Source organism: Sceloporus occidentalis, unplaced genomic scaffold, assembly GCF_023333645.1.
Source record: "Sceloporus occidentalis isolate IW3139 unplaced genomic scaffold, rSceOcc1.0.p SCAF_3, whole genome shotgun sequence".
NCBI lineage: Eukaryota > Metazoa > Chordata > Lepidosauria > Squamata > Phrynosomatidae > Sceloporus > Sceloporus occidentalis.
The window spans coordinates 74,374,029-74,446,117 of record NW_028316983.1 but is presented as its reverse complement, the minus strand read 5'-3'; the positions used below and the strand labels follow the sequence as shown (position 1 = coordinate 74,446,117).

Sequence of the window (72,089 nt, the reverse complement as noted above, 5' to 3'; positions counted from 1 at the left end):
GATCAACCTGCTGTGTATGGGGTGGGATGGGGTGAGGTGGTGGTGGTGGTAGGCAGTAGGGTGGAGTGAAAAGAAACTTTTTGCTGATGGCCAAATAAAAGAATAAACAAATAACATTTTTAATCAGAACTTCTGCTAATTAGAGATTAGAAAATGCTTTGTACCACCGGCTCAGTTAAAACCCACTTAAATCCAAGGCTTTCCTTTTTCATATCTTCATTTATGAATTCTGGTGAGAAGCCAAGGTACCAGTGGGTTCTCTAGAAGTTATTTGATGTTTTAAATAAATCCCACTTCACTCATTAACACAGGCAATGTCCTGGGAGAATAGAGACTTGATTGGGATCTAATTTATGGCATTCATCAACATATAATTTTTTCCTCTTTACATAGGAGTGAGGAAGTGAAAGTGTATGCAGCGTTTTCTCCTGAAAGCTTTGTTCCTTTACATAAAGGAGGAGTTATACTCCATATGTACAATACTACCCATGATTTCGGCTCTGCAGTCAATACAAAACACATGAGGCAGGAAAGCAGGAGGGAAGAAGAGATGTACAGGATTCTCTCCACAGGGAACAATGGCATGTAATGCTTTTGTGGAAGCTTATGGTAACAGAAGTGGCATAAATAAGAAAATTAACACAGGAGGCATTAAATTGGATCCTATAGCCTGTACATGGTCAAAAGGGGGAATGGCCTCTGCCTGCATTGAAATCTCTCCAGACCATGTTAAGTGACAGCAGAAATAACATTTGTAACTCTAACATTGTCACTTGTCTTCTCTTGTATGATTTTAAACATTTTTTCCTGATGAGAAGCCAGTGAAGCTTCAAAAGCTTGCATGGTGCATTTTGTGTTTTTTAGTTGCCCTAATAAACATATCACTGTTTTGTGGGTTTCAGATTTTATCATACAAAATATGGTTTAATTTGGAGTTATTGTTCATTGTAAATGATTATTCAAAATTCAGAATACTGGTCAAATCAAATATTCCATTGTGAAATCATTGGGATAAAAAAAAAAACCCTCTATAGATGAATTCATTGTATCAATAATCTGAATGAAGTAGGGCAAAATCCTGAACTCAATTGGGCCAGTTTGGACTGATTAGTATCAGCTCCAGATTGGATCAGTTTGGCCCAATCCCAAAACATAACAGGGCAACATAAAGCAATTTGGAGCAATTCAGAGATCTGCACATCAAACATATGTAGGAGAAAGCCAATAATTGTGTCTCCAACATGACCAGAAAAAAATAGCAAAGAGGTGTAATATGGAGCGCAGGTGATTCAAACTGTGGTTTGAGCAGTTGTTAATAGTGATAAAAAATAGTCTCAAAGTCTTTATCTGGCCTGTTTAATAGTTTAGCCTAATTTTATTTTGTCTTTTGTGTTGTTTTGTGAAAATGAATAGCAATCTATGTATGAATCCGTGTATGTTTTGGGCAGAGAAACATAGTCCCTATGCTGTCCCAGTTGCCCTTAGTTGTTCATTTCATTTAGTGTAGAATTTCGATTTGGAAAGAGAGAATATAACTGGTGTCTGAACCAAAACTTGCTGAAAGATGAGAAGATCGTAGGAGAAATAAAGACAGACATTGAGAATTTTTTAAAGGAAAACATGAATGGTGAATGCCCAATGGGGATAATGTGGGATACCATGAAGGCTGTTATAAGAGGCTGCTTAATTAAAAAAGGGGCAGAACAGGAAAAATAAGAAGGAAAAAAATGGAGAAATTGAATAGACAATTAAGAAACTGGGAAAAAATTCTAAAGAGAGAGGGGATCAATAAAGAAGCAAAGCGGGAAATTAAATATATTCAAAAACAAATAGAAATATTAACAACAGAAGAATTAAATAGAAAGTTGAAATATGTAAGACATAGATATTATGAGGCATCAAACAAACCAGGGAAAGTGTTAGCACACTACTTTAAAAAGGAAAGAGTAAAAAGAACAGTTTTGAAAATAAAAGAAGGAGGGAAGATTATATCAGATAAAGAAGGGATCAAAAAAACTTTTATAACTATTATTCGGATTTATTTAAAGAAGGTAAATATAAAAAAAAGAAAATCAAGGAATATTTGGAGCAAGCTGAAATAAAAGATTTAACAGAGGAACAAAAAAGACTGTTAAATGAACCCATAACAAAGGAAGAACTATCACAGGCTATTGGGAGGAGTAAATCAGGGAAAGCAGCAGGCCCAGATGGTTTTTCCAATGAGTTTTATAAAATATTTGAAGACTCAATATGTTCATATTTAGTGGAAACCATGAATCAAGGTATTAGAGACAAATTACCTCAAACATGGAGTCAGGCCAACATAATCTTAATTCCAAAGGAAGATAAAGACTTATTAGACCCCCCAAATTATAGACCAATTGCTTTATTAAATGCAGATTATAAATTATTAGCTTCGATTTTGGCAAAGAGATTTAAGAAAGTATTAATAAATTGGATTCATAGAGACCAAAACGGCTTTCTCCCCGGTAGAAAAATAAAGGATAATATTAGAAATATAATTAATATAATTGATATACAAGAAAAAAAATATTCATAAAAAATTGGCCATGATTTTTCTAGATGCAGAGAAGGCATTTGATAACATTAGGTGGAGTATTAAAGAAAATGGGGGTTGGAGAAAATTTTTATACTTGGATTCAAAGGATATATACATCTCAAGAAGCAACAGTATTAATTAACGGGGATAAAACAGAAAAATTCAGTGTAAGTAAAGGTGTAAGGCAAGGATGTCCCCTTTCTCCACTTTTATTTATAACTGCATTTGAGATATTATTAAACAAAATTAGAAAAGAAAAGACAATAGAGGGAGTAAAACTGGGTAATGAAGTGTACAAACTTAGGGCCTATGCGGACGATTTAGTTTTAACAATTACAGAGCCAAATGATAGCATAGAAAACTTGATGAGAATTCTTAGGCATTATGGAAAAGTAACAGGCTTTAAAATTAATAATACAAAAACAACAATGCTCTCTATGAACTTATCCAAAGAAGAAGAAGAAGAGATGAAGGAGAAAACAGGGTTCCAACTAAAAAAAATGGTAAAGTATTTGGGTATCATAATAACAGTTAATAATAAAGAATTATTTCAAAATAATTATGAAAAAATTTGGAAAGAGATTAAAAATGATATGAAAAAGTGGGATAAATTAAAATTATCTTGTATGGGTAGAACTGCGACGATAAAGATGGTTATCATCCCTAAAATGATTTTTCTTTTTCAAAATCTCCCAGTAATTTTGAATAATGCACCATTCAACAGGTGGAAGAAGGATATGAGGGAATTTGTGTGGCAAAAGAAAAAAGCAAGAATACAAAGTAAAATCATTGAGGATAAAATTGAAAAAGGCGGGACGGCATTTCCAAATTTGAAATGGTATTTCGATGCATGTGTTTTTGATTGGCTGATTGATTGGTTTAAATTAGAAGATAAAAGATTATTAGTATTGGAAAGTTATGAGCTAAGATATGGGATACATGCATTACCTCTTCTATGGAAAAGTAAAAATGGATAGAAATTTCAACAATAACATAATACGTAAATCATTACTTTTAATATGGAATAAAAATAAATGGAAATGGTGCAATAAAATACCACTGTGGGTTTCCCCAGTAGAGGCTTTGATCAGAAGAGAAGAATATAGGAGCAATAACTGGATTAGATACTCAGACATTTTAAAGACAACACAAAACAAATATACAATGATGACACAAGAAGAATTAAGAGAAAAAGGAATAAATTGCAATTGGTTTTCATACAGACAATTGGTAGAAAGATTTAAAATGGACAATGGTATATTTGGAATAGGGCCTGGAAACCAGGAGTTCGAAAATATAATTATAAAGGGAGATGATAAAAGAATTTCAAAATTTTATAATTTGATTCTTAATTGGGAAATGGAAGAAGAAACAGTAAAAGATTATATGATTAAGTGGGCTAAAGATTTGAACCAAACAAGTGAAATGAGACAATGGGAAAAAACCTGGAAATTTAGAATTAAACACACAAGTAGTATAGAAATGAGAGAGAACTTATATAAATCTATATAAGGTACCTTACACCATATAGAATCTCTAAAATGTTTAATAATGTGAATGGAAAATGTTGGAAGTGTGGAGAGAAATTGGGAACATATTTGCATGTTTGGTGGAATTGTGAGGTAGCAAATAAATTCTGGAGAGCAATACATAAAGAAATGAAAAAGATGCTTCATATAAAAGAGTGTGTGAGCCCCAAAATGTATTTATTAAATATTGCTGAAGATGAGGATTTAGAGAAAAAAGGAGGTAAAGTGATATTCTTTGCAATAATAGCTGCCAGAATGGTCTACGCGAAAAATTGGAGAAAGAAAGACGCCCCACTAATAGAAGAGTGGAAACTTAAATTGTATGATATATTTTGTTATGGAAAAACTATCATCTATTATGAAAATTCAATCTTTACAAAGGTTTTATAAAGAATAGGATCCGTGGCTTCAATATGTAAAATTAGAAGGAGTTAAGAGTCGCTGGATAGCTTTAACAAATTAGACAACTGAGAGGATAATAGAAAATAAGAAGATAAGAAAAGAAAGAATAGGTGAAATATTAAGATAGTAACTTTGCTAGAAGAGTCAAGGTTTATATCGAAGTAATTTTTGGTGAATAAGATATATGATGTTTTTCAGGTTATTTGATTTCTTTTAGGATGAATTATAGATAGGATTGATAAGATAGAAATTATTGGATGAGACACAAACATAATGACGTAAACTTGACACATGAAGGGAAGGGTTAAAAGGGGACACTCCCTAGATAATAGTGAAAGATATTTAAAAGAGATAGTAATAAAGGAAATATGCATTGACGCGTTCATAACCACAGCTAGGAAGTAAGCTTTGTTTTTGTTTTTGTTTGTTTTTGTTATATGTTTGTATATGTCAATTGTAAACGTCTTTATGTGCTTGTATGTTTTTAATTTTGAGTTTTATACAATAAAAACTTTATTTTAAAAAAAAAGTCAAAGGGCAGTGGGGAAAAAACACAGATATTATTATTATATTGTATGTTTAATTCATATTGTGGGGGAAAGCAAACATATTTTTTGCTCACTTGGTTGACCAAGGTAAGCCAGGTAGCACTGAGTCCTTGGGAAGCAAAAGATCTGTGTCTTTCCTCCCCTGTAAAAGGCTGAAGTAGGCAATAGATGCCCCCCACCTTATTATTATTTCTTATCCACCTCTCCCATGGATTGAGATAGGGGACAACAACAATTAACAAACAACACCATCAGTTAAGAGACATTGGTTAAAACGCACATCAATTTAAAGGACAAATAAGATGTGCTCATATCAAAACAATCCACATCTAAAATGCATCATCATTTAAAATTTACAATTTAAAAATCCTCTGGATAAGCCTGCTGGATAACCAGACTACCAGATACATTAGGGATTGTCAGGGGAATCCCGTGAGTTTGTTGGATGGTGAATATCCTCTTGTTAAACACTCCGTTCCTATGCTGTGTCACTGGAACTCATTAGAATGAAGCAAAAGTACCCTCTCCTCAAGTAAGCTCTCATATCATATATTCAAACATTAGTTTAGCTTTAACAGACTTAGGATTGGTGCTCTCTGTTTACTTTCCTAATCATGAAGTAAGAATACTTGAAGACCACTGCTCTACTCAGATCTCTTCTCTGCTCAGATTATTATTATTATTATTATTATTATTATTATTATTACTCTCTGCCTGCCCACCTTTACATAGGAGACTATTATACTGCCTGGCAAAGTCACACAATTGCAGCGAAGATTTTCACACAAATCGTGATCTGAGAGGACTTATCCTGAGAAGAACCAGGAATGCTCCAGCAACAAACCATTCGTGGGGAAGAAGGAAGAAGGCAGATGGAAGGAACAAACAAAACAATTATACACATTTTGATTTCCCAGTGCAAGTCAGTGGGTGAGAACTAGTCATCTAAATTTCCAAACCTCAATTCAGATTCAAGGTCTAGATTGCTCTGCAGTGAATCCAGCTTGCTGAATCAAGCTATCACCTAAATCAGGGATCCTGTGCACAGTCTTAAATCAAGGTCTATTTGAACAATATCATCAGGTAATGAAACAGGATTAGATTTCTCAAACACAAGGAATAAACTACTGGAGGCTTGATCCGTTATGGTTCCTGCAACCATTAGTTGTATCTATGGTATAAAAACTCAGGCACAGAACTGGGAGACTAAGATGACAATGAAGATGGTCTGTGATATGTGAAACAAGCCCTATGAACAAGATGGAAAACTCTAGGTATCTTTAGCTTGTAGAAAAGAAGACTGAACAGGGGTATGAACACATTCTCAAGTTACCTGGAGGGCAAAACGCTGTTATATGCTGCCCTCCACAGGGCAGGATTCGATTTAAGTTTGTAGTGCTATGATTCCACTTTAATTGCCATGGCAACATCCTATGGAACCATGGGGTCTGATGTTCAGAGGAAGTTGTTACAAGTGTGAGCTTGAGAGTTCTGGTGCTTCCTCCAACTATAGAGCCCAGAATTTTATAGGATTTGGCCATGGCAGTTACAATGGAATCATGGTACTACAACTGTGTAGTGTGAAAGAGCCCTAAGTCAGGAATGGGTAGAACATAGATCTAGTAGATCTCTGAGTGATTTGTTGAAAATCTGTAATTGTTTTTGACTCCCAGTTGTGTAATAATAGCAATAGCAGAATGATACTTCTGAAATAAAGAAACCGGAAGGAACCAAGAATAAATTTTTTCCACCTGTTTCCTCCATTCTCTGAGTCTCTACAAAGTAAAATTTAAAACAAGCAAACCAATATTGATTCTCTGTCACATGTACGCAGACATTTTAAATGGTCAAAGTCCTCTTTCAGTAATCTGCTCATTTCATGGCACATCATTACAACAATATGATTTCAGGATGGAGGAATGTAAGAGATCATTATTCTGAATGAATTTGCTGGTTTGATTCATCCAAGACACTGACGTTACCACTTTGGGCATTCTAAGCAGAGGCTCCTATAAATAGTTTTCAGAGCACTCCCAAATATGACAGGCTCTCTCACATCAAAGTGAATGTGAATTTACTTCACATTTACAAGGAAAATTTGGAATTCTTCCACATGAAAGGAGTGCTGACATGATGGCTCACAATGAGCTCTTCCCTCTTCAGTTTTGTCATTTGGGGCTCATGGTAGCAGCATGCCTTTAATGGTTGAATTAGAAAGAGAGGATTGTGTAGTTATCTTTCTTCCTCCGTTTCTTTTTCCTGCTCTTTTAGGTTGCTTCTACACTGCAGAATTAATACAGTTTCACATAGTTTTAACTGCCATGACTCAATGCTATAGAATTCTGGAATTTGTAGTGTTGTAGGATATTTAGCCTTCTCTATCAAAGAACTCTGGTGCTACAAGAAACTAAAAATCCCAGAATTCCATAGAATGGAGCCATAACAATTAAAGTGTTATTAAACTGCATTCATTTTACAGTGTAGCAGCAGCCTTTTATTCATGCTTTCTCAGGACAGAAGCATTTATACCTATCTTAGAGCTGGAAAGGTTCTAACAGCCACTTGCATATCAATAAAAGCAATACAAGAGAATCCCTGTTCATAAATTCAAAATCTAAAGAGACATGATACAAAAGTAAAGGAGCCATGAAGGGTGGTGGGAGGGGGGGGGGGGGGGAGAACAAGAACATTCAGGTGCATGTTCAAGATGAAACCTAATTCAATTGGGTTGTTTCAGAGAATTGTGGGAGCTGTCCAACTATGCTGGAGCAACTCTGAAGCGGATAAGATCTAATCTGAACATTTCTGAAGATTTCTTTTAAGACACAAAAATACAGTGTATCCAAAATATGACTAATTTCTCCCCAGGCTGTCCTTAATAGGTAAACATCATCAGGTGGGGGGGAGAGGCAGGAGAGAAGGAGGGTGTGGTTTTGAGAGTGGCAGCTGCAGCTTCTAATTACAGTGAATGGTTTTATCAGCGTTTCCATTTCAGTGCTTTGGAGAGGGATATACAGGACTGGTCAAGTGTTCAATGCTCTTTCTGAGTTCTCTTTGCAATTTCTGTCTTCAGAGAGCAGGAATGCTAAAAGTATGTTAGTGGAATCTGCATTCTGGAAGGATATAGTGTTAGGTGCTCACTTGGAAAATGCCTGATGTTCATCCCTCTGCATTTACTACCTTCTATGCTTCACCCACCATCTACCCATGACTTACTGTACTTTCTGTGACTTTGTTGCCAATCAAGCAGAACACACACACACACACACACAAACACACACACAAGTTTTAAACTTTTTTCATTCATAGTAAGCCCCTAGCTTTATACCTGACTTTATAAAATTCTGAAGATTTTGTCTTATGTATGATGTGCCATTTTTATATAATAATAATAAATAAAACTTTTATTTATATACCGCCCTTCCACTGATCAGGGCGGTGAACAACATAATACAAATAATACATACAATAAAACATTTTAAAACAATCATAAAACCCCCGGTCAGCTCTCCAAATTGCTGTCAGCAAGAGAGAGAGGCCATCTAGGACTTCATTCGGGGAATGCAGTTCGAAATAGGAGGGTCTTTATATACACCTCCAGGGCAGTGGGAAAGCTAAATACATCTCCAAATGTTCAACACTCTTCTACTACCAAAAATGGTGTACTTAATCTTCTGAAATATGTCATGTTTCCTATCAGAATGAACCAGAGGAGCTAACATCTCAGGAGACCATATGGTGGGCTTATTTGCTTTCTTTTCTTCAGCCTGGTAGAACTGTGTGCCAGGTTCCTAGGAAGCCTTGTCTCTTCTGCTTATATGCCATTGTACTATTTAAGGGCAATCTCTCCAAGGGCAATCCATATACTTTGAGCAGCTAGGATGGGGTGACAGAGAGAGACCATCACAGAGAACATGTCAAAATAAAGCACATCTTCTGGAATACTGCTGAGCTCTGAGCATCTTTCAAAGATGTTCTTATATCATCTTTAGACCTTAGCTTCCTATTGAGAAGTTCCTCCCACCTCAGACTTTAATAATGTCACAGGAGGCAGAGAGCCCATAGGCAACTCTTCCTGATCACAGCATCACTATGCTGAGGATGCATATATACACACGCGCGCGCACACACAGGGAAACTGCTGTCAGACAGATTTCCACCAATCACATAGCTATTCAAGACACAGCTGTTTAAAAACCTTGCTTCCCTATTCACAGGTCTGGTACCTGTCTCCTCACCCCCCCCCCATGCCTTGCACAAACTCCTCCATCAGCTGTTTTCTCCAGAGCCAACAGCTTTTGTATGTAGAGACAATGTGTCAGGTTCCCATTTCCTGCCTGGGGCAGCTGCCTCCCACAATTAAAATCAACTCTGTAACAATGAGGTCTGTTATACCACTTTCACCTCGGCCAGCCCTACAGCTTATCTCATCCCACCGTACAATTGTAAGATAATAGAAGGCAAGGAAACCTTTTCAGATGAAGGTTGACTGGCCAGAGCAGATGGCACTGAGAATGGGGCCTGTGTGCAACAGAGGTGAGCCTGAGGAACAATTGGCTGTATTGAAGGGACAGCTTTCCCCTGGATGGGCAGATACTTAGCTCAAAACAACAGTGCAAGAGTCAGGAAAGGAAGAGATTGATGATTGTGCCTCCATTCCTTCTTGGCAATGCTTTTTTCCATGCAGAACAAGAGATCTGGCACTGACAAAGCTGCCCTCAGAAGGGTTGTGGGTTTTGTTTTGATTTTGTTTGTTTTTGTTTTCGGTGGATGCAGAATTTGCATGCCAGTTGAACAATATATCCATATTTCTGATTATGTTAAAATAATTCTTTATAATGTGTGATATTTTGTTGTGTTACATTGTGTTTCTTCCAGTCATTTCCAACTTTTGGCAAACCTACTGGTTTTTTTTTTTGTTTGTTTTTTTGTTTTTTGTTTTTTTTTTTGGAAAAGCTTTTTTTCAGAGGGGTTTTTCCATTGTATTCCTCTGAGGCTGAAAGGGTGTGACTTGCCCAAGGCACTGGGAGGGTATCCATGGCTGAGCAGGGATTTGAATATCACCTAATAAATAAAATGTAAGTTGTTTCTTTCTTGATTCTATTGAGCAGGACCAGCTCCACCATGAGGCAGAGCAAGGCAACCACTTCAGGCAAAAGCCTTTCAGCACCATTAGAAGAATGGAGAGTACGGGTTATTTCATTTGTTACCATTAAGTCTTTGCTGTCAGATGCTTGTGGGCTTGTGAGCCTCCAAATAACTCAACTGGCTTTGACCTTGATTTGCTACTAAGTGTTTGCTACTATATACAACAGTGGTGGCATCCATGGTGATTATCTCAGAGAGGGAGATATAGATTATGTTGATTAACTCTCACTAAAGAGGTATGGCAGCAAGGGGGTATCCCCTAAAGTAGTTTATCTGTCCAGCACCCTCCATACATGTCATACTGTAGTTCCCACTATCTTTAGGCAGTCTTCCCTGTGTACCATGCTGGCTATGCATGAAAAGAGTTGTAGTACCATGCATTTGTGGGTTTGCCGAGTTGGACTGGTCTGTCTTAAAATCTTTAAAAAGGTGATGTAGTTTGAGTCATCATCAATATTTGCCTAAAATGAAAATCAGGATTTCTTCTCAGACAAAATATATAAGGAATATGTGTTCCTCAGCAACAAATATATAATATGTTGTTGTGGTGGTTGTGTACTTTTAAGCACTTTTTGACTTGTGGTATCTGTGAGACAGGCCGTTCTCAGTGTTTTCTCAGCAAGATTTGTTCAGAGGGAGATTGTCTTTGCCTTCTTTTGAGGCTGAGAGAGTGTGATTTGCCCAAAGTCATCCAGTGGGTTTCCATGGCTGAATGGAGTTACTGCTTCTGATACTGGAGATAGCAATCCCGTCAAGAAACTACTGATAGCTCCAGCCACCATGTAAGTGTTCAATTCCCTTTTCAAGCCATCTAAGCTGGTAAGCATCGCTACGTCTTGTGGCAATGAATTCCACCATTTAGCTAAGTATAATATTTCCTTTATCAGTCCTGAATCTCCCACCATATGGCTTCAGAAGTTCTAGTATTATGAGAAAAGGAGAAAAAGCTTCAACCTATCAGCTTTTTCTACACCATACATAATTTTATATATCTGATATGTCTACCCTTACTTGTTTTTCCCTCACCCCTCACCTCATTAAGTTGAATAGTCCTAGACATTGTAGGTTTTCCTCATGGGAAATTGTTCCTATGAATCTTTAATCATTTTGGTTGCCCTTTTTTACTGAGGTTTAGGTTCTGAAGCCTGTTTCTGATCTGAACCTAACAAAGAGTCGAACTTGATGTGATGGTCAGCATAGCAGTGAATCTACTCTGATTTAAGCCTGAACTTTAAAGGAACTGTCTAAGGTGCTCAAGTCTATCCCAGAGATAGGCTCAGCTCTTTTAAAATTTAGACCTAACACAGAGCAAACTCACCACTCCACTGACATGGCAGCCATCAGACATCATTATTTCTTTGTATTTATCTTGTGCACATTTTTAAAAATGTAAATAGCATCCACTGATAGGATGTACAATAATCATCACTATCATAGTAGGCAGGAAAAGAGGGACTTAAACTTCTCCTTCCCTCCCGTAGTCCTGAAGAAAATCTCCCCTCAAGCAGCACTGGGAAGAAACTCCTTTACTGGCATCACTGGTGGCCCAAAAAGTTGGTATATTTATATACAGCAGGGATGGGCAGCTATTTTGAGACCCAGGATCTCCACAAAATTCTTACTAGACACTCATGCCTGCACTCCCACACTGAATGTTACATTTTAAAACTGTAAATGGCTTTTGACAATGGGGGACAATTTTGCCATGTTTCCCTCTCCCTCAGCTTTTATAGGCCCAGGAATGGTCAAGTAGTAAACCAGGAGAGCCAAGGTAGTGTAATGGTTTGAGTGTTGGACTACAACCCTGGAGACCAAAGTTTGATTCCTCACTCAACCATGGACACCCACTGGGTGACCGTGGGCTAGTCACACACTCTCATCCCCAGATAACCTTGTGATAGGCTTCCTTTAGGGTTCCCTTAAGTCAGAAATTGGACATTTGAAGGCATACAACCACAAAGTAAAGCGGATATCACTTTATGCTACACAGTAAAGAACAACGATTTTCTACATATTAAGACCAAGACAGAAACCAAACCAAAGATAGGTGTTTATTCCTGTGGAAGTGGAAGAAAACAGATGAATGAATAATCCATCTGGACCTGGATGCATCAGTTTCTCCTTATTAATACCTACATCCCATGGCAATACCAAGGATGTAGAGGCAACTCCAACTCACACTAGAGGTTATTAATCTTCATGAGTAATACACCTGTTTTCATGCACTGGTGATGTCCCTGTTCTGCTGTTCCCTTGTTACAGCCAAGCCTGCTTGTTCCAAGGAATGGCTGCAGTGCTCTTCTCAAGCCAAAGTACCATCAGGTAGCTTGTGCCAAGATCTTCCTAGAAGGGCACAATATCTGGGCAAGCCTTTACAGAATATATATCCATAATGTCATCACCTGTGGAAAAGTTGTTTTAACTCCGAGCTCCAAGGCTAAATTACCATTGAATACAAAGATCATAGGTTCTCCATCATAATCACAATGGCTAGCCAGGAAGTTGTATTTGGAAATTGACTGCATAATGTCCAATCTATCAAATGGAAACAGCAATCCAATTTTCTGCCTCACCTAATCTAATCAGAAGATGAGGAAACTGATCCTGTACAGGATAAGCATAGTACCTGATGTTACTACAACTCTTTCTGAGGGTTTCATCCAATAATCCCAATGGTGAGACAGATTCATCAGATGTGAATCTGTCACCACAAGAGAGGCCCTTTTGTACTACACAATGATAATACTATGATTCTAATTTAACTGCTATATCTATATCCTATGGTATCCTGGGCTTGTACTTTAGCGAGGTGCTAGTGGAGCCCCACTACCTTATCCCAGTGGTGGGACTGCATGCTTCTGTGAGATAAGAGGCTATGCTGCTGGCAGCAGCACTGTTAATAGGGTCTCCCATGCCAGACAAGCTTTTGCTGTAGAGCCAGACTAAATGTGCCAAACAGGTACTGGTCAGCAGCAGTAGTGGGGGTGACATTGGTGGAGAATCTTTCAGTGACAATGGCAATGGTACACAGTGTTTTACTTAGGAGATGAAAATCTAAGAAGAAACGAGGTGGCATTAATAGTGAGGAGAGATGTAGCAAAAGAAGTCAAAGGATATACAGTGGGCCCTCGATATCCACACCTTTGCCCCAGCTTGGCTTTGGGGGCCGAGTCTGGCTCTCAGTCAGCTGGGGCTGGGCCACAACTGGGGCCAAAGTTTGAGTCTCAGAGCCCCTGTCCCCAGGCCCAGCACCTGGGACAGAGTCTCTGGGCTCTGAGACCCAAGAACCTGTTGGCCAGAGGGAGCCAGGGCAAGGGCCAGGCTTGGTTTCAGAGCCCAGAGGCTCCATCCTGGGTGCTGGGCCTGGGGATAGGGGCCCTGAGACTCAAGCCTTGGCCCCGGCCATGGCCCCAACCCCAGCCATGGTCTCAGCCCCGGCTGATTGGGAGCCAGATTCCACCCCCAAAGCCAAGTTGGGGCAGAAGCTTCAAAGGAAGGAAGAAGTAAGGGAGGGAGGAGGACGAAGGGAAGGAAGGAGGGAGGGAGAGACTTTCATTCCCAATGGCGACACAGCTGCATGTGCGCCACCATTGGGGACAATGAGGGCCTGCCATCCGCATTTACTCAAATCCACAGATGGCAAGTCCATAGATCTGACCAAATAATGTCAGTAAAACTTCAGTTTAGTCTGGGGTGTGAGAAGACAGCAGCTGGGAAGTGTGTTTGAGATGGCTCTGGGTTTGAGATAAGACTACGGTTGGAATGAGAGCAATGAGTTTGGGTTTAATGATTCACAGGGGTCTGGTTTATGCTGAGAGGAGAGAGTGTGATGTTTCCAAGGCTGTACATAAATAATCCAATGTTTTATTTTTAACTTTTGCAAATAAAATTTTTGTTTTTGTTTTTATACACTTTTGGCCTCTGGGATTGCTGTCATTCTGAGAGATGGGTTTCAGACAAGGTTTGTGTGGTGGTAGCATTGAAGGTGGAAGGATGGTTTCTTGTTAGGGAGAAAAGTAGTATAAATGGCCATAGGACCTTTGAGGGCATTTAGACTGACTCCACAACTGGTGTTACACAAAAGGGACAGGAGGAAGTCCTTATGTGTAGCAGCAGTAGAGATCAGGGAAAGCCGTTACACTGAGTTTTGTAGTGAATACATGAAGTTTTCCCATTTGATGGGCTAAGTATATAAAACCCATGCATTTGGCCACAGGGTGGGATTGTCTGAGAGAACTCTCACAGTTGGTGGCACTGGTGTGATTTCTGGACTGGAAAGCCCCACACATGTTGTGCACAGTGGTGGAATAAAGGGTGAAACTTTCAAATAAAGAATGGAAACCCTCTGGTATAGGCAGTAGAGGGATATAATCATAATCATAATATAATTTATTTATATTTCCCACCTCTCCCTGCAGGTCGAGGCAGGATTACAGCATAAAAAATTACAAAAACACAATAAAAAGTTGCATTAACCCCTAAACTCTCCCAACATTAAAATTAATAAAAAATCAACAATTAAAATAATTACATCAGTTGCTTGATTTAGAATAATAAGAATGGAATGAACCATTAAGACAGGTGGGGCTATCCTTCTTTATGCTGAGATACCTACAGTATGTGTAGGCTGAAGGGAAGAACTAGATTTAAACTTGTTTCCTCCATGTTAGTCTATAGTCAAGAATCAGGACACTGTACAGCGAACTGAATTAAGATTTAACTTCACTTAAATCCAATTTATAGAATTTACAATTAGAATAAGAGAATCAAATGATCAAATGCACTGCCATCAGAGAGTCAAATGGGCAAATTCCTCTTATCTGGCTGATTTCCCAGCAACTAGCTCTACAGACCCTCATTGTTTTCTAAAGACAACATTTTTAGCTTGTTCGCTGTACCTTTCAGCTGATCAGAATGCCGTCTGTATCCATATTAATTGGCATAAGCTGCTTATGCTCATGCGTGGTTGATTCCCATGAGCTCATACTGACCTGAAGTTTAAAAAACCTTGATGTAATCAATAAAGTGGTCCCATTTGAGAATGACATGCTCTGGCATGTCTGTGCTTCTCTTGGGAGAGCTCCTTTTGATCAACAGTAATCTTTGCCTGTAAATAAACCCCTTCTTTGCCTGGTTCAGCACCCACCCACAGTACCACATTTCTTAGGGAATTCTGCAGATTCCAGAATTTGCCCAACATATGCTCATACAAAAACATGTTAAAGGTTACTAGTCAGCCAGAAAACTGCTCTCTTCTGTGTCCCTAATCCAAGACAAGTGGAACTGAGAAATTGGTAATGATGGAAATACAAACTGAACTCACCTTAAGGTACTTACGTCTTGGTCATTGTGTCACATGCACCAGAGATGGGACTTAGTCCTCAAAGGGTTTGTGTGCTGTGAGCAAGAAAGCTCTGGCTCAAATTAAGACCACCAGTAATAGAATAAATGTTGGAAGGTACTTAAGGGTCATCTAGAGCACCCCCCCCCTTCTAAGCAGGAATACACATTCCTGAGAGGTGGTCAGCTAAACTCTCTTTAAAGACCTTCAACGATGGAAAGTCCTTTAGCATCCAAGGCAGTCTATTCTACTGCTGCACTGCTGCTGCCCTCAGAAAGTTCTTTCTAATGTTTAAGTAGAATCCCTTTTCTTGCACAGTTTGCAAAACAAACAAACAAAAAAAAAACCCACCCTGAGGATGGATTGTTGTTGTTGTGTGCCTTCAATTAATTGCATCTTATGGTGACTCTAAGGTGAACCTATCATGGGGTTTTCTTGGCAAGAGTTGTTCAGAGGTTTGACATTGCCTTCTCCTGAGGCTTAGAGCATGTGACTTGCCCAAGGTCACCCAGTGTGTTTCATGGCCAAGCTGGGAATTGAACCCTGGTCTACAGAGTTGTAGAACAACACTCAAGCAACTATGCCATACTGTCTCTCATCTGAAGGTGGAAAGAAGTAGTTATACTTCCAGATTTGCTAATGATTCAGTGTAGTGGTGACTCCCAATCCAACCCCTGTACACTCATTCATCAGAATAATAGGGCTTAGAGTCATCTCTTAATGTTCGCTATGCAATAATTTTATACAGTCCACCTGCTTTCTACTTGAAGTTGAGATCCATTTGGGATTTTGTTGGGCTGGTGAATTAAGAGAGTTTCAGTCTCATTTGTTTACTCAGTTCTGTGCAATGCAAACTGTACCACAGTATGGAAATGTCAGAAAACAAAAACCTTATCACTTTCCATGCTGAGACATTTATTATGCAGTGGGTACCATGGTTGTAGCCACATTGAGTGGGAAAAAATATCCCCCCCCATAAGCATTTTGACCCCCAATAAAGTATCCCTCTGGTCCCTATATTTCTAGCATATATTTCTATTTGCTAGAACTTTTCTATTTTCTGTATTTGACATTCTGTTGGTAATTTTGACTTTTCTTCAGCTGCTTCAGCTGTATCTCTAAATGTTCAAATAAAATTTTAAGTTAGTGCAATTCTAGAAATTTAGAGACTGAAGGCAAATTTCAGTAGGGGGGCTGGAATTCTTATGGGGGACAATTGTCTTAGTTCACCTCTCTAGTGGGTGCTAGTTTAGACTCCAACTGGCATAAGCCAATGGGTGGTGTGGCCTATGAATAAGGAGGCCCCCAATTCAAATGTTGTTGTCCCATGAACTTCTCTGGAAGCTTTGGAAATCTGCTCTGTCTGAGCCCCACCCCATCTTCTGGAAAAGGAATCATAATACCTTCCTTGCAGTTCTTGTAAACACTGGGCAAGTGCTCAGATCACTCAAAAGAACTTGTTAAGTGTGAAGTATTGCCAGTTGCAATCCAGTCTCATGTGCATTTACCTGGTGGGACCAGACATTATGTACAGCTAAATTCAAGCCAGAGTGTCTGTGTGTTGTCTTTCTGTGATACAACTCTCATAATCTATGCTGGCTGGAGGATTCTGGAGGTTGTAGTCCAAAAGTAACCTTCCCTGATCTTCAACAGATATTTCTCCCAAGTTAACACCAACAGAATCACAGTGTTAGCACTCTTCTTTACTCTTCTAAGAGCTGGTCCAAATTCCTCTTTCCCAAACTTGACAATTGAAGGGGCCAAAGTCTAAATGACCGACTTGTCACCCAAGGAGAAGCTCTTTGCTGTACAAAGCAGGAGATAATTCCTTCATGGTGTTCTTCATATATAGTCCCTGAAGGATTTGTGGCCAGCTAGTGACCTGCACCAGATGAAGATCCAGTCGTCTTTATCTAGCCTGTTGTTTGTGTATATACTTTGTTGTTGCATGCCTTCAAGTCGTTTCTGACTAATGGTGACCCTAAAGCTTTTCATGGGCTTTTTTTGTTCAAGAGGATTTGCTGTTGCCATCTTCTGAAGCTGAGAAATTGTGACTTGCTGAAGGTCACACAGTGGGTTTCCATGGCTGAGCTGAGATTTGATCCCTGGTCTTCAAGTCTCCTAGTTCAGTCCTCAGACCACTACAGAGAAGGAGATAAATCACTCCCAGACCTTAGGTGGGAATTCCTCATATATGCTTCCCTCTGGCCAGCTAGTGACCTGTCTGAGATGATCTAATCCCCTGTATCCAACCTATGTTTGAGTATAACCTTGTTATTCTTGTTGCTGTTGTTGTGTGCCTTTGAGTCATTTCCAACAAAAGGCGACCCTAAGGCAACCCTATCCTGGGGTTTTCTTGTCAAGTTTCTTCAGAGGAAGGTTGCCATTGCCATCCTGAGAGATAGCTGGGATCCTTGGTGGTGCAGTGATTAAATGCCAGTATTGCAGCCACAATGTTGTAAGTTCAATCCTAGGGTCCACTCAGCCTTCCATCCTTGGTTGGTAAAATGAGTACCCAGCTTCTTGGGGGAAATTGGCTTACACATTGTAAACTGCTGCGGGAGAGCTAGTTCACTGCTAAGTAGTATACAAATGTACTTGCTGTTGCTATCCTCTGAGGTTGAGAGAGTGTGACCTGCCCAGGGCCACCCAGTGGGTTTCCTTAGCTGAGCTGGGATTCCAACCCTTGTCTCCCAGTGTCCTATTGCAACCCTCAGACCACAACAGAGAAGGATATAGATGGAGCAAGCTTGTTTTCTGCTGCTCCCGAGAATAGAACATGGAACAATGGATGCAAGCTACAGGAAAAGAGATTCCAGCTCAACATTAGGAGGAACGTCCTGACAGTAAGAGCTGTTCGACAGTGGGACACACTCCATTAGAGTGTATTGGAGTCTCCTTCCCTGGAGAGATCTTTAAGCAGAGGCTGGATAGCCATCTGTCAGGAATGCTTTGATTGAGAGTTCCTGCATGTCAGGGGGGTTGGACTGGATGGCCCTTGGGTGTATCTTCCAACTCTAGGATACTCTGATCCTGCTGGGTCTTCCTCATATAGGAAGGATCTGTGGCCCAAGATGAAGAGGTCATCGTCTGCATCCTTGGCATGGATCCTACCCAACTAGCCCTATGCCCTGGCAGGGAAAGAATAGCTGGAAGGATTAGAAGACAGAGGAGGAGGGGAAGAACCTGATGATATGTCACTGCTTGATTTTTATTTTATTTTTTTATTCTCCCACCCCAGCCCTATCCCTGAGATTGGAGTATAAGGGTCTGGGGACTTCCTCCCTTCAGCACCTTGGCCAGCTCCGCGCCTCGGGGATGCCGCCTGGCGAGAGCAAAGGGGAGAGGGAGCTCTCCTGAGAGGCAACGATCGCCTCCTGACGCCGGCCAGCCAGAGACCGCCTCCTGGCTGGCTGGCTGGCTTGCTGGCTTGCTCCTCCTGAGGTCGCCGGGGAAGCCAGGGCAGGTTGATCCTTCTCAGCCTTCCCCGGCAGAGATGCCCTGGGTGGGAAAGAGGCGTTTTTCTTCTCGGTAGGTGCCTGCTACTCCGCTCCGGGGTTGTCCTCTGCAAAGAAAGGACGGTGGAGAGGCGTTTGGAGAAAGATCCCACAGGTGCAGGGCAACCAGGCGTCCTCCTTCTCCCGAACATCTCCATCCAGAGACTAGGACCCCCAACAAGAAGCAAAGAGAGACCACCTCAACATTAGGAGGAAGAGCTGACAGTAAGAGCTGTTGGACAGTGGAATATGCTATTGCCTTGGAGGGTGGTGGAGTCTCCTCCTTTGGAGGTCTTTAACAGAGGCTGAATGGGCATCTATCAAACGGGGATGCTTTGATTGTGAGTTCCTGCATGGCAAAATGGGGTTGGACTGGATGGCCCTTGGGGTCTCTTCCAATGAGTCTATGATTGTGTCCTAGATGACAACTTTCTGTCCAGGAGGAATTCGAAACTCCATTTTGAGCCTAACTAATAAGCAGGGATTTTCTCTCCATAAGGGTGCTTTTAGCATATTTAGGTTTATCTGGATTGTCCTCCATTTGACGGCACTCCCCCTGCACAGGGGAAGAAGTTCCCGCAAGGGCTGCGGACAAAACCCTTTATCCTTTGTCAGAAGTTGAGGAAAGAAATGAGGTTTGTCATTTGGGGTGTGGGTGGGAGCTTGGCCAGGATTCAGATTTTCCATTTGCAGTGGGCTGAGACAGTGTGTCTGTTTTGGGCAGTGCCCAGTTCACCAAGGGCACTAAATAAAACCATGGCTTGAGTCCTGTCAGGCTGGCCCAACTAGAAGAGAACCATGGAGTCAGTGGTTTGTACGCAGATCCAAAAATAGTTTTATTCAGGCAGGCTTTTAATGTGTAATCATGGGATGGATTTTACATGGGGTGTTTGTTATATGGGGTGGGTATTGTAGTTTTAATGTGGTTTTAATGTTTGTAATTTTATATTGTTTTTAGCTGATGTTTTTAATTAGCTTGTTGTAATGTTTGTTAGAATTTTTATCTGTGAGCCACCTTGGATCCCTTTCTGGGAGAAAGGCAGCATAGAAATAATAAATAAATAAATAAATAAATAAATAAGCAAGCAAGCAAGCAAGCTCCAGTGGGGAGAAATTCTCAGATTTGGGAGGCATGCCTGGGTTAACAACTGGCTTTGTGCTTGCCTTTGCCTTTCCTTGCAGGTGTTTCTTCAGAGACTGGCAAAAGAGGGGAGTCAGATTCGTCTCCAAATGATAGAAGCCAGCAGCCAACTTTTCTCTTTTCATCCTCCTTCCTTTAGGAAGGAAGAAAACCAGGAAAAGCTTCATGACCAAGTGGGAAGGACCCCCCTGCTTCTCATCCAGAGGCTGTTCCTTATTTTAGACTTGGAGCTGTAGCCCTTCATCACTTGAGAGGACAATGTGAGTCCAAGTGCACCATCATGTAACGAGTGAATGACAAAACCCTCTTGGTGGGATGGACTCTCCTCAGTTTACACGAATGCTGTCTGTTCGCAAAGGAGAAAAGGACACTGACAGGCCACCTTGTCTGAAATCTCCCAGTTTGGGTGGAGATTCATCCTTTCCCCCTGTTTCTTCTTCTTCTTGCCACTATGATCATTTGCAATATCAGTGCAATTAAAGATTGGAGCACCTTCCTCTCCCAGATCCTCCCCAGTGTCAACAAGACCCTCAGTTTGGTGCAGCAAGTCGAAGCCACCACCAGCTCTGTGGTGAGCGTCCTTCAGGACCCTGAAAAGGAGGGCTACGTGGACAACAGCCAGTCCATGAATTCCAGCAACTTCACCACTGGCCTGGACCACCTTTTCCAGTACTCTTATTCAGACCCTGATCAGCTCTACAAGGAGTACAAGCCCCCTCCCAGGGATGCGATCCCCTTGCCCAAGGCGGTGCTCTACCTTCTCATGGCAGCCCTGGTGGTGGTGGCAGTGGCTTATGCCATCGTTGGCCATCTCATCAAGGATCTTATCCATGATCTGATAGGTGAGTGTCAAAGTACATACATTCCTCTGCACTGTTCACTTTACTGGTTGGCCCAAGAAAAGTATCACTATTTGGTGGATTTGGGAGGTAATTGGACCATGTGCATGGTTCGTTGATGTAGCCATTTTCCACAAGGAACACTTGAATCCTATGAGACTTTACCTGTGAGTAACTTCCACCCTCTCATACTGTATGATGTAGTGGTCTGAGCATTAGGATACGTTTCCAGAGAAATCCCTGCTTGGCCATGGAAACCACTGGGTGACCTTGGGCAAGTCATGTTCTCTCAGCCTCAGGGGAAGGCATGGGCAAATCATGAACAAATATTGCCAAGAAAACTCTGTGATAGGTTTCCCTTAGGGTTGCCATAAGTCAGAAATGACATGAAGGCACACAGCGGCAGCAGCAACAACAACAACTTCCATTAAACTTAATGGGACTGACTTAATTCTAGATAGATAGAGCAGATTGTGCTGTAAACAGTGCTGGATGTAGTAGTCCTTATTAATTTAAATGGTACCATCAAGTAATCTTATACTTTTTGTATATGACTTCTTTTATTTTTTTAAAGGAGAGGTCCATGCTGTTAAGAGTTTACAGTCTTAAATAATTTTAAAATTAAATTTCAAAATTGCTGTTTAATTTTCTGTCCCAGTTTACATACTTACACTAATGCTCAAAAGCACTTTCCTGTTGTTGTGTGGGAAAACATCAAAAAAGCATCAAATTCAGAACAGGATGATATTCATTTCAATTTCTACATTGACTTGTATCTGGATCTACTATGTATGTATGACCTTATCAGAAAATGGACCCAAAGTAAAGCAAGGGGCTAAATCATAATATATAATTTTCTAACTGCTCATAAGCAATAATTCAGGTTAGTAAGGAAGACTGTGTCTTCATCCAAATATTTGCCACACAAAACTTTGCTATCCTCTTATAAGTATATCCCATTTGTCCAAATTTATTCAACCAAATGATTTATTTTATTATTTTTGGTACAGCAGCTACTGTTGCTGTTTTGCTAAGTATATGTTCTGTCTTGCCATTTAACTTTAAGACCTTTACAAATTAAAATGACACAGCATACATTTCTGTGTTGTTGAAATGTACTCTGCATCTTGAAGGACAGATATTATAGTCATGTACAAACTTTAAACAGGAGAGGAGATTAATTGCTAGAACAACATTTGTAGAACAAAGATGAATCATTCTGTGTTTGCAGTGATATAACTGAGACACATTTCAGTCAGCGCAGGTCTGAAAAAATAGAAAAATATTAAGATTTATGTACAGCTGATTGAATATGGTGAAAATATTCATGTACAGATAAACATGTTTGACTGTTGTAATAGTGAGAATAATCTTAATGTTCATCAATATTGTATTTCAGAGAGTAGGTTTCTGAAACAGGTTTCTGAAACATGATTACTAGATCCATTACAAATATAGGACTCTAATCTCCACTGAGTGAGTACTTGGCATTCCTACATGCTAAGTCAACTTACAAATAAGGGGAAATAACACATGAGAACTTCAGATGACTTCTCCTACCAGTAACAGTCATATGCTGAGTATTTCATGTGCCAGCAAGGAACATTAACCTGAAATATAAGTACCAGAATTACTGTTGTGAGGGAAGCTGAAATGCTTTTTTTGAAGAGTGCAAAAATCACCACACACTGTGCACTTTCAACATCTCCAGGGCACTCAGCTTGTTTTGCGTATTTTACACCCAGCAAAAGTATGCATGGGATTTCATCCTTTTAAAACATATTGTAAGAGACCATTTGGTAAATTTGCTTGATCAAACTTGTGTGATTCCTTCTACCTTGAAAGTGCCCTCATTTATGTCTTCTCATATATCTGTGCATTTTCCCCCTAAGGGTGGAGGGAAATCTAGGAGACTACTGGAGTTTACATTTTTTTAAAAAAATGGAGGAATTTGCCTTAAAATCATTTCTTTTCCTCAAGTGTACTAATCTGAAACCACATAGAGTCAAATCTTTTTAAGGGGCTCTACAGACCTGCCCCTTTTTGCACTGAATCAGGGCCACGGCCATCTCATGCTGCAGCCCTGATCCAGTCTTCTGATGGCGCAAAAAGGAGCCACAAAAAGCGGCTCCTTTATGCACCCTGGAAATGGCAACATAGGCATGGCGGCTCGGCTATATGGCACCTCTTTGGCACTTTGGACACAGCACTGGAGTCACACCTTGATGCTGCACATCATGGCACTCTGGGGCAGACAGCGTGCATCATCTGGAGGTGATGACCTGACTTCACCCCCAGGACAACCTTTCAGGTCAGTCTGTAAAGGGCCTATGTGTGGCCCTCCTTCACTCCATCTTAAGGCTTTGACCATGTAGACCTTGTGAGTTTCATCATCCCCATCCTTCACCCACCTTTTCTTCTCTTTCTTGCTTTTTGTAACATCTGGATATCTTTTTTAAAAAAACCTTGCCCAGAATTTTATGCATTTTTTTTTCTTGATTCTAGTAAAATTATTGACTGATTGTGGTTTTGGAAACTTAAATTTTGCTTACCTCAGTACAATAAACACTCTTATGCTTTTCATTCACATATATGGATGGATCTTGCTAGATAAGCAAAAAAAAAAAAAAAAGGGGGGGGGGGGAAATGGCACCATTCTGTGCATGTTTACTCAGAAATAAGTTTGATAGAACTTGATGAGGCTTACTCCCAAGTAAGTATGCATAGGTTTTCATGTGTGTGTTTAAAGAACATGGTTCAGAAAAGGCATTCAATTCACAATAAAAGAAAAGAGGGAACTAAGACTAAGCATATGCTAGAACATTGCTTCTCAATCTTTGTTCCTCCAGATGTGTTGGACTTCTTTTTTCAGAAGTTCCAGGCAGTGTAGCCAATGGTCAAGAGTTCTGGGAGATGAACTTCCAAATGTCTGGAGAACCAAAGTTTGAGGGCCATTTTGCTAGAGCAGGAATAGTGAACCTTTGTCCCTCCAAATATTTAGACTGTAACTGCCACAGTCTCTTACCAGTGGCCATGCTGGCTTGGGATTCTGGGAGATGAAGTCTAAAATATATGAAAGGAAAAAAAATTCTTACCACTATACTGCAGTGTGGACAATGCAAGAGGATCTGACTTTCCACCCCTTCAGACCAAGTAGCCCTACTAACGTTGTGTTAGCTTTTTCAAGAACCTTTTTTCTAGACACACTAGGAGTGGGAAATGTGCAGTCCTCCAGATGTTATTGAACAGCTCTGGACAATCATAGCCAATGGTGTGAGGAAATGGTGGGAGGTGCAATTCAGCAACATCTGGGATGGGGAGCTACACAATTTCCACCCTTGATATACACTTTTCCTTTCAGTTAAGATCCCAAACCCTTTGGGATATATGTTTCCCTTATAATAATAATAATAAATAATAAATGTTTTATTTGTATACCGCCCTTCCATAGATCAGGGCGGTTTACAGCATTAAAATACATACAATTGCAATAAAACCATGATAAAAATTACAAAGCAAACAAATAAAAACAACAACAAATGCCCCCGGGTTAGCCAACCATAGCTTGTGCGGTCTTGCGGCGGGGGGCCTATAAGGACTTAGTCGGGGAATGCGATTTTAAACAGGTGAGTCTTCAACTCCGTTTGAATTGGGCCAGGGAGGTAACTGAGCGGAGCTCTATGGGCAGCGTATTCCAAAGGGCCGGGGCGGCGATGGAGAAAGACCTCCTAGAAGTGGAGGATAACCAGGAACCCTAAGGAGTTGCTGCCCAGATGTTCTGAGGGTGCGAGGCGGAATGTATGGGGAGAGGCGGTCCTTCAAGTATCCTGGGCCCAAGCCATTTAGGACTTTATAGGTCATTACCAGCACCTTATATTGCGCCCGGAAGCGAATGGGCAGCCAATGGAGGTTTTTTAAAACCAGTGTTATATGGCTGGCCCTGGACGTGCCAGTGACCAGCCTAGCAGCCATGTTCTGCACCATTTGAAGCTTCCGGGTTTGGTACAAGGGCTGTCCCATATAGAGTCCATTGCAGAAATCCAATCTCGAGGTTACCAGGGCATGTACCACAGTTTCAAGGTCCCTCTGGGCCAGGTATGGGCGCAGCTGGCGAATAAGCCGAAGCTGATAGCAGGTGCTCTTGACCGTCGCATTCACCTGAGCAGTCAGGTGAAGCGACGAGTCAAGAAGCACCCCCAAGCTGCGCACGGAGTCCTTCACAGGGAGCGTGACCCCGTTCAGGACAGGTGGAACCACCGCCATTCCTTATACACTGATATACCAGCTATTTTTATGTATATTGGTGTAACCCTAGCTAAAAATCCTAAACCCGTGTAATATTTTAATAACTGTTTAATACTACAGTTTTTGTGGCCATTAAAAATAACATTTCAATAACTGTAATAATGAGAATATGGTTGTCTAGGGCTACTGGGGTGACTGTTGGTGTGCTCCACACTAGAAAATTCCCCATTGATTTTACTTGGTATCTCCAGTTGACAACTTAGAGGGTCCATTTCCCCCCATGAGTTTCAGTTATTCCTCGATCTTCCCACCCATTTCTTAGAAATGACAAACTATTCTCTGAACCTGATTCATTTCACAGGTCTGATAGAACTTCATTCTTCATTTTGTCAAAAATAACAGCTCTGCTAAAGAGTGGCTTTTGGAACTAGCAATCTTTTATTTATGACCAGAGCAAAACAATATGTAGATTTTTTTTCACATCATGCAAATGGAAAATGGAAATTAATTCCAGGGGCACTCCAGGCCTGTTACAGTAGAGAGAAAGTACCAGCTTAGCAGGCCAGACATGTATTACTCATCTTTATATACACCTAATTATTGAATTCTCCAAGGAAAGAGGCTGAGATTATGTTTGTTAACATTGTAAAGGTGAGTCATTTTCCCATCACCATCATTTTCTTTCTCTATGAAGAGAAATGTTTCTTTGAATAAGTCTGAATAAAATGATTTCTGGGGAAGTAAGTGCCAACTCCGAGTGTTATCAAAATTATTTTCACAAAGCCATCACTACATTAGTGCCTTCATCAGACCTGTGACCTTTCATTAATGTTCACCTAATGCTCACATTAATGCAAATCAGTGCTCAAATTATCAGGGGAAAAGTAGGGGGTCTTACATTTTTAACAAGCTCTAAGACACGACTCCTCCTAATTCATACCCAAAGAAGGGAAAAAACTAGTCCAAATCAACCCTTCAGATGCATTGGGCTACAAGTCCTATATCATCCCAGCCAACATTATATTGGATGGGGATGGTGGAAGCTGTAGTCCAACACATCTGAAAGGTTCCCAAGAAGGAGAAGGTTAATATAGGGCAAAATTACCACTGTATCCTTCTGTCAGCCTGGCCCAATCTTCTCTCCCCAGCATCCATTAAGCTAATTAGTTATTCATTAGAATCATAGAAAGAGTTGGGAGAGATCATGCAGGAATATAAAAATAAAGTACTCCAATCTATGTTTAAAGATCTCCAAAGAAGGAAGGTCCACCACTCTCCAAAGTAGTCTAGTCCACTGACAAACAATTTTTACAGTAAAGAAGTTCTTCCTAACTTCTAAGTGGAATCTTTTTTTCTTGTAATTTGAGCCCATTGGTTCACATTCTAGTCTCTGGAGCACAGAAAACCCGTTGGCTCCATCTTCTACATGACATCTCTTCAGATATTGAAAGATGGATATCATGTTACCTCTAAGTCTTCTTTTCTCCACACTGAATGAATGAATGAATAAGTTTATTATGGTCAAAGACCAGTCTCAATAATTAATACATTAAAAAGTGAAATAATACACAAAATGGACAGCTTTGATTTAAACTAATAGAAAGACATAGCTAGTTCCCTAAGTTATTGCTCCTAAGGCATTGTTTCTAGACCTTTAATCATCTAGATCAAAGTAATTCTGTTAGGTTTACAGGATTTGTTTGCTTCCTAAAGGATTCTTTTGGGGGACATATCCATAAATATTAGTTTTTATCCTCTTTTCAGCTCACAAGATAGGAAACCTTCACTGTGTGTATACGGTTTATTTGTTAACTTACCTTGACCTTGCTTTTAAAGAGGTTTTAGTGTTTTGTTTTTTGTTTTGTTTTTTTTTTTGCAGTCAATGAGAGGAAGATGTCTCTTGAATTTTCAAGGTGAATAAATATGTATTTGATTTAGCCAGCTTGAAAATACAAAGGAACCAAAGAGACACTATTTCCTTTGAGAAGTCACTGGGAGCAACTATGAACGCTCTTAATATGTGCCCCTGGCTCCGAAGAAGGCCTAGTGCACTGGGCTTTTTAAACACTGAATAAACAGTTGACCATTTTAGAGCATGTGGAGCTTGTTTCCTCTCTGTTTGCTCTTAGTTATATGCTTTCAGTTCCTTATTTATATGCATCTGAATTAGTACCAAGACAATGACAAACCTTCTCTGAACAAATTTTGTCAAGAAATCAAAATGATAGTTTCACTTTAGGGTCAGAAATGACTGGAAGTCATACAACTGCTGCTGTTGCTGCTGCTGCTATTGCAGCTTTCCCCAAACCAGTATGCTCCAGCTGTATTGGACTGCACTTCCCATCGTCATTAACCTACATGGCCAAAGATATCCAGGCTGAGAAAGGTTGCTCTATATCCGGCCTTTCTCACAACATGGGACAACAAGGCTAAAACCAGACAGAATTAAAACCCTGTTTATACAAAGTTAACACAATTAAATAAGCTCTCATATTAAAATCCTATTCATTTTAAAAGTATGAAATCATTTAAAAACATAACCACAAAGATAAAAATGCAGCTGACCCCCCCCCCCCGACCACCACCACACACAAAAAGATTTTTATGCATAAACAATCATCAAATGCCCACTCGCAAAACCACCTCTGCATATTCCTTCCCTAAGAAAACCCTGAGATTCATGGAGCTCAAGGCACTGTCAACTTATGGGGACCCAGTGAATTTCATAAAGTTTTCTTAGGGAAGGAATATGCAGAGGTGGTTTTGCCAGTTCCTTCCTCTGTTTCCAAAAGGAAAGCAGAGAGGTCAACTTAACCTCCCACTGAAGGAAATTCCAGAGGCTAAGAACAGCAACCAAAAAGGCTTTTTCTTGTGTCTTCCCCAGACAGGCCTGAGGTGGTAGTGGAACTGAGGGAAAACAGTCATGTGAGGGATGGCTATGATGTTTCTTCCCACATCCCTACTTGTAACCTGCCCTTGTCATGAACCCCAGCAGGCAAGAATGTTGCATTTTGAAACAGCTATAATGTCTAAGCAGTCGTGAAATGTAGCCCATTATTGTTGACATCACAATATTCTGAATGATGCTCTCTAGATCCAAATTTAACTCTCACCCCCAAAAAAGAATTCAGAAACTTTTCCAACTGTTTACTAGTTAAAAATTGTTCTGGCAGTTATAGTCAGAGCTGGCCCAAGAAATTTTGTTGCCTGAGATAATTAAGAAGATGGCATGCCTTCTTCCATTCCACATACAGAAATTAAATGGACTGCTAGCTGGTGCATCCTTCCATTGTGGTGATGGTAATACTACCACCACCTATTCCCTGGAATGCACTTTAGGGGTCAAAACAGGCTGCATGGTATTATCCCCTGAATAATAGGGAGATCTGGAGAACTGAGGAGGAGGAGCCAGTGACTTCTGCCTTTTCCTTTCCCCCATATTCTTCAGCCCAGTGTGAATACTTCAGTCTATCTAACAGTAAGGCCAGGCCTGGGTACAATGCTCAGTCTAGCTGCATGTTGAGACTGCCAATCTGAGCAAACCCTGGAGATAATTTTTACAGGGTGTTATTAACCTCAGTATGACCTGCTGATATGCTGTCAGTCTGATGCTTTCAAAGCTCATTTCAAAAGCATTTTTGAGTTGTCAGTAAATTTCATGAGGAACGTATGAAAATGATTCTGTTTTTAAATTAACCTTGACTGAAAATACTCAAAATAGATGGGTTTGGTGTATAATGAAATCAAGCACTGGACTTTTCTGAAGCATCTTGCCTACAGCATCTTTGGAAATAGTATAAGGAGCTCACCGTAGCCTGATTTTCTTCATCCTACATATGTATTTCAGAGGAAGGAAATGGCAAAACCACCTCTAACTATGATTAGCCTCGGAAAACCCTATGAAGTACATAGTGCCACCATAAGCTGGCAGGTGACTTGAAGGCACACATACACACACCCATATGACAGAACTTTGGGACTGTGCTTGTTCTAGCAGGCCAGAAAAGAAGTTTGATTTTGAATAGTGAATTTTGGTAATAATACAGTTGCTCTCACAGTTTGAAAATTAAATGTAAAAGTAATTAGTTATGGCTATAGTTCTAAGTACTGCCCCATCAGTCATTTGTCACTGTTACAGTTACAGGGATATATTTTAAAAACAATTATTTAGTTTCCTCTTTCACAGCACTAACTCCAACATACAAATTTTAGCTACTTTTTAAAAAGAAAGATGTGAATGCTTCAAGGCACTGGCTTAATGGTACAAAATTATCTTTCCTCTTCTCCCTTCCACCTCATTCCTTATTGTTTCTTTCACAAAACCATAGAACATACCAAAACAGCACAAGGCACATCATGAGCCATCATTTGAATTATGTGATATTCCTCCTCCATTACCACTTAGCAAGGCTACCCTCTGCACCTATCAAAACTGCTTTCTTTTACACTTACACTATAAAAGGAGTGAAGTTATCCCTTGTTAAGTTACAGTTGCAATGTAATAGTTATGCCTTAGTTAAAAGAATGAGCTACTGAATAACTAAAAAGGAATTAAGGAATTAAGACTCTCAGTCTTAGAGGAAGGAAGTGGCAAACTGAATAAATCTTGACAAGAAAACAGATAGGGTTGCCATAAATTAATATCAACTTGAAGGCAAATGACAGCAGCAGCAACAACAACAAAGTTGTTTCCAAGGTCTAGCTTATCTATGACTTTTTCTTATATACTTTTTATTATGGACAAAATGGAGCCATTATGGTGTAGTGGTTTGAGCATTAGACTAGCACTCCAAGAGGCCAGGGTTCAAATCCTAAGCAACCACAGAAAGCCACCAGATGACCCTGGACAAGTCATATTGTCTCAGCCTAAGACAGCAGTTCTCAACCTGTGGGTCATGAGCCTTTGGGGGTTGAATGACCCTTTCACGGGGGTCACCTAAGACCATAGAAAAAAATGCATTTCCGATGGTCTCATGAACCGAGACACAGCAATTTTATGGTTGGGAGTCACCACAACATGAGGGATTGTATGAAAGGGTCATGGCATTTGGAAGGTTGAGAACCACTGGCCTAAGAGGAAGGAAATGGAAAACCTCCTCTGAATATATTTTGCCAAGAAAACTGGTAGGTTGTCCATAAATTGCAATCAAAACACACATAAGAACAAAAAAATGCAAAAATTATAGAGGAAAACAAGAAAACACACTGTAAGGACAGAATTACAATAGTAGGATGGAAAAATCTATACATAACCCCCAATAAAAGGCATCCAAATGCCACTGAAGATACCCACATGAAATTGTCATCTGTACACTACACATTCAAATGGTAATAAGGTGTTAAGTCCATTAAGTGATAGGAGGTAGACATTTATTTTTCACCTTTTTCTCTGAGGACTATGACTGTGTACAAAAGACAGAACAAAATCACAGGCAGAAAATTATGTCCAGTTTACCCTTCAAACGCAAACTTCTTTGCATCCAACAGCCCGTCTTGTACAAATATAAATGTAACCATTTTCACATGCTCAGGATCTGGTCCATGAGCTTCAAGAAACAGAGGATCCAAGTGACTCCTTTCAGATAAAAATCCTGTCTGCTACATTGTTCTGTTTCATCCTTATCTCCACATGCCACATTTCAGGCTTCTCTTTCCATAAGAATCCTTTCCTTTCAATGGTGAAGCAGGGAGTGAATATAGAACTTTTGAGAGCAGCTGATAGCTCTTCATTTAAGAAGGGCTGAATGAATGACCTCTTGCTGGAAATAATAAAACCCTTATAGTAATTCAACTCTTTGGTCAGTGAGAGCCAATACCACCAGATGAGGCAGAAGGAAGAATTTTCTCCTCTTTATTCTGTCCATGTCAATGTAAGCTCACATTAAAGACCCATATCTTCTGGACATAATAAATAATCTTTGAGCCAACCTGAAAGTGGAAACAGTTTTCTGTTATTTTTTTTTTAATTAGATCTTTCTCAGTTTGGGATCTAGTATATGTTATTGTTGTTAACTGCCTTCAAGTCAACTTTGACTCATGGCAATCTTGTCAGTGAGATGCTTCTAAGATACTCCTGTCCTCAGTCACTCTGTTTTGGTTCTGCAGGCCCAAGTTTATGGTTTCCTTGATTGATTGAGTCTATCCATCTATTTGTGGTCTTCCTCTCTTTTTGTTACCCACCTTTCCTAGCATTACTGTCTTTTGAAATGAGTCATTCCTTCTCATAATGTGTCTGAAATATGAGTTTTAATTTGGTCATCTTGGTTTCCAGTGAGCGTTCAGGCCTGATCTATTCTAGGACCCATTTGTTTGTCTTTTTGCCCATCCACATTATCCTCAGCACTCTTCTCCAGTATCACATCCCAAATGAATTGATTCTCTTTCTATCAACCTTCTTCACTCTCCAGCTCTCCCATACCTACATAGTGAATGGGAATACAATTGCTTGGACTATTTAGTGTTCAGTTTCACATCTTTGCACTTCAGGATCTCATCTAGCTCTTTTATAACTGCCCTTCGCTGTCCTAGTCTTCTTCTGATTTCTTAAGTCCTGTACCCATGTTGCCTTCTTCAGTTTACAAGAGTGAGGTATGGTTTGTTGGAGGTGAAGGCATACATTCACAGACACCCTTATTCTTATTGTTTTAATTTCAAGTGTGCAAGAACTAAGCACTGATAAAAACAAAAAGAGTCCAACATAGTTAATTCCACCAAAATACTTTGTGACACTTTTTTTTCCTTTTTAGCTAACCAGCACGTAAAAGTGATAAAGCATTAGTGGGAAGAGGAGATGTTGAAAACCTGAGGAAAGGGCAAGCTCTTTGTTCACATCATCTCTCAGCCTAGAGAGGAGCCCTGGTGGCGCAGTGGTTAAATGCCTGTACTGCAGCCATTCACTCAAAAACCACAAGGTTGCGAGTTCAAGACCAGCAAAAGGGCCCAAGCTCGACTCAGGCTTGCATCCTTCCGAGGTCGCTAAAATGAGTACCCAGACTGTTGGGGGCAAATTAGCTTACTTGCTAATTAGCTTACTTGCTGTTCACCGCTATGATCTTTGGAACAGCGGTATATAAATAAAACAAATTATTATTATTATTATTAGATAGACTTAGGAAAGTCATTTCCTTTCGATTTCAGCCCTATTCTGCAAATCTTATTGGATAACCAACCTCACTGGGTAGTTGTTATAAAGATTACAGCAAGATAGCATCCATGGAATGCTTTTAATAGCATTTTAAAAATATAAATGCTTATCCTCTTCTCTCTTTTTTTTCTCCCAAAGAACAAATATGTCTGTTTTTGTGATGCTTCAGATGACTCTGTTGCAATATGGAATGAAGCATAATTTAGGCAACCAACATCACCCAATCAACTTGGCCCCATCTAGTTATGGTATGCTGTCATCATAACAGTTGACTGAACTGACTGGGGATGATGGGGTTGTAATACAATACTTATGGAAGGCTCCATGAGCTCCAGCTGTCATCTGTGAAATGTTGGAGGCTATGGAAATTTCAAAAAGGGTAAAGGACATGCTTAGTGAAAATTCAGAAGAAATTTCTCCTAAAATCCAGTATTTCTAATTCTGGCCAGATTTTAGGCCAGGCCCATGAGCAAAGCGCATTATGGGATATGGGTGTGATTAATGTTGCTTTTCCTTTCCTTCCCACCATGAGTCAAGAGAACTGATTCCCTGATTGGATATCATTAATGTATTTGCTCTTCTTTGATATGCTATCTTTCTGCTAAGGGGCAGTTCAAATACTTTTAGTAAGTGTAAAGCAAAGGTGAAAAAACCAGCAGAACAGCATTCTCTTGCAGTGTCTGAAGTTCCCTCCAGGAGTTACTTGGCTTGGCTTGGCTTTCCATACCTTCCAACATTTCACAGATGACAGCCAGAGCTGATGGAGCCAAGCAACATCACAATGTGCTTAAGATGGCACAAGTTATAAATGAGGAAGAAAAAACAAGCTAGGAGAGGCTGTAGCAATTTGTTTTTGCCAGGACCAACTGGGAATGGCAAGATTCTACCTCTTCCTATCCATTCTTCTGCTGAGTTAATTGAATGCACACTAATTTAGAACTTAATTTAGAATTTTCAACTCAGTTTGCATCAATGGGACAAAGAGGGAAAGTGGGAGGAAAAAAGAAAAATGGAGATATTTTAAAAACAAGTGAGAAAATGAGACAACAGAGGATTAACTGGAACTGGTCCTGCTAAATCAGAACATTTGGAGGGTATGGGCTTCCTAACATTTTGTGTTTTACTCAGCTCAGAGAATCCTCCAGCCAGCATGGCCACTGCCTGTGCTAGCCATGGGATCTGGGAATTGGAGTCCAAAGATGAAACCTCTGCAAGCTCTACTGTTTTGTTTAACCTGGAGTGGCAAGCAAAAATGTTGGCTGTGATGAAACAAGCAGAAGCAACAACTGCAAGGAAATGGGGGGGGGGGAATTGGCAACAAAGTGCTTAGTCACTTTTACTGACAAAATGTATTGTCAAATTCCCACCCCTCCATCTTTGTTCTGGCTAGGATATTATTTGCTGAAAGAAGTGCTTAGTGGTCCTTGGGTTAGATAACCCATACAATCTATGCCTTCTAGAGATGGGTTTCTGAAGTTTAAATTAAATGGGTTTCTTAAATCTTAAATTAGGTCCAAATCCAATCTAGCTCTTGTTATGTCATCTCTTCATTACTGGCTCCATCTACAATGACTGAGGCACATCTGGCCCTATTCCTAGTCCTGTCTATTGCACTTCATCTCATCCTGGCTTCTGAAGGAGTAGCACAGGACAGAAGTAGCAATCCTAGCCAGCTCCTTTACTTGGCTTTACATTGTCCTTCTGTGTTGCAGTGATGATTTATTTGAGTGTGACCAAGCAACACTATTGATCTATGTATCCTCTTAAATGTGCAAAACAGTTATTCACTCTCAAAGCCTCAGAAAGACATTACTCGTGTTTACGGAGGAGAAAAAGGAATAGACAGCTCATAATTCATGTCCAGTCTCTTAGTGACTTGCCAACAATGGAATCTGAAACCATGTCTCATCAGAATAGGCACTGGATGAGGGGGAAAAGCTTTTCTGGGACACTTGGGTAAGTTACATTTTCAGTGTGTTTCATTAATTCTTTTTTAAAATCAGATACACTTTCCAGCTAGTATAGTGATCCTGTACCCTAAGGTTGTTTTCTCCTTGTCTGAGAGATAGAGAGCCAAATGTAAAAGAGGACTGGATAACTACCTTTCATAATCATCACTGTAAGATGGTGGCATAAGTGTCAGTGGGACAGTGAATCTGCTCTGGATTTTGAGTTTAATTTTAATTTTAAATTTAAGAGGACTATCCAAGGTCATGAAAACTGTCCCCAAAGTAGGGGTCATAATCTTTGATAGCTTCTTTAAAGTTCAGGTAGAAACCTAGAGTGGATTCATCACCCAACTGGCATCAGAGCCTCCACTGATAATCATGAAGGATGATCATGAAGGATGATCACCAAAAGAGGGGAAGCAATTTGAAGGCCTGAGCACCTGAAGAGTCTCTCCCTGCATGCATATTTATTTCGTGAATGCAGAATCTTTTTTAAAAATATATTATTACAGTGGTTCTTAAACTGTGGACTGCAGACATCCACGGGGCTGTGATGTCCTCATATGGAGTCCACATAGGCTTGAAAGCTTGGAGACGACTTAGTCCACCTCCTCCCCACAGTGGAGTGGCCACATGACAGGAGCCAAGGCAAAGGCTGACTGGCTGGGTCTGTCCATTGCCATTCAATCTGTTCCAGCCACAAATTGGTAGAAAGAAACAGGAGAAAAATCTTCTCTCTCCCTCTGTTGCTTCTGAGGGATGTTTTAACTGATGGTATAACCATTAACAATTCAGTGTTCAGGTACTATTATTGTTACTATTGTTGTCATTGTTAGAATTCAAAGACAGTTGTGTTAGTCTGGAAAATCAGTATGCAAAGAGATCTTCTAGCATCTTGGAGACTAACTGAAAGAGACAAGCTGGTAGTATAAGAAATATATATCTAAATCAGGTTGCAAACAGATCTAGTAGCACTTTTGAGACTAACTGGAAGAAAGAAGCTAGTAGCATGAGCTGTTGTAGATGCATCTGACCAAGTAGGCTCAAGTCTACAAAAGTTCATGCTACCAACTTCTTTCTTTCAATTTGTCTCAAAGGTGGTACAAGAACGCTTTGTATATTGCTGCTGTTGTTAGGGTTTTAAATATTTAATTAAGTCCTGGCTGTCCACAGCAACAAAAGATATTTAAAGAGGGTCCCTGCTAAAGGTCAAAACTCACTGTATTATTAAATATAAGAACATCTTGCCTGTTTTTCATGTAACTATGCTGGCCAGGGCTAGCTCCAGATTTTAAAGGACCCTTGGTAAAGATTTCATCAATAGATCTGACTGGCCTGTGGGCTTACCTGAGAGCAGCAGTAGGCAGAAACACTCAGATGGAACCACACCACTTAAATTTCCCACAGTGCCCCAGAATGGCACTATGTCAGGGGCACATGGTTCCTTATCCCACTGCCTGACACTAGACTTGTGTGCTGGATAAAATGGGGACCTAGTGGTGGGCATGGCAAGACTACTGTCCAAGGATGCCATAGAAAAATGTCATCAGCCTTGCTTATTTTTGCACAGCAAGTCACTCCTGTCTGTACACAGCTGTAGGCCTATAGCCAGAAAATTTTGGCTGGGATTAGGTGCTATTTTTCATTTATTTAACACAGTCTTAAATATGCTCCACACTCTGCAACAGACAATAAATTTGAGGTGGCAGAACCCCTATGTTCCACTTCAACGAAAACCACAGGTCTGCAAAACTATTAATGGAATAGGCATCCTGGCTTCTTTTGTGTTTAGTCATCCCAAATGGGATTCAGTCATCAGACTGTTGGGAAAAGTGAGAAATAATAGTGGATCTCGCTAGCAGAACAATCCAGTTGGCAAGGCAGAAACCTAATAACAACCCATCCCAACCCCACCTTACTGTCTATCAGAGAAAGAAACAGGTCCAGTCTTCTTTGTAAGTGTGTGTCTGTGTGTGTGTGTGTGTGTGTGTGTGTAGCTTTACTTACAAATTACTTGTGCACAGTCAAACATAGGATGTTATGAGAGGGAGAGGAGAAAAATTAAAAATGGTTGCAAGTTAGGATGATGTGGGAATGAAGTGCGTGTAGAAAACATACAAACATGAAGTTAACAAATATGCAAACTAACCAATACTATAAGCATGCAAATGTTGCAAACTCTACCATAGAGAAGGAGAAATCCTTCCAAATCTGCATATTCTGAAAAGGCAGAAGCCACTTTAAATAAAGATTTAGTGGTGAGGTTAAGGCGAAGCAAAATTATTAGGAAGAAATATTCAACATTCATGCTTGTTGTCACCATCTCTTCCAGTAAGGCTGGGTTTTTTGACTCTGGCTGTGACAGCCCCATAAGAGGGATGGATTATCTCCTTACCTGTCACTTTGGTAAAGTCGTTAGTTAAACAATTACAAGACTCTTGGCATTACTCCTCAGCAGGACATTTCCCACATGAGCTGTCATTGCTAATTTAAAAGATTTGCTCTGCAAGAGGATAAGGGGGCAGCTGCCTTCAGTTGCAAGTCATTAATGAAAGGACTGATGGCCTAAAAGGAAGAAAAGACTGTAAGATGTTGCCCCATTACAGAATTTAAGGCACAATTACAGCTTGCTTTGGCCTTTACCCAATCATCAAAATGATCTGTACCATTTTAAAGTCTATCCAGCGTTTGTGTCACAAAGTCATGAGGACTTCATATGTGAGAGTGGTTGTCCACTTACAAAAGCGAATGCATTTGGGTATAGGCAGGTTGCCTTCATTGTCACAACTCTGTAATGGCCCAGTGAAATTCAATTTGTTACAATGCAGAGAAGGACCTTTCTTGAGTGGGACATCCACTATATTGAATGAGCTCACTACTGAGATCAAGTGACCTCCCAATATATGATGTTTCTTTTGTAAAAGACAATTTATTTCTTTGCTTGGCCATTTTCCTGATCTCTGTCCTAGCCAGTTAGCACTTAATTGTTTTAATGAAATATTTTGCTCTAGTACCTTTTTGAATTAGTTGGTTTCATTGTATTTTCTGGTTCTAACCAATGAAATATTCTAAACTGCTTTGGGATTGTGGAATCCATGGCCAGAAGATGTGACAATAGCCATTACCTTTGATGGCTTTAAAAGGGAATTACATGAGAGGTGAAGAACCCTTGTCATCCAGAAGCATATTGTGGATGTTATCTCCCCAAAGCCCCAGGCTACATGGCCAATGGTAAGGGATTTGGGGAGCTGCCATCAAAAAGAAGCACCAAAGATTAGACTAACTCATGGTTGTCAGGAATACCTGTTGCCAGGGATACTAGTTGCTTCAGTCTATGCTTTTGGTAGGTTTTTCATAGACATCAGATTGACCACTATGAAATCTAGGAAAAAAAGCAGCATTTACCTGTAGGCAGAGACGTAGCCAAGGGGGGGGGGTTCTTGGGGTCCAGACCCCCCTTCCGTTAGATAAAATGAATGGTGTGTGTTGCCATGCCGCTGCACCCAAGTCCCATTATAATGGTGGCACTTAGTCTGGACCCCCCCCCTTCCCAAAATCCTGGCTACGTCCCTGCTGTAGGAGACAGGGAGGGTGCAAGCCTTTTGTCTGTTCCAGCTTAGCTTTGTTCAGGTTCTTCTAAATGTTCAGTTTGCAAAAGTTATACAGTACTTTGGACTCAAACTCCCAGGAACCTCAGTCAGAATGGCAAAAATTTAGCTTGTATAAACTCTGCAGTATGGGAAATTAATCTAACATTACCCAAACTGATTAGGGGAACCAGTCACAAACTGTTGTTGTTGTTGTTGTTGTTGCTGTTGTTGTTGTGTGCCTTCAAGTTATTTCCAGTTTATGGCAATCCTAAAATGACCCTATCAAGGGTTTTTCTAAGGCTGTGTGACTAGCCCAAGGTCACCCAGTGGATTTCCACAGTTGAGCAGGGAATCGAACCCTGGTCTCAAGAGTTCTAGTCCAACACTCAAACCTTGACACAAACTCTATATAAGAAATAATTGATTCATGTATTTCAAATGGACAAATAGGGAAATTGCATCAAATTAACACTTTTGAGTTCCAGAAAGTATAATTGTGTTCATACCTCTACCTGGCCCCACTCCATTTCATTTCCTAGCTACACTGCAACCCCCACCCCCTTTCCCCTTCTTTTTTTCTTTTTACTGTGTATATCTTTGTAATTGCTCTGGTGAGAATACTGCTACAATAACAATGTATTGCATCCTTTCATCTATACTTCTTTTATCTATTTAAAATGTGAGCTCTTTAAAATAGAGATTCTCTAGCACTGGAAAGTGGAAGCAAATGATTCTCTGATATTCACATGGTGTCATTTATTTGTATAGGATAGGCATTCAGATATTATATTTGACTAGCATTCCTACTAGGGATGTATAATAAAGCACTAGGCATTTGTCTACAATTGCTAGGAGGAGCTGTGCATGTTGTCAGAGGCACCACTTTTATAAAATTGCTCAGAGAAACTGAAATGGAGGATAATAGACATGTAAGGTTTTTATTTGGTTTTATATCACACCCATTCATTTGGTGCTGAGTGCCAGATGCAGAAATGTAGCCCATCTCTTCTAGAGACAGTGATCTATTTACTGTATAAAAGCAGAGAAGGCCTATCACCACAGTCATTTTGGCTGGACATCTGGAATTTCTTGCTCCATGGTAGAAATCTTTGTTGAAGAATTTTGTGCATAACTTTGCTTGCATGGGAAATGAATGAAATGGCCCTGTAGTTTCTGCAATCCCAGGTTTCCCTTTTCTTTGGGATTGGCATAGATTGAATGTTTCCTGCCGTTGTTCTGTTTTCCATATTTGGTAGATCTTAGTTAGAACTAAAGTAGATTCTTTTTATTTCTACTTGGTCATGTAATATGTTCCCCTACTGGTCACAGAACATCTCCCCTCATATTTGGTCTGAAACCAAATATAATAAATGCACAAACTTTAATTGTCAATTTGAACTTTTTTGCATTTTGTTACCTCCTAATCTCATTGTTTACAATTCTGCCATCATATCCTGTAAACCAAATACATGTACACAGAAAAGGCATCTGATGAAGTGGGTTCTAGACCACAAAAGCAAGATGCATATTCTCATAACATAATTTAAGTTTTAATTCAAAAAATCATTTATTTTGGCCATAATTTTAGGCCAGATTTAAGCACAATTCCATGGTGATCAGAGAAGATAGAAATAAAGCTCTTGCAAAGATCATGGAACAAAGTTGTTGGCTTATTTTTATTTTTTCTGTCTACAAATCCCATGTACCACAAAAGCTTTTGGAAATCTTCTTTTATTAAATTCTGAAATCCCAGAACCATTATTCAGTTAGATTTGATGGGGACTTGCAGTCAAGTATTGAATGTAAATTTGCAGCCTTTGCCATAATGTCTGCAGACCCCACTGACACTTCACTGTTCCTTTCTCTTCAGCTTCCCCATTTCCATCCTCAGTCTCTTCTCCTTCTCCAGATTTTTGTATTCATACTCTCTAATCAGTCTACCTGTATTGATCACATTGGAATGCCAAACTTGATACAGTCTTTTCTTCCTTTGATTGGTTTGTTGAGAGTTGTTGGCTTGCTCAAATCTGGCAATCAGTACTATTCTTTGGTCCCAATCAGTTCTTATTCATACTTTTGTCACAGAATCCTTGAATTGTAGAGTCGGAAGGAATCCCAAAGGTCATCACATCTGAAGCTTTGCTAATGAACTACATCATCTCTGGCAGATTAACATCCAAACTCTGTTTAAAAACCTCCAAAAAGTAGAGCCTACTACCTACTATTCTACCACCAAATAAATTTTACCATCAGGAAATTATTCTTAATGGTTAATTGGAATCTCCTTCCTTGTAATTTAAATCCATTAGCTTTTGGAGCAGCTGACAACACATTTCCTCCTGACAGCCCTTTGGATATTTGAAAATGGTTATCATATCACCCCTTACTTTTCCTTTCTTGAGGCTAAATATATCCAGCTCGCTCAACTATTTTCTTGTTAGATTTGTTTCTAAGTCCTTTACCCTCTTCTGGACTTCTTTGACCTTGTAGGCAATAACCAAAATCCACTTGGGTAGCTACAAATGCATAACCCAGAGTTACACATTTGTTACTGTTTTGTATGCATGATCCCTACTTACTGGGCAGCAGCTACTCCAGTCAATGAGAGTCCATTCCCCTGTCAGTCATAAAGCAGAAGACTGTTTCCATCTACCTTCCTCAAGTGAGCAATTTCTGGTGCAAGAGGAAATTTCTATAGGGACATTCATAAGTGCTAAAGTGGATTCTGAAAATTTCTCTTAAGTAGTGATGTCCTGAATTGGTCAAAGTCGTCCAGTGAAGTCTGACCAAATCAGAATAGAGTAGTATTATTACTTACATCTGGACACTATGCATCTATTGATGCAACCTAGAATTGTATTAAATGTTTTAGCTGCTACATCATACTTCTGACTCATGTTTAGCTTCTGGTCTGCTAAAACCCTTAAATCTTTTTTTATACTTATTGCTATTAAACTACCTGTCTCCCACCCTATATATCACATCTGTTTACACCTGCCTAAATGCAGGAAGATGTCATTGTGAGTAACAATTATGCCTTTTGAAATTCATTTTGTTACTTTTAGCCATGTTCTCCAGTCCTAAAATCATCACACAGAGGGCAAATTGGTAAAATCCTGTGCAGAAACAGGATTTTAAAATCCAGGTGTTGTTTGTCAGATGTGTTGGTGTGAATTTAGCAAAAGTAAAAAGGAGCTGATTTTGACTACTTTGCATTCAGGTTATTTTTGCGTTATTTCTCTTTCACGCAAACATTGTCTGAAAAACATCCCACACATGTGGGTTTTTTTCAGGTTAACCCCAAATGTCATCTGACAAATGCAGGTTGTTTTCAGTTTAAATTTAATTTCTGCATGGGATTCGTCCCATGAGATAAACTCCATAGAATCATGAAGTACACTAATCAAAGCATTCCCACAGATAGCTATCCAGCCTCTGTTTAAAAATTTCCATAGAAGCAGACTCCTCCACACACCAAGGCAGTATATTCCATTGTTGAACAGCTCTTACTATCAGGTTCTTCCTAATGTTTAGGTGGAATCTCTTTTCCTGCAGTTTGAATCCATTGCTCTTTATCCTAGTCTCTTGAGCAGCAGAAAACAAGCTCGCTCCATCTTCAAAATGACATCTTTTCAAATATTTAAACATGGCTGTCATGTCACTTCTTAGTCTTTTCTTCTCAATGCTGAACAGGCCAAGCTCCTCCATAAGCTGCTCCTTAGCATGTTTTTGGGACCTTTTGTTGAGGCCATCTATTTTGTTAATAGTAGCTGTTGGCTACAGGAAGAATCTGAGAGTTGCACTCCAAAATCCTATTTAAAAAAAAAAAAAACTCTGCTCTGGAGATGGCTAGAGATACCTTGTGATTTTCTGGGATTTGGTTGGTCATTTTGGACTTCAGGGTACATAATTGGACAGGGTTTTGTCCTAATTCATCAGGACTTTTCTTTAGTTCTTTATTTTGCAGTGTTCCATTTTAGGTGGTTTTTCAGTGGGTTTTGAATAGCTTCAGCTAGGAGTGGCAAAAGTGCAATGTGGATAAAACCCCGTAAATTGCTGCTGCTTGGTTTAATTGGCTGTAGTTAATTGGCTGTAGTTCAGTTGAAATGCCAATGGCTTTCTACAAAGGAGGAGCAATACAGAAATTCAAATGCATTAGCCAAAATAAGTTAGTGTAATAGGGAGGAACACTTAACACTCTTGGGACTATTAGTGCATCTGGGTTTTTTTCCCCACAGAAGAGCTTTCCTGCATCTCCACAGCAGTACAGAAGTCACCTTTATGCCCTGGGACCTTGGACACTGATAAACTCTTCTTTACTCAAAGAAAAAAAAATCCTCACAGCATCTCAAGCTCCAACTAGCAACCTCCTAATTACTTCTTCCTGCAGATAACTAGCTTATTAAATCCAGAAGGTCCCAAAATAATCCTCACAGAAACCATCTTGTGGATTAGACTGCAAAGGAATAAGCCATCCTGTTATTTACTCTGGAATTAGAGGAGTGAGGCTTCTGTTATATAACCTCCCTCCATTACAATGCTGAGTTTTGCCTGAAATCAGACCCCATATCAGCTTGAATGTGCAGGAGCAAGAGCTGTGAGGCAATAACTGCAACTCTGGATACAAGTCATGTCCATGAACCCATGGAAGTAGCCTTCACATGTTCACTGGTTCTTCTAGCCATGGCCTATATATGTCCATTCTGCTGCAGGATTTTTGACCTCATAGGCACAGTGTGTATGTGTACATGTCAAGTGGGTACAGTCAGTGAACATATGGAAGGCAACGGCAGCCCTGCTTTTAGAAACCCTACCTTCCATGCATTAGTTAGTGATACTGTGAAGCAGTGCTTAGAGCAGGCTGTGAGATTCTGAGAGCATTTGTCCTCAAAAAAGGAACTTTTCCAGGCTATGGTACAAAGTCTGTTTAGGTGACAAAGGACTTACTGAGCAATCATACCAACTCATGGGGCTGGTGGCTTTTTATGTTTCAAGGCAAACCTTGGCAATTCAAATTCCAATCTCTGATAGTTGTTATGCTTCCAGGAATGTCTTTACTAAACTTCCTAGATCCTGTTCTTCTGGGGGGTTTCTGGAACCATTTTCAGAAATAAGTGCATTGCTCTCTCACTTTTGAAGTTACAATTTTTAAATTAAGACTTCTACACTAAAAGCATTCCATCTTTATCTCTTGTGGCTTGCCATCTTTGTTCAGGCAGAATGCAAATTTATCCTATTTTTATTTACATAATAAGGGAAGCAAATGATGGAAAGCAAGTAATAATGAAAATAATAGCAATAGCAAGTACATTTCTATACTGCTTATCAGTGCACTTAAGCACTCCCTAAGGGGTTTACAAATTGTAAGCTAATTGCCGCCAACAATCTGAGTACTCATTTTAGCAACCTCAGAAGGATGCAAGCCTGAGTCGAGCTTCAGCTCTTTTGCTAGTGTTGAACTCGCAACTTTATGGTTTGTGAATGAGTGGCTGCAGTACAGGCATTTAACCCTGCACCACCAGGGATCTGAGAAACCTGTTTTTAAATAAAGATACTTAAAAAATGTTTCCCCAAAATAGGCAGAGTTAAGGTAATTTAGGATTTCCTGAAAAGGCAGAAAACAGTTGATTGCATAGTTGGTTATTGTTGTCTTTTTACTGTGAACAGGGATTTTGTGCCTCCCATGCCAAAATAATTTGACTGGTTTGGAGTGTTATATACTTCAAACTGGAATGTTCAGGGGGGTAACTATTGGGGGGGGGTCAAAATGAGGGCATTCCCCCAACAAATAAAAAATCCACCCATGAACTTTTCTTCCAGTCCCCAAATTTCAAGCATTGCAGTAACTTAAAACTTCAATTGAACATTTGAAAATACAATTTAGGCGTCCAAAGAAAAGGGACCTATGGAATGCAACCACAGCAAGTTCTAGGTCTGTACTATTTTTCAATTCTCTTTTTGGTGTGTGTGGGGGAGGGAATTTTGCCCCCTTGTTTTGCCCCCTTGAATTATTACACCCCTGGGTAGGTATGTCGGGGGGGGGGTGACCTTTGCAAGTATCTATTCTGTTGTGTGCGTTTTATGTCAGAGTAATACAAGTAGCAATAGTTCCTGGGCATCTCAATCAATTTGGCCAACTGTACGAAGGAAGGACTTTACTGAAAAAAATGTTATCTTTCCCAAGCTCTTAAAGGTAGCTTAGACAACAACATGGTGATTCATTTCTGTTTCCTTCCATTTCATATGCCTCTGGAATATTCTCATGTAAGAAGTAGTGTCACTAGAGTTGATGTCATCCAGTGGGGAGTGGCGGCGGCAGCAGAAGATGCCCTACTCACCCCTTCCTCCCCCTACCCAGCCTACCCACCCACCCAGATGCAGAAAGACCCAGGCACCTGGACTGCCATGTGGGTGAGGCAGTGGACAACCCCACTTCCATTTCCTCCCATAACTTCCCCCATTCAGTTTGCCTAACCCTAAAAGACCCAGATGGCCAGGGAGGTGGATGAGCCAACAAACTGCACTGTCCTTCTTTCCTGAAAGAGGAAGGGAGACACTGCTGTGCATCACCCCCCTTTTATAGATGTGCCCTGGCTGGCTGGGGAAGCAGAAGGGAGGTGGCTGAGACTGACAACAAGCAACTGCCCCACACAGGGCTATCCAGCCAGTGTGGCCCATTCCCCATCCCCATCCTTAGTGACACTCCTACATGCAAGTTCCCAGGGTTTCCACATTGACAAGTTCCACTTTTACCTAGTCCAAGTATTTATTGGATGCCTTTGCATCTGTGTTCATATCTTCTTAGGTCATGAATTTCCTTCTATCACTGTATGTCCCATCTGCTCCTACTCACGTTTAACCAACTGACGTCAGTGAGCATAAATAGTGTTGGTAATCTCATTATCTGTCATCTCCTCTTCCCACCTCCCTTCCTCCTACTATTGGAAGCAGGAATAAAGGAGCCATAATGGATCTGAAGAACCAAATACAGGGAAGAAAAATGCTGCAGCTTTCCACTGGGCAGCACAGGTTGACCAATAAGAAGGCTTATAACTGGGAGACTGTTTTTCTGGAGATTTTATTGGGACCACAAGATTTCAAAAAGAGCCAGCAAGAATTTTAAAACCTTGTGGCTAAAGGAAAAAGTTTGAAATCATCAGAGATAAGAATTTCTCCCAAAAGGCTGAGAGTTCAGCAAAATCAACACAACTGCATAACCTTTTGGTGACATGTAAAAAAATTGCACGTGATTTTGAACATCTAGCAAGATGTAGTGTTGTGAGTGTCAGACTAGGACACTGGAAGACCAAGATCTGAATCCCTTCTGTATTAGCAGAAGGCAATGTCAAACCCCCTCTGAACATATCTTACTAAGAAAAACCCATGATAGGTTCACATTAGGGTCACCATAATTTGGAAGCAACTTGGAAGCACACATGTTGCTGAAATCGTATGGTTGTAGGAGATTAATAACTGTGGCAATGCACAAATCCCTGTGCTACAATGTTTTAACAAATAGCTTAAAAATTATCAGTTTTTGATTATTTTAAATTAAAGTTTTAATTGGCTTGATGGATTATTGCTTTTTAAACTTTTGTACCACATATTGTTTTGGCTATTTAATTTGAACCTATATTTTAAGTCAATATAGGGTCCCATATTGGAAGAAAGAGAGCCAGCATGATGTTGTGATTTGAGCATTGGATTACTACTCAGGAGATTAGGGTACCTGCTTGGCCATGGAAACCCACTGTGTGACCTTGGGCAAGTCATGAACTCTCAACCCCAGAAAATCCAGTGAAAGGTTTGCTTTAGGGTCACCATAAATCAGAAATGTCTTAAGGCACATAACAACAACAATTGGGAGATAGGTGGGATATAAATTAAATCAACTCAATCAATCAATAGCCAATTAAAAACATTGTTCAGCATAGTCTCTCCCCCCCCCTCCCCAGAAGTGCATTACACAGAATTTGTTGGGTTTTTGCCCAGGTCAGCATGATTAGGATGGAACCTTATTACAAATTGTCATCGCTTAAAAGAGCCCTAACAGAGAAGCCATGGAAAAGCATCATTATCTTCTTTAAAACACTGACCAAATGCCATAGTGATCTCTTTTTAAGCACTCTGGGAGCAAGAGGCAAGACAGGCACATGCCTGCCCTCTGAGCCTCACTGGAGTCTTTCCAGACTCAAGAAGCTTTTAATCCCACACAACGAGTCAAACGAGGTCAGCTGAGCTCTAGGCTCAGATAGAGCTATTTCAATTTGCATGATATCTCAGAGTTTATTCAGTCTTCAAATCACACCCTTCTATCCTAGATTAATTAATCCCAAAGATCTGACAGGAACTCCCCCTCCCCCTGTCCTCACTAGTCAAATCTCCCTTCATTTTGTACTAAAATTACAAAGGCAAATAGGATGCTTATATCCATCACTACCTACACCAACTGTAATGATTCTTCTCAGGCAATCCCACCACTGTGGCTAAATGTGAAGGTCTTTATATTTAACCCACCAAATGTGATGCATTCCCTCTGTTCTCTCCAAACACTCAGTGTGAGAGCTTTCCCTGATCCCCTCCTGCCACATGTAAGAATCACCTCCTGTCCCCCTTGTTTCACACCAACTGTGGGGTCAGTCTAATTGCCTCCACTGGTTCCTATGGTGATTTATACTACTTTTATTCCCAGAGAACATCATCGTCCTACCTTCCATGTTTCTACCACAGACACCTTGCCTGAAACCAAGCTCTCAAAATGATAGTTGTTCTGGAAACCTAAACTGTATAAAAACAAAAACAAAAACAAAATTATTTACAGAAGTGAAAAAATACAACAGCAAATAGTGTGTGTGTGTGTGTGTGTGTGTGTGTACACCTTAGGGTCGCCATCAGTAAAAAAATGGCTTGAAGGCAAACAACATACATTCAGAGCCAGTACAGACAGGCCAAAATAAAGCTGCTTCAGGTCACTTTGGAGGTATGCTGTTTAAATGATGCATGGATTGGAGCGCAGCTTTGGCGCAGCTTCTGGACTCTTAAGATGCATGTGTCATTTAAAAAGCATACCTCCAAAGTGACCCAAAGCAGCTTTATTTTGGCCTGTCTATACAGGTCCACATACAGACCAACTGCAGTCTGACTCAAACCCCTCTCAAACATCTTTTTTTGCTGCACTCTTCTCAAACCTCAGGCTAAAATTTCTCTCCACTCATACTGAAACTCTAACTGTCAATCAGCAATTGCCTCATGCAAATCTCCTCAAGCACTCCACCAATCAGCATTCTACTTCACCACTGCATACTCCCACCCCCAACATCTACTTACCTCATACTCACACAATAAATTCAACAACATTTTTATATAAGAATCCATGACATCACAAGTAAAGAATCAGCACATCACACATTGGCAAAAACTAGAGCTTGGACAAATTGCTTGTTTAGATTGGGATTCCAAAAATCCCCTAATTAACATGGTTGGTGGCCATTCTGTCTGGAGTACTATGGAAATTATAGTCCAAAAAGCAACTTTTCCAAGCTTTGGTAGCAGGGACGTAGCCAAGGGGGGGGATCCTTGGGGTCCGGACTACCCCCTTCCGCTAGATAAAATGAATGGTGCATGCCACCGCACTGCCGCACCCAAGCCCCATTATAATGGTGGTACTTAGTCTGGATCCTACCCCCTTCCCAAAATCCTGGCTATGTCCCTGCTGGCAGGAACTGAAACCATGGGAGCAATCCACCCTTTCCCCACCTGAAATGTGCATAAGGGAGGATGTTTGAAGAGTGATAAAGAGTAACTAATCCATATTAACAGGCTGATCCTATGAGCTATCATGCTGGCACAGTGGCTCATAAGATCAGCATGCCTGCCCTGCAGAGGGATTTGACCTCATGTTATTGCTGAGCTAGCAACAGATCCAGCTACTGTAAAAGACAGAAGAACTGACGATAATAATTGGCTCGTACATGAGCCCTACAGAGCATTAGTGGAATAGCGTGGGGACAGAACTGATTACAATTCTGAATGAGAACATCACCCTAAAGCAGGGTTGGGAATTATGCAACTGTCCAGATATTATTGTACTGCAAGTCCTAGCAAGCATTGTCAGTGGTATGTAATGTCAGGTAGTGCAGTTCAACAACATTGGAAGGTTACGTATCCCCCCCCTCCCACCCTAAGGACTGAATATCTTGGGAGACAATAGCAGGGCACAAATGGTTCTCTATATCAATTACAGATATTGTCTTATACAAATAAATCTTGTAGCACCACTGAGACTAAGAGAAAGAAGTTTGTAGCATAAGGTTTCAGTTTGCTTCATCAGATGTATGAAAATCTTTATCCAGGCATGTTGTTGTTAATGGCCATGTCAGTCTTTGACTGCTAAACTGTTGTCTGTTCCGGGAAGATGGAATGGTATTCAAGGATATGACCACAGTTCCAAAATTGGAGAGTAAGATTTTCTAGCACTCCATAAAGACTGCCTCCTTGTTTGCTGCTTAAATAAACTAGAGTGACATTGTTTGAGAATATTTTTCCTTATAGTTTTCACTTGCAAGCTCTGAATACTTGAACTAGATGTTCTAGAGCATTAATGTGCATTTTATGTTCCACTGGGGAATGTTCTCCATGGAGAACAAGACATGACATGTACACGTCCCAACCTGTGCAGGATGCATCCACATTAACACCTCAGGCAGACTTGGGAGAATGAAATTCTACTCCCTTGGTGATAAGAGCAACATCTTGCCACTGTTTTGGTTGCACTCCAGTGCACAGGTGACATTGTCTAAAGGTAGACTGAGTACAGATTGAAAGCACCCAATAACATTTGTTTTACCTTCAATTCAGTCCTAAACTATAAGACACTAGAGGTGGGGAAAATGGAAGAAATGGAAGGAAAATTTTAATGTTTAGTTCACAAGTATCCCATAGAGCTTTCTGAAAATTTTCCTTGTGAAATGTTGCATCTGGGGGGAGGGAAATCTTCAAATTTATTTTTGGAAAAGCATATGAACCCTTTTAACATTGTTAAATCAGATATAGACAGAACAACTGGAAACTAATGACGTGTGACTGCAGGAATGAAAATTTTCCGCAAACTGTTGTTGCTCTTCTTAATTGTTGTCAAGTTAGCTTCTACTTGTGATGACCCTATGAATGTGACATCTCCAAGTCACCCTGCTAACAGCCCTGCTCACCAAATCCAGGACTTAGCTTCCTTAATTGAGTTCTATCTACCTATAATACAGTCGTCTTCTTTCCTACTGCCTTCCACTTCTTAAGGGTTATCATATTTTCTAATGAGTCATAGCATCTCATGATATGGCCAAAGTACGATAGCCTCAGTTTAATCATTTTGGCTTCTAGGGAGTGTTCAGGCTTAATTTGCTCTTGAACTCATTCACCAAGCCAACATTAATCCAAACCTTCATGCATTCTATGATGGGGCAAGAGCAATTAAACCTCTTTGTCATCTGTTCTTTTCTACTGTATGTGAACTTGCAAGAGAAATTGACTTCAAGAGACTAATTCATTTCCACCCCTGTAATGATAAAGGACAGGAAATATATGTATATATAAAGTTTTACACTTTACAGCATGCCGTAGTGGTTTAAATGCTGTACTAGGACAATTGGAGACCAGGGTTCAATCCCTGCCCATGGAAATGCACTGGGGTGACCTTGGAAAAGTCACACACTCTCAGCCTGGCAAGGGCAAACCTCTTCTGAACACATTTTGCCAGTTATAATGCCTGATAGGTTCATCTTAGAGTCACCATAAGTGAGAAATGACTTGAAGGCACAAAATAACAACACATTAATTAGCCTCATGTTCATAGTTACACTGGTATATCAGATTTTTTTTAAAAATCAACATACTGACAAAATAGTTCCTTTCTTAATGACCAGAAAGTTACAACCAACTCTCAGGCTGTGTGCTATTATTAAACAAAAGAGGCAAAGACGGGTATTGTGAGGAATGTAGAAAATGCAACCCCAATTTCAGAAATAAAAGAAACTTTTTTCTCTGTTTATGATATTTTATCTGTGGAATGAAGGATTGTGGTGTCAGTGTGATGAGGGGCTTTATATTACAAGTTTGTACTGAGTCCCCAAAATGATGCTGAGGTGCTGGCTGCTGACAGGAAAAGATTCTGCTGACAGGAGGGGACTTGCACTGTCAGAAGAGGCTTGGGCCAAATCCTATCTCTCATACAGCTGGTACATCTTTGAGTTAGGATTGCACCTGGCTGTCATATTCCAGCCTCACCAAATAAATAAATAATAGGCATCTATTTTGCTTATTATGCAAAATATTATATGTATGCAATTTTTTCTACCACTATGTTTCAGTCTTGAAACATTTTTTATAGAAATTACTCTTCTGACAGAATGACTCTAGATTAATGTTCAGAGTGCTGAACTTTGAAGAAAGACACGCACATTCAAAGCCCTGCATGGTCTTGTGATCATGGGCTATCACTACTTCTCAGCAAATCTGCCTTACAGCAATTTTGTCTGTGTTAATCTGTTTGTCTGTGCTGACATATCTGTGTTGTCACCCACCTAACCAGGGGTAGGCAACATTTTTGAGCCGGGGGCCGGGTTGCTGTCCCTCAGACAACTGGGGGGCCGAAGCCAAAAAATAAATAATTAAAAAATTTTGAAAAATTATATAAATAAATAAACTGGGCCAGATGTAGGACAAAATTTTCAAATGGAGGACATTTTTTTAAAAAAATGGAGTACACATGAATAAATTTGCTGATTTTTTAAAAAATGTTAATATAAATGCATGTTTCTGAGGCTTCTATAGACAATTGCCCCCGCTTGCCCACCGCTTCCCTCCTTACCCTCCTCCTCCTGATAGGCCAAAGGCCCCGGTGGCAATCAGTGGCAGGACTGGGCTGGGGCTGGTCCCAAGGCCTCGCCGGGCTGCATCCGGCCCCTGGGCCGCAGGTTGCCTACCCCTGCACCTAACTGTCTGGTAATGAACAATATCATAATAAATTATCAGTATTTGAAGTGTTGTCATTTCAATTCCTCAACAGCCCCCAACTACCCAAGCATATTTTAAAGTATCTATAAACTGAGGCAACTCCCCGTACATATAAAGAAGTGGACTGCAGTTCACAAAATGTTATGCCAATAAAATTTGTTAGTCCTTAAGGTATTGCTAGTCTCCCCCCCTTAAATGTAACTACAATGGCAAGTATGCCATTGTTGTTTGAAGCCATTGGAACTTTAATTGTAATTAATTGGCTTTTTAAAAGTTATTTCCCAAACTCTGGACATGCAGGCCGTCTAGCACAAATCTGCAACATCTTGTCTTCTCCACAATGCATCTGCTTATTGATAAACTCTTGGTTCTTCCCTTCAGCCCATTCTGTCTTCCCAGCATCGCGGCTTTTTTGTTTACAGTTCAGCGCTCTCTACCATGCTAAACCCATATTCACCTTAGTTGTGTCTGTCCTCATTCCCAGGGAAATAAATTAAACATTTCCTTTGGTGTTACCAGTCAGAATACCTTGTTTTGAAAGCTCTTGAAAATCTGCTGTGCTTTCTGAACACGACTCCCAGGCACTGAAGATCCTCATGGATCTGAGCAGTTCTTTCTCCTTTTGTTAAAAATGAATCTCTGTTTTCCAGGGCAGTCTAAATTACAATTTTTTTTTGGTCTCAGCTGTATACTTTTCCAATTAGAGGAATATGCTGTATACTTTTCCAATTAGAACATGGGGGAATTATCTTATATACTAGGTCCAGAATAACTTGTTGCTTGGAATTAATTTTTCTGCCAAAATAAACAAAGGCATAATAATAGTAGTGAGAGCCAGTGCTGTATAATGGTTTAATGTTGGACTCATATTCTGGGAGGCCAATCCCTGCTCAGTCATGGAAATCTACTGGAAGATCGTGGGGAAGTCATGCTCTCTCAGCGTAAGAGGAATGCAGCAGCAAATACTCTCTGAAAAATCTTTCCAAGAAAACCCTGCAATAGGTTTGCCTTGGAGTTGCCATGACTCTAGGTTTGGGGTAGAACCAGTAGTAGAATCCTGTTGCCTCTATTGATATGTGAATCTACTTCATGCATATAACAGTCAAAGGAGGCTTTGCATACAATAAAATCCCTTCATAATATAACACAGGAAGGCAATTAGAACGGCAGCTGTGGATGGCAAAAAGCAGGATAGAAATAAAAAATGTATTATTATTATTATTATTATTATTATTAGGGATTTCTTTTATTTGCTTTTTCAAAAACACGAACAGTGTACAAATCGACACACACTTCATTCCCTTGTATCAATTAGTTAACATACATCACAGGTAATCAATGTTTATTTAATCTATATTTTATTATAAACACTATAATATAATATACACAATATAATCTATATAAAATATATATTATATTATATTATTATAATGTAATTATTGCATTTTCATCTGTTAAAGCAGAATCCTACTTTTCTCCTTCCCTGGCATTTTACAAGTGAGTTGTCACTGCCGTCATACATTGCTTATACTGCAATATTTTTAAATAATTTGTGCAATTGTGTTTTAATATTATAACATGGGTTTTATCCAGCACTTTTTAAAAAGTTATTCTTTTTGTGAATTTCTCTCAGTCTCTTTAAGCAATAAGAAAAGGGGCAGAAGTCCCATTGCTATCACTAAACTTGCTCTCATGTTGTGTGCCTTCAGGTCATTTTCAACTTGTGGTAACTCCAAGGTGAATCTATCACAAGGTTTTCTTGGCAAGATTTGTTTAGAGTGATTTGCCATTTACCTCCTTCTGAGACTTACTGAGTATGATTTGTCAAAGGTCACTCAGTGGGCTTCCACAGCCAAGTGGGAATTCAAACTCTGGTCTCCAGCATAGCAGTCCAACACTCAAACCACTACACCATGGTGGCTAACTCTCTTCCAGACCCCTGACATTATGCATCTCATGGTAGGCTGCACAGAAGAATACAGTCCTCCAGCTTATATGATTCTGGACCTCTTCTGTACAGCATATATTAGTAGCATATACTAGTTTGCTTCTTAATACTTTAATTGGGGCTTTTCCATGCCGAACAGTTATAACCCTGCTTTAACAGCCATAGCAGCATCCTATGAAACCCTTAGATTTGTAGTTTGTAAGGCACTAGAGCTTTCTGGTTGAGAATTCTAAACACCGTTCCTTTAACTACAAATTCCATTATTTCATTAGATAAAACCATGACAGTTAAAGTGGAATCATAATGTTGTAACTGTGTAATGTGAAAGGACCCCATATGAAACCCCAAGTGTTTTGTGCATCCATTCTAGATGGCTAAATAAGTAATCTGCTATACCCATATGGGGATGTGTCTATATGTATGTATGCATGCATGCGTGAATGGAAGAGAGGGAGAGTAATAATCATAATGAGATGATGATGAAGATGATGATGATGATGATGATGATGATGATTTCAAAGGTTTTTGTCCCGCCTTTCTCCCACAATGGGATTCAAAGCAGGTTTGCCTAGAGTCTGAGAACAATGGAAACAAAATTGGTTGTTTTCGTTACACATTGTTTTCATTTCACATTGCAACCCCCGATTTGATTTTTAAAAACAACAGCACCACATGATTCCTTAATGTAATTTCATTTCAGACTCATAGCCCTATTCACTAACTAGGTCTCTCAGTGTAATGTCACTAAATAACATATACAGTAGAGTGCATTGAAATATACAGAATGAAATGCAATATAATACAGGTAGTAGTGGGACCTTTTGTTTAACAAAAAAACAGAGACAGAATGGATGAGCATGGAATCCCTAATATGTACTCCTTTATGATTCAGAGACATTGCACAACTGTGCATTTGATTTTTTAGAATCTGTTGTCACAGCTAAATTTTGTCATTCAGAAGTGGGTGTCATAACAATGTTTGGACAACTGCCAACAGATTCAAAGTTTGGAAAAGATAATCACTGCTTTGTGATCTGTTATTCGCAATGAGGTCTATCTCATATACACTCTGCAGGCACCTGACATTTCTAAGAGTGTCCTCTTGTATTGGAGGGATCTTGCCCAACTGATGAACTGTTTGATTGTTTCTGTGCAACTCCTTCTGAAGTTACTTCCGCTCAGAGATGTTTGTATTTCAGAGGCAGATGCCTTTAGATTTTTGACACCTCAGGAGGTTGCCTGATGCAGCCCCGGCAATGTGACTGGAGATGTGTTTAATTTGTCACTGCATTTTCCATGTGCATTTTCCCCTGGGACAATCAGCATTTGGCTTGCTAAGACCTCCCATGCAATTAGCCAGCTGTTTGAGCAATTAAGGAATCATAATGAGGGTATCACACAGATTACCTGAGAATTACATAGTACCTCTGAAGAAAGTATCTCTCCAAGCCAACCTCCCCAGCTCTACCTATTTATAGACACTGTGCAGTGTTTGTCTGTATTGTGTGCAAGCATGCCTGTGTATATCCTTCTACATCCCTCAAGCTTAGCTTTAAAGCCAACCCAGCTAGCTCTCTGTATGTCATTGTTACTGTAATCCAGCCATCCAAATTGGCTTCAGCGGCCACACAGCTCTTCATGCTATCCTGTGGTGCTACCTTGTGGGGTACAATGGTGATCTTGTCTTCCAAAGTTTCATTTTGTCAAACTAAACTTCAGAATTGGATCATCCACAACCTCATAAATGGGTAGGAGTAGGGTTAGCAAGGCTATCCCACATGCATTGCTGTCCATGCTCTGCTTCCCTGAATGATCATACTGAAAGCAGCACTCCAGCCCAAGGTTTCTTGTTGCTCTAGGCAAATCCATGTTATACCAAACTGGGATGGTACAAGAGATGCAGTGGCTTAATGGATAAGATGTCAATTCTGACTATCATAAGATCAGAAGGTTGGCAGTTTGAAGCCCCAGTGACACTTGATGGGGTGAGCTCCCATCACTAATCCCAGCTTCTGCCAACCTAGCAGTTCAAAAGCATGCAAATGCAAGTAGGTAAATAAGTACCACTTTGGTGGAAAGGTAACAGCATTCAGTGCAGTCATGCTGCCCACATGACCACTAGAGCCATCTTTGGACAACGTTGGCTCTTCGGCTTAGTAACGGAGGTAAGCAGCGCCCCTACAGTTGGCTACAACTAGACATTCACGTCAAGGGAAAACCTTTACCTTTACCTTGATACCAAACTGAGTGGCATAAAATTTAAACTGAACATAGGCAGCTGTCATATATTTCTAAAAATTAATTATTCAATTGATATACTGGCTACCATATCAGAAAAGTGGTGATAGAAAGAAGTCACATAATCGGTGCATGTAGCACAGTACTGTATTTGAGAGCCAGTGTGGCATAGCGATTTGAGTGTTGGACTATGACTTTGGAGAGCAGGATCCAATTCCAAGTTTGGCCATGAGGTCCATTGGGTGACCTTGGGCAAGTCACATGCTCTCAGCCTCAGGGGAAGGCAATGGCAAACTGCCACTGAACCAAATCTTGCCAAGAAAATCCACCTTAGGGTCACCATAAGTCTGAAGAAACTTGAAGGCCCACAACAAAAGCACAGTATTTTCTGCTCTGCCTGGCAGAAGTTCCCCAGGGTCTCAGGATGTAGGCCTTTTCTAGCACCTGCTGTCTGGCTCTTTTCACTGAAGACTGAACCCAGGACCTTCTGCATACATGTGCAATACCATTCAAGTTCTCCCTAAGAGCTGCCCCGAGATACAGCTTCCCCTTTATACTTGCGCCTTTGCCTTGGGCAACCAGTGGAGGTGAGATGGCTCTCAGTTGCCTCTGCAGACCAGGTTCTCAGTTGTTTTCAGAAAACAGATATCATTTTGCCAATTAAATCACATAGCCAGTAATGTACCTTTGAAAGCACTTACACACAGTGTGATATAGTGCTTTCTCTGTTTAAGTTATCATAATTATTTTCAAGTCTAGATCTTTGCTACCTGCAAACATATAAATATGTTATGCAAATTTGTGTCTTCCTTTCTGGTTCCACTTTTTTCCCCCTGCAGTATATAGGGGTTCACCAAGACATTGGCTGTCTCCAAAATACTGCTGCTTCTCCAAAATACTATTGTTACAGGCTGGAATCCTGTATTGGGATTTATGTATGTGTTGAACAGTGAATTAAAGTGTGACCTGTAAATTTACTGGGCAGCAGCAGCTGCAATGAATAGGAGCTCCCATCTCCTGTTACTCTGGAAGCAGCTGGCTGCTGTTTTTATCCCCTCCTGTGTCTCACTCTAACAGGCAAAAGTAGGAACCCTATCACAATTTCCCTTTGTGCTGCAGATTGCTTGCTGTGACTGGGCGGTGGCAACAGCAACAGCTGTATCCCAAGCAACAGGGGAACAAACCCCTATCAATCGCAAATACCGCTGACCAGAAAGTGGGGATGAAAGAACTGTCACAGTCTCTATGTAGCTCCTAAATAAGGGGTTACAAAGAGATCATGAATATTTAAGAGTCATGAACATGTAACTCCAGGTTTTGCTTTCATAACTGTCATACAAGGTATGGCCATCATCATCATCATGTCATATCTCCACTGCTCCTCAGCCCTTGGATTCAAAATACAAAAATTAAAACAAATATGGACAAAGACACACACAAAGACATGACTAAAGACGTAGAAAAAATTATTATTGAAATGTAATTAAATGGAGCATGGGATTAAAAGCATTTAAAACAATTCAATTGAAATGACAAAAGATGAGCATCAGTGAAACAGCATACAATTTAAAATTCTGCAATCAGTTCCTAAAAGCCTGTCAGAACAGAAAAAAAATTCACTTGTCAAGAGAAGGAAAGCAAGTAGTGAACCGTCCTGAGAGAAGAACCAGTTATGATTTTTATCAGCAAGAAATTTTTTAATAATAATAATAATAATAATAATAATAATAATTTGTATTCCACTTTTTCCAGAGGGAATCAAAGTGGATTCCAACAGTATAAATAAAACTTCAAACAATTAAAAATTACAATTTAAAAACCCCGGGAACCCAACCCTCCCCCCAATCATAAAAACAGTGATTGACTCATTAAAAGAGATTAAACATCAAAGAATTTAAAACTACCCAATAGCAATACATTAAAATTTTGGGCAGATTAGCGGAAGAAATGAATCTTCCTCTAGAGGAGGGGGGGCGGGGGGCTGGTATCAAACAATTTCAGTATCAGTAGCAATAGAGGTGTCAATAGAGGGGGAGGCAAGTCTAATGGCTCTAATGGGGTTTGCCTTTGCTTTCCTCTGAGGCTGAGAGATTACACTTTTCTGTTCACAATTCCCTTAAGGGGCTTGTGGGGACTTGCTCAGAGGAAGTGAGTCAGAGACTTGCCTCTGGAACTAGCTAGTAGGCAGGAGCTCTCTAAATAACTAAAGTCCCAGTTGATCGAGCTGGCTAACAGAGTTTGGGGACAAAGGCCAGGCCCACAGGGATTCTTTACACAGGTGTTTAATAGGGGAAGCCCACAATCTTGTTCAGTGCCTCCTTAAGACTTTTAAGTATGGACACTGAGGGACCTGCTACAGTCACCTGCAACACTTGTGGGATGTTTGTCTTCTTGCCCACAGATGTGGGGAACTTCTCCTGAACTAAGTGCAAGTTGGTAGCCCTCTTAGAAGAGAAAGTACAGCGGCTGAAGGCCGAGGTAGCTACACTTCAGCATCATTGGGAGCAAGAGGATTTCCTGACCAGAATGGACCAGACAGTCCTGAATGGGAAACACACAGAGGAAGTTGCTGGGTAGGAGAAAGTCACTTCACACACAACAGAAGTAGACAGTTGGAGGAATGTCACACACAGAAGTAGGAAAACCAGGGAACGTTCTGTGAGCTTGCAGCTGCAGAATCGATTTGAATCTCTCTCTATTATCAAGGATGATGAGGAACAGCATCAGGAACAGACTTCAGGGACAGAGCAGGGGACCCTGAGAGTACCACCAAAGGGAACAGCCGCTGCTAAGCCTCAGAGGAGGCATGTGGTGGTCATGGGGGACTCCTTGCTGAGAGGCACTGAACCTCAGTTTGTGAGCTTGACAAGATGTCTCAGGAGGTGTGCTGTCTCCCTGGGGCAAAGATCCGTGTTGTCAAGCTTACTGAACATTACCCCTTTCTTTTGGTTCATGTGGGAACCAATTATACTGCAAGGCACAGCCTTCAGAATATCATAAGGGATTATGAGGCTTTGGATAGTAAGTTGAAAGAGATGGATGCACAGGTTGTCATCTCGTCTTTTTTCCCAGTCGAAGGGCATGGTCCAGGAAGGGAGAGGAAAATAGCAGAGGTGAATAACTGGTTCTGCAGATGGTGCCGCCAAGAACAATTTGGATTTTTGGATCATGGTCTGAGGTTCCATGAGGAGGGACTTCAGGCAAGGGATGGGTTGCATCTCATGCCAGTGAACAAAAATGTTTTTGCCAATAGTCTTAAAAATTTGATCAGGAAGGCTTTAAACTGAGTTATGTGGGGGAGGGGGACAGTATTCTGGAAGGCAAAAAGGGCTGGAGAAAATAGTCAAACTGTCATAGGGGGAACAAGACAAACAGTCCAAGGACCCAAAATTGGGAGGCAAAAAAATTTGCACAGGCAGCAAGTAAAGGGGACCCATGGTCTGCAATGTCTCTACACTAATGCACAGAGCATGGGAAATAAGCAAGATGAACTCGAACTCCTAGTACAACAAAGAAAATAAAATATAATAGGCATCACTGAAACCTGGTGGGATGAGTCTCATGATTGGAATGTGGAAATAGGGGGGTATAACCTTTTTAAGAGAAATAGGCCAAACAGGAAAGGAGGAGGAATAGCACTATATGTCAGAGATATTTACACTAGTGAAGAGATCCAGGACATCAATACTGGAAGCCAGGTGGAGAGCATCTGGATAAAAATTAAAGGGGACGGAAACAACAAGGATGTTATGGTGGGAGTCTACTACAGACTCCCCAGTCAGATGGAAGAATTTGATGACACCTTTCTAGAACAGATGACTACACACTCAGAAAGGAGAGATGTAGTAGTGATAGGTGGCTTCAGCTATCCTGATATTTGCTGGAATTGAAACTCAGCAAAATCTTCAACGTCTAGCAAATTCTTCACTTGCCTTGAAGACAATTTCATTGTCCAAAAGGTGGAAGAGGCAACAAGGGGGTCAGCTATTTTGGATCTGATTCTAATCAACAGGGATGACCTAGTTAATGGAGTGCAAGTGGTGGGATCCTTAGATGGGAGTGATCATGTACTCCTGGAGTTTGTTATACAATGGAAAAGAGAAGCCAGGCATAGTCAGACACACATTCTAGACCTTAGGAAAGCTGATTTTAGTAAACTGGAGAAATACTGGGGGTGATCCCATGGTCAGGAATACAAAAAGAGAAGGGAGTTCAAGATGAATGGGAGTTTCTCAAGGTGGAGATACTGACGGCACAATTTCAAACAGTTCCAGTGAGGAACAAAAATGGGAGATGTCTCAAGAAACCAGGATGGATGACTAAGGAACTTTCTACTGAGCTAACATTTAAACAGAACATGTATAAGAAACTGAAAAATGGAAAAATCACCAAAGAGGAGTTCAAACAAATAGCAAGCATGTGTAGGGGTAAAGTCAGAAAAGCTAAAGCGCAGAATGAACTCAGGCTTGCTAGAGAGGTTAAGAACAACAAAAAGGTCTTTTTGGATATGTCCGCAGCAAAAGGAAGAAGGAAACAGTAGGGCCAGTGCATGGAGAAGATGGCAAAATGCTAACAGGGGACAAAGAAAAGGCAGAATTACTCAACACCTTCTTTACTTCAGTCTTCTCAGAAAAGGCAAAGGGTGCTCAACCTGAGGATAATGGAGCAGAGGACAGAATAGGGGAAACTCAGCACAGAATAAGCAAAGAGATAGTACAGGAATACCTGGTTAATCTAAATAAATATAAGTCTCCAGAACCAGATGAACTACATCCAAGGGTATTAAAAGAGCTGGCAAATGTAATATCGGAGCCATTGGCAATAATCTTTGAGAATTCTGGGAGAACAGGAGAAGTCCCAGCAGACTGGAGGAGGGCAAACGTTGTCCCCATCTTCAAAAAGGGGGAAAAAGAGGACCCCAACAATTATCGTCCAGTTAGTCTGACATCTATGCCAGAATGATTCTAGAGCAGATAATTAAAGAGAACATTTAGATGGCAATTCCATAATCACAAAAAGTCAACATGGGTTTCAAAGAAAGAAGTCATTCCAGACAAATCTAATCTCTCTTTTTGATAAAATGACCAGCATGTTAGATGGAGAATGCTGTGGATATAGTATATCTTGATTTCAGTAAGGCTTTTGACAGGGTTCCCAATGACATTTTTGCAAACAAGCTAATGAAATGTGGGCTAGACAACATAACTGCTACATGGATTTGTAATTGGTTGACCGGCTGAACCCAAAGGGTGCTCAACAATGGCTCCTTTTCATCCTGGAGAGAAGTGACCAGTGGGGTCCCATAGGGCTCTGTCCTGGGGCAGATGACATTAAATTTGCAGATGACATCAAATTAGCAGGAGGACAGGATAAAACTTCAGAATGACCTTAATAGATTTGAAAGCTGTGCCAAAGCTAACAAAATGAATTTCAACATGGAGAAATGCAAGGTACTGCACTTAGGGTGGAAAAATGAAATGCACAGATATAGGATGGATGACATCTGGCTTAAGGAGACAACATGTGAAAGGGATCTAGGAGTCCAAGTAGACCACAAACTGAACATGAGTCAACAGTGCAATGTGGCAGCTAAAAAGGCCAATGTAATTTTAGGCTGCATCAATAGAAGTATAGTGTCGGGGAAGTAATAATGCCACTCTATTCTGCTCTGGTCAGGCCCCACCTGGAATATTGTGTCCAGTTCTGGGCACCACAATTCAAAAAGGATGTTGAGAAACTGGAGCGTGTCCAAAGGAGGATGACCAAAATGGTGAAGGGTCTGAAAACCATGTCCTATGAGAACGACTTAGGGAGCTGGGAATGTTTAGCTTGGAGAAGAGAAGGTTAAGGGGTGATATGATAGCCCTGTTTAAATACTTGAAGGGATGTCATATTGAGGAGAGAGCAAGCTTGTTTTCTGCTACTCCAGAAATGAATGCAAACTACAGGAAAAGAGAATCCACAACATTAGGAGGAACTTCCTGACAGTAAGGGCTGTTTGACAGTGGAACAAACTCCCTCGGAGTGTGGTGGAGTATCTCTCCTTAGAGGTCTTTAAACAGAGGCTGGATGGCCATCTGTCGGGGATGCTTTGATTGAGAGTTCCTGTATGGCAGGGGGTTGGACTGGATGGCCCTTGCAGTCTCTTCCAACTTTATGATTCTATGACTCTATGATGTTTATCACACTATACTCTTAAAGTGCTACTATTCCACTTTGACTCCTCTAGCTGCCTCCTGTTGCATTGTGGGATTGGCAGTTTTAAGGAGGGGTATTTAGAATTCTCAGGCAGAGAACTGCCTGAGAATTCTAAATACCCCTCCTTAAAACTGCCAATCCCAGAATGCAACAGAAGGCAGCTAGAGGAGTCAAAGTGGAATAGTAGCACTTTAAGAGTATAGTGTGATAAACATCTATGATTTGCCCAAGGTCACCCAGTGGGTTTCCATGGCTGAGCAGGTTTTCAAACCTGCTCTCAAAAGTCCAAGTCCAATGCTCAAACCATTATACTACATTGGTACTTTAAATAGCCTGGATATGAACCATTTTGTTGTTGTTCTGTGTCCAGGGTTACCAGATGTCCTCCCTTTTTCAGGATATGTCCTATATTTCAGCCTTCCAAACTAAATTATTTCAATCCACCTTTTTAATTATTTTAGTCAGGATTTTTTATGTGTTATTATGTGTTATTGTGGACTGCACAAAAGTGCCGTGCTGATGCCAATTTTACGGTTAGGGATCACGCAGCAACCCCACGGTGCCTAACCCTGAAACGTGCCGCCAGCACAATAATTGCGGCATCCAATGTACATGGGTGCCACCATTATGGTGTAATAGATGCATAGCATCCACATGTTGCATCACGCCAGTTACATCACAAGTGCGCCATTGGCGCACTCACATCGTAACTATGGCAGCGCAAAAAGAACCTGTTTTTTCCAGGTTCTTTTTCCTCTGCAGTGACAGCATGCCGTTTGGGGGCTGTGCCGTCCCTGCACAGGAAAATAGGCCGCCGGTAGGCTACCCTTTTGGGGCGGCCTGTCCCGGGCCCTTGTCTTTTTTCTCGTTGGAAAGGAATGGGGGATCATGCTCTCTTGTTTCTGTTTTCAATGTGTATTTTATTATATTATGTATTGTATTACTTATTGCACTGTATTCTGTAACCCACCTCTACCCATATGAAGAAGTGATTGTGATATATATATATATATATATATATATATATATATATATATATAAAATATTCTGTCCAGGTAGAATTCCAAAATGTGCTCCATTTTGAGCATGACCAAGAAGCATTAATTTATATTTATATTTATATTAGTGTTTATACCTCTCATTTTGTAATGTTCTACATTTTTCTTAAATGTCACACATTTTGTGATGCCTTATCCTCCTTTGTAGTTATGATATCTGGTCACCCTGTGTGTACCTTCAAGTTGTTTCCAACTTTTGGCAATCCTAAGGCGAACCTATCATGGGCTTTTCTTGACAAGATTTCTTCAGAGGAAGTTTGCCATTGCCTTCCCCTGAGGCTGAGAACACGTGACTTGCCCAAAGTCACCTAGTGGGTTTCATGACTGAGCTGGAAATCGAACCCTGGTCTCCAGAGTTATAGTCCAACATTCAGACAACTACAGTACACCACACTGGACCTGAGCCATATAGGCATCCATATGTTTGATAAGTGAATGAGGTACCTCTGGAATTTTAGTACCACTGGCTGTTGAAGAGCCTGAAGAAAATTACTTGACTACAACTCCCATAATCCTTCACCAGCATGGCCAATATAGCTATAGACCAAAAAATCCAATTTCTCAAGCCTGAATTTTGTAGCTAAGAATTCTGTAGTTGTAAAAGTTCTGACTGATGAACACCTAGCAAATTAAATAGGAAACAGTAAAGCCCATGGTTGATTTACGTATACTTGCAGCATTAGTGAGCACATGTTCAGTCTACCAAAAGTTTTATCTCTTTTTGGCTTCAAACAAGGATGGATGTTGTTTACCAGTATTGCCAAAATAATAGGCCCCATCCCAGCAACGAATACTCAGAGTGACAAGTCTCTTCTGAAAGGCTTAATTTGGTTTATTTTCCCCTCAGGAATTAACAGTTTGATTTAAGCTGCATGCCACATTCTTTACTTCTGAAGCTGAACAGCAGATTTTCTCTTTCTCAGTAAGCTGAGAGGTATGGCAAAGCTGACAGGCTGAATAAATAATACCAAGTGATGGAAGGTGCTTAGAGAAAGTTGGGGATTCAGAATACCTAGGGATGTTTAATTAGGGAAGAGATTCCAGAGCATCCTTGCTTGGGGAGATTACAGCAGATGCAAGCCTTCACTTTAGAGAGAGAGGATGAGTCCAAACAAATAATTATCTCCAGAGCAGACTTGTCTAAATCCTCTGTGTGTGTGTGTGTGCGCGCGCGCGCGCCTTCCAATTGTCAGTTGACTTACGGCAACTCCATGAATTCATAGAGTTTTCTTAGGCAAGGACTATTCAGGGATGGTTTGCCAATTCCTTCCTCTGAAATACAGCCTACATCACCTGGTATTCATTATTACATTACATTACATTACATTACACTACTAGTCTCACACTTGCCTTCCCATATCATTGTAGCACTCACTTTTCTGTTTTGTTGTTACTCTTGCAGACTGGATATTTGGTCCAAACCCAGATGACAACAGCAACAAGAGTGATGTGAACTGCATCAGCAATAATGTGAATGAGATGGGTGAGATTCATGAGACCTACTGCCACCATCAGGAACTCCAGCCTCAAGATGTGGTCATTTCTATCAGTGAAAACATGTGTCATCTACCCCAGCAGACTTGAACAGAGAAATCCCTGGATATACTTAAAGTACATACGGAAAGGATGATAGGGAGAGCATGGGAATTGCTCCCTTTATCAAAAAGGCTGGATTTTTTTTCCTCAAGGAACTTTGCAGTTTTTGATTGTTGACAGCTTTGGATTAAAACTGGACTGCAGTGAAAATGTACCAGGCTTTGGGAGGATCCAACCAGAAGTGCATCTAATTAGCACTGAACAGTCATCCCCTGCTACTTCTGTAAAATCTGGGAGTTGCAGAAACTCTTCACAACAAATTTGTTCCAGAGCTCCCACAAAAAGCAGGAGCAAACCTTCAGAACATTTGGTGGATTCTGAGATTCTGTAGCATCATATAAGATCTGCTGTTCCTTTGGTACAGTTTTCTACTGGCTGACAAATGTTGTACTGCAAAAGGTGATTCTGCTTCACCTGTTGTAATCATGGCAGGTGTCCTGCTACTGAAGACACAGAAGCCTGCTTTGTGTCCAGAAGTGGTAAAGTTATGCATAAGGAGACTTGGAAAAAAACGAGTAAAGCGATGGCAAAATATCAATACTGTCATCTGGCTGAAGAGACGTGGCTGGCTGTACACATGGAAAGCATTGCCAGTATCAAATGGAGCACAACAAAGTGCAAAATAACTGTGTATTATACACCATACTACTACTTTTTGTTGCTAATTCTCCTGATTACTTACATGTCTGCCCTTATTTTCAGTTAAATAATGTGTGGATGTGCACACACAGAGAGAGACAGTCCTACCATTTTCTGTGCAAAACAGCTTATTTTCATTGTTCCTACTGATTTCCAGTCTCTGTTTCACTTTCTGTGTGCAATAGGAAAAATATGATTTTAAAAACAACCTGGTCTCAGATGTCATGGCTATTTTGTCTGTTTGTTTTTAAAGCCCTCCCTCCTTTATCGGCCTTTTTGTTTTGTTGTGCCATTTCCTTATTGTACTGATGTTTGGGTTTCCTGAAAGAGATGGGAAGAGCATTAGTTCTTTAGACCTGTTCAACCTGGTTGGATAAGATAAACACGGGGAGATGCCTTATCATGAATCAGATGGTAAGGCTATCTAGCCTAGTCTTGCCAACACTGGTTTGAAGCAGCTCTCCAAGTTTATAGGCACGATGGAGCCCTAGATAGGGTTTCCATCCCCAAGGACCTCCAAACCGGGGGAAATGTAGGACAATGTTTTAAAATGTAGGACTTTTTTTAAATTTCCTGGCCAGGAAATTAAAAAAAAAAAAGGTCCTACGTTTTAAAACATTCTCCAAGGCCTCGCTGGGGCCTGGGAGACAGCGTCTCCAAAGCCCCAGCAAGGCCTTGGAGGACTCGCCGATCGCGGAGCCGCTTCCAGGGCCTCGCCGGGGCCTGGGAGACAGCGTCTCCCAAGCCCCGGCGAAGCCTTCCAGGGCTCCGCAATCACGGAGCCCGCTTCCAAGGCCTCGCCGGGGCCTGGGAGACAGTGTCTCCCAAGCCCCAGCGAAGCCTTCCAGGGCTCCGCAATCGCGGAGCCCGCTTCCAAGGCTTTGCCGAGGCCTGGGAGACAGTGTCTCCCAAGCCCCGGTGAAGCGTTCCAGGGCTCCGTGATCGCGGAGCCGCTCCAAGGCTTCGCTGGGGCCTGGGAGATAGTGTCCCCAAGCCCCCGGCGAAGCCTTCCAGGGCTCCGCAATCGCGGAGCCCGCTTCCAAGGCTTCGCTGGGGCCTGGGAGATAGTGTCTCCCAAGCCCCCGGCAAAGCCTTCCAGGGCCTCGCTGGGGGGGGGGGAATCCCGGGGCGGAGCCAAACCGGGGCAGGACTGTGTGGACCCGCCCCAAACCGGGAAAGTCCCGCCCCCAGAGGGGATATGGCAAGCCTAGCCCTAGATGATGCCAGGAACAGAACCTGGGGTCTTTTACTACTGAGCTGGAGCCTCTCTCCTGAACCAAGATGAGGCTGTGATTAGCACTGGACAGGAAAGACTTCTGTTGCTTCTCCTGAAGTGACTGCTTGCTGACTTCCTACATGAGGATAATGATTACTAGCAATGCAAATCAACATTCTTTTGTTTTAAGCTCTTCCTTCCTTAACTGAGATTTGAGTAGAGGCCGGAATCCTTTAACCACATTATTATGTCACCACAGTAGTTACTTATCTCTGTGGTGAATCTTGCCAATCCCCATTTACTAGTCAACAGCCATTGAAAGTGATGGAGAACTGTTTCCGTGTCACCCAGGAAATGGCTGACTAATGTTCCCATTCCTTTGGCAAGTGATCTCCACTAGGACAGGCAGAATCATGGTCCTTGTTTACCCTAATCTGTCCTTGCACTTGAGATAGCTAATGCCATGGGCAGGGGGAGCATAAGACAGCTGCTTCCTGATGGACAGGGAACAGATCTGGTAGTGCAGACTGGCTGAGTTTCACGGTCTCTACGTAGCCCCTAAAACTGTGGCTACATAGAGACCATGAATATATAACAGTCACAAGTGCATAACTTCAGGTTACACATTTGTAACTGTTATAGAGCATTCTGGCAAGGGTTTTTAAGTGTTTACCATAAATTCTCCTCATGTTTGTCACAGTAATTGGGCTTAAATAAAAATACAAGGGAACCTTTTGCAAATCCACATTTGGGTACCCCATAAGCCACACTTATTGTCCAGGTAGGAATCCAAACACTCATGCTTCTCTCCTCAGAGACTCTTTCATTCACATCCTTCCTACACCAGCCATAACCCCTGCAGTGCTACAGAATAATTTCTACTTCTCATGCTTGACAACCAACCAGCATGGCAAGTAGAGCTGTAGACGAAAAAATCAGTTTCTCAAGCCTGGATTTTGTTGCTAAGATTCTGTAGTTGTAACAGTTCTGACTGATGAACTTCTAGCAAGTTAAATAGGAAACAGAAAAGCCCATTCTTGATTTATGTTTGCTTGTGGCATTAGTAAGCACATGTTCAGCCTGCCAAATGCTCTATCTCTTTTTTTGGCTTCAAGCAAGGACCGAGGTTGTTTATCACTATTGCCAAAATGCTAAGCCCCATCCCAGCAAAGAATACCCAGAGAGACAAGTGTCTTCTGACAGGCTTTATCTGCTTTATTTTCCCCTCAAGAATTAACAGTTCAGTTTAAATTGCATTATTATATTATTTACATCTGAACCTCTGGTTCCACAACAAACTGCATATTCCAGGATTCTATAAGATGGTGCCATGTCAAAGTAGTGTCAAACTGCATTAATTCTTCAGTGTGGCAGCAACCTTGATGGGGAACAGTGAGTGCCTCTAATTTTCTTTAACACACACACACCCACAAACACACACCACCTACTGTGTCTTATAGGTTTGTTGTTTATCCAAGCATGCTGCATATTGAGTATACACCAAACCATGCTGAAATGCCCCCTTCAATAGCCTCTATGATGTAGCTGCTTATAGACTGTTGTGCACTGTTACGTAATGAAGAGTGAATGCTCCTTAAAAAAAAAATAAGGGAAGAAACAGGAATAATGTGTATGTCTTCTATAGGATGTGAGGCTTTGATCCATGGTAACCAGTAAATAGCTAGGGCCTCTTGGAGAAACCAAGAGGAGAGGGAGAATACATTGTGGTGAGGTAGGGAGATCAGATTCACTTGGCTAATTTTTTCCACCTGGAATGGCAGTGGAAAAGAAAGCAACCTCTGACAGTTTTGTGGGTCTGTCACTCCAAGAGCCTTTTGCTGCATTAAGAAAACTGTATCTTGTTGCTGGTGATGTATAGTGGTTTGAGTGTTGAACCAGGATACTGGGAGATCAGGGGCTGAATACCCCCTCAGCCATGGAAACCCACTGGTTGATCTTGGACAAGTCACACCCTCTCAGCCTTAGACAGAGGCAACAGCAAACCCCCTTTGAACAAATCTTGCCAAGAAAATCCTGAGATAGGATCACCTTGAGGTTGTCATAAGTAAGAAATTACTTGAAAACACACAACAACAATCTTGTTTGCCATTGGAAAATCTTCCCAAAGAAGCAAAAATGTACATACACAGAAACAAATAATGTTTGGCATCCTATTAGTGACACAAACAAGCTTTATTGAAAGTTAAACCTGCATATTGAATATTTTGGGTGCTTTTGAAGGGAAGAATTCACTACCTGCCTCACATACTCCTGGGCACAACTTTTGTGCAGGAACTCCCCTCTATGGGCGTTTAGTGGCCTTAGCCAACTGGGCACAAAAGTTGTGCCCAGGAGTATGTGAGGCAGGTAGTGAATTCTTCCCTTCAAAAGCACCCAAAATATTCAATATGCAGGGTTAACTTTCAATAAAGCTTGTTTGTGTCACTAATAGGATGCCAAACATTATTTGTTTCTGTGTATGTACAATCTAGGTCCCCTGGATTTTTTCTAGTGCATGTCATAGCCAATGCTTTCTACTCTCCAGTATCACTAAATGGGCATGTAAGATGTCCTCTTCACAGGATAGTAAGCCCTTCAGGAAGGGAGACACACCATATATCCACCTGGGTAGAGTTTTATAATACATGTAGAATGTCAACTAATGTTTAGGGGTGATGCCGTCATGGCAGAAAAGGAAGAAATAATATCTTTACATAATTTCCAAACAAGCATATACATACACAGAAGAATTGCCACTATGATACTGTGTGCATCAATTTTTGTCCTGGATATTGTTTTGGATGTATATTTCCAGGAAAGGATGGAAAGCATTAATACAAGTTATTCAGTCTCTTGCTTCAAGGGTGGTGATCCAAGGATTCCTGTTAGAGGATTGGAAATCATACTACATAAAGGTAGAAGAAGCATCATCCACCTTTCTTCAGTCTTCCTTTCCCCCAATAGAAGTTTCAGCCATATTGCATATATTATGAGGACTGGCTGTTTCTGATATTGTGCCACTGAGTCTTTTTTAGACAAAAATGGAAGAATGGACAATTGTTCTATAAGAACACCTACTGTATCATCATCACATATTTTATTTTTCAATACCACTGTTCTGAGACTGTTAACACAAACCTTCGGCAGATCAAGTGATACAGTGAGCAGGCATAGAAGCACAGAAGTCAAGAGAGATTTTGCCTGCTTACTCTAGGGCCCTGTTCAGATGATAAAAATAATCCATGATGAATCCAGGTTGAAACTATTGTTCACATGCATCCCAAAAGCACCCAATTAAGTTTTTTAGTGGGCTGCCAAAACACCCATTTAACCCCAGGATAATCTACACTGTTTTCCCCCTGAGTTTTAAAAAAATATTAACATCATTCACAATGTTAATAACCAATGTGAACAGACCTGGAATAATTTGGAATTAAACACTGCATGCCTTCAATGCATTTCAAGTACATGTGCATTGTCGGCTCCATGATTATTTGAGTGATGGCATGTGTGAGCAACTGAACTCTCAGAGATGTGCATAGATGAAGTTCCATAGTGCAAATAACAAACCTGGAATGTGTGAGTGAAGTTACATGCATAGTTCCACTAAAAAAAAAAAAAGACATCTGAATGACCCCTTGATGTGTTCAGCCATGGAAAGCCACTAGGTGACCTTGGGCAAATCACACTTTCTTAGCCTAAAAGGAAGGCAATGGCAAACCTCCCTGAACAAATCTTTCCAAGAAAATCCTAGGACAGGATCACCGTAAGTCAACATCAACTTGAAGACAACAACAGCAGTCCAGCTGTTATTAACACAAAGTAATGGCAAAAGAAGAGTAAAGAATTATCTTGCATTAACCCCCCTTTGGAAGCCTTTAGGCTAAAGGGTAAAAACACTTGCCCCCTTTTTTTTGGTTACAAATTAATAAAAATTGTTCATGATTCTTTTGCTTTCAAAGGATATGCTTTTGAGTCAGCAGACTTCTCCAGACTTTATATTATATTAAGTGAAGGCTATTTTTCATATATCTTTGAGTTCTTCAAAATCAATTGCATTGATTTTGAAGAACCAAATTGAAGCAGAACTTTTAAAATGCAAAATATTTTAATAACTTTGATCTTGAATTAGTTCAGTTCATGTAAATGTGTGGTTCAATCAGATGTGCCTTTTTTCCCAGGAAAGAGAAGACATAGGAAGAGGAAAGGTATCCTTGTTCAACCTAGATCACAGAATCATAGCATCAGAGTTCGAAGAGACCTCAAGGGCCATCCAGTCCACACCCTGCTATGCAGGAATTCACAATCAAAGCACCCCCAACAGATGCCATCCAACCTCTGTTTAAAAACCTCCAAAGAATGAGACTCCACCACCATCAAGGGAACATTTTCCACTGTTAGATCAGCCTTTCACAATTTAGTGTCCCAACGTAGATCTCTGTCCAGATGTGTACTAGACCTTTCATAGGGAACTATTATAGAACTATGATTTCACTTGAATTGCCATGGCTGCATCCTATGAAATCCTGGAGTTACAGCCTGGTGAGGCACATGAGCTCTCTGGCTGGGAATTCTAAACATGTCTGCCAAAATTGCTAATCCCTTGATTTCATAGGATGCAGACATGGCAGTTCAAGTGAATCATAGTGCTATAACTGTATACTGTGAAAGGTATTGGGTGTGTTCAATTAAATTATTCACAAACTATATTATAGTAGAACTTTTGAAATCATAAAAATAATTGTTCACACCTCCACAAACTTTGCCAGTTGGTAACCATTTTCTTTCTCCATATTCTGTTCTAACTTGTTCAAACAGTAGAGTCTTGTCCTAAGTACATATTTCTCCTCAGGGCTATCAAGTGTAATGGCACTCCCATGACTTTAAGAGCAATCTATATCTTTTTATGTTTTATGCAGTCAAAAGCTTTGCTATAATCAATAAAGCACATGCTATTTCTTTTTCTGGAATTCCTTGGTGTGCTCCATTAGCCAATGTAAGTTTTCAGTGTAGTTCCTAGTACCTGTTCCTTTCCTGAACCCTGCTTGCAAAGTGGAGTAATTATAACCCTACTAGAAACTCCTAAAACTCTGCTATCCCTTTCCATATTTCCATGTGGCCCCTAGTGCCTGTTCCTTTCCTGAACTCCACTTGTAAAGTGGAGTAATTATAATCCCAGTAGAAACACCTATAACTGCTGTCCCTTTCTATATTTTCATTTTGGTTAGCTCTGTTGCTGTGGTTGTGTAATTTGCTACCTTGTGTGTGTATTGCACTCTGCATATCTTCTAAATAAATAAAACCTTCTTAGTTCACACAAAATCTGGAGTCCTCCCCATAAATACTGGTATATATTAGTGCAAATGGTCCAAATGTAACCCAAGCCTCTTGTAAAGCTAATTTCCCCAACATTTGAAGTAACACTGACAGTTGGTGGGGACCTGCACCTGGTCTCTGGGTAACACATACTTGTATATTTTCTCTGGTAGAGCAAGTAGGAGCTTAAATATAGGGAGCCATTTATATCAATAAAATGGCATATGGAAAGAGTACAATGACTCTCCATCCAGAGCCCAGAGGTCCATACCTTCTGATTTTTAACTTTTCCAGAGCAGAAGTGTTGCTTCACTACTCAGGATGACAAGCTCCCACTTGTCATATTCTTATTCTAAAAGTAAATGAAAATAACTTCAGAAATTTCTGAATAAAAAAAAAAATGAAAAAGAGAGGAATTGTGTAACTCTAGCAGCCACTAGCCCTTTAGTGGGGTGACCAGGCAGGCTTTGAACTGTAGCTAGCTAAGTTTTCTAAGTAGCCTTCCAAGCTCAAGGAAATGGGAATGGACTCTTAGCTGTAGCTAAGAGCTTTGAAATTGAGCTGCTAGCAGAGGGCTTTATGCTGAGAAACCTTCCTACATATTAATAGTAATTTCCAACCCATCAGGAAATTGCTGCTCTGCCATAGTTCACAGATGCTAGTGGAACAGCATGTGTTAAGCTGACAGAAAGGCAAAAAGCCAGCACGAGTGCTATTGGACCAGCACAGATGCGAAGCTGGATTTTCTCATACTACCCTGTATTAAACAGAATAGGTAAGTGAGATTCAAGAGGAGCACCAGTAGGAAAGGCTAGTACTGAGCATTATCAGTAGTCCTGGGGAGCCTTTTGAACAAAGCCAAGTTCACCGTGTGGGACTACCTTATGTGAAGGACTGTATTCTCCCATAAAATCATGCCTCGGCCCTGAGATCAGGGAA

At 40.6% G+C, this 72,089-nt stretch overlaps 1 protein-coding gene across 4 annotated transcripts; it reads left to right on the top strand.

Moving 5' to 3' along the window:
• The first annotated feature begins 19,025 nt into the window (after window positions 1–19,025).
• LOC149316232 (uncharacterized) lies at window positions 19,026–65,130 on the top strand. 4 transcript variants are annotated; one of them, XM_089518640.1, is made up of 3 exons: window positions 19,026–19,250; window positions 20,306–21,008; window positions 63,786–65,130. In XM_089518640.1, the coding sequence occupies exons 2-3, from the start codon at window positions 20,618–20,620 to the stop codon at window positions 63,965–63,967; spliced, it is 573 nt and encodes a 190-aa protein (XP_089374766.1). In that variant the 5' UTR covers window positions 19,026–19,250; window positions 20,306–20,617; the 3' UTR covers window positions 63,968–65,130. The 4 variants fall into 4 exon arrangements, with proteins under 4 accessions (XP_089374766.1, XP_089374765.1, XP_089374768.1 ...); XM_089518639.1 differs by having other exon boundaries at window positions 20,208–21,008; XM_089518642.1 differs by having other exon boundaries at window positions 19,045–19,059.
• The last annotated feature ends 6,959 nt before the right edge of the window (window positions 65,131–72,089 follow it).

Bases quoted from the DNA above. Each gene is read 5' to 3' on its own strand.
- LOC149316232 (XM_089518640.1), top strand. From the start codon at position 20,618: ATGATCATTTGCAATATCAGTGCAATTAAAGATTGGAGCACCTTCCTC. The intron at 21,009-63,785 runs GTGAGTGTCAAA...TTACTCTTGCAG, and splicing joins TCTTATCCATGATCTGATAG to ACTGGATATTTGGTCCAAAC.